Raw genomic sequence first — 60784 nt, forward strand, 5'->3', positions numbered from 1 at the left:
AGCTCCGCCCCAACAAGGCAGATCCTCCCAAAAATGGTACAAACTGATCCACGTTCCCCTCCACAGAAAGCTTTAGCCCAAAATAAGGGACACATTCTGCCCAATATGTCAGCGCCAACCACAGCCTGAGGGACACAGTGACACACGAGCACCGGCTGTAAATATAATGTAAATACTCGTTTGTAATGCATGTCATTGTATTTCAAAAAAGGAATCTGGAAATGATATACCTATTTTCTTTGTTTGTATGTATTAAAGATCACATTTTATTACATTTTCTTTTTCTGTACTTCATTACATCTTATTGTGATTCATAATTCTATTATTTATTTTCCGTGTATATGTATGTATGTATGTATTGTGACAAACCAAGGGGCAGGGTCATACATGGCAGATATGTCAGGCCAGGTCTGCTGCAAGGTGTGTACTCTAGGGTAGAATACCGACCCTAGGCAACTACACTCCCCAGAAACCCTCAGGCAGCCATTCTAGCACCTAATGTGGTCACTTGGTGTTACTTCCTCAATTATTCACCAGGTATATAAGGCGGGCCTGAGAGAGAGAGAAGTGAGAGACAATAGGGTGAGTTATCTGGAAAACAGAGGTAGCTCATAAGGAGAAAGCCAAGACTTATTTATTCCAGACTTTGTTTAAAATAGAATGATTATGTAAGATTAGTTACAACTCCAGTGTGAGTTAGGTTTTGTTTTCAGATTTGTTTTGTTTGAAGTAAACATACAGGCACAGCCCTGTATTTGCAACCTCCTCCCTGGGTCATGACTGGTTTTTACTCCTAAGAAGATCACAGAGAAGACCCGCACATGTGTACAGCCAAGGCGTTTTGTCACATTTGGTGTAGAATGCGGGCAGCACCTCATGAAACCCAGACTGGCTGAGTGAATTTTTTTATCCAAAAAAAAAAAAACTACAGGCTGTAATAGCCCAACAGGAAGCGACCAGGGTGCAGCAGGTGGCTCACCAGGATGCTATGCGGATGCATCAGGAAGCACTGCAGGTCCAGCATGATACAAATAAAATGTTTAGAGAAGAGCAGGAAAAGGTGACTAAAGAGCTGAAAGAGAGTGTTGAAGCACTTGCAACCAGGATTGGGCCACAGGGGGCTGCAACCCATTCCACTCCCCGCACCAATCACTTTCTGCAGAAAATGACAAAACAGGACGATGTTGAGGCCTTCCTTATGACCTTTGAGAGGACAGCGGAGAGAGGGATGGCCAAAAGATTCCTGGGCAGGGCTTGTGGCACCTTATCTGGCAGGGGATGCACAGAAAGCGTACTTTGATCTGGAGCTGAAGGACGCCCAGGACTATGATAAATTGAAAGCGGAGATAATGACCCGATTGGGCGTGACCACCGCAGTGAGGGCACATCGGTTTCAGCAGTGGGCCTACCAACCAGGACAACCAATCCGAACGCAGATGTTTGATCTGATCCATCTGGCCAGGAAATGGCTACAGCCAGAGGTCCATTCATCAGCCGAGGTGGTGGAGGCCATAGTCCTTGACAACTACCAACGCTGTTTGCCCAAGGACGTTCGACGCTGGGTTGGCCAGAATGAGGTGCTGTCCGCTGACACCTTGGTGGCCATTGTAGAGCAGTTCTATACAGCCGGAGCAGCAGAGCATGTACCGGAGGTTAAAAACTCGTTCCCCAGGCCATGACGAACCAGCGGACCGGGTAAGATGGTTCCAAAGTACTCTGGGAAACATGACGCGCTGGGTTGGAAGAAAAGAGCAAGACTGGGGGGGGCAAAGGTGGGGCCTAAAGCCGAGACTAAGGGTTATAGGGGGTCACCATCACAACCAATTGTCTGCTACAATTGTGACAAAGTAGGACATATTGCGGCCCACTGCCCAGGTAGAGAGGAACCAATGCAATGTAATGTGTGTGATATGGGGAAAGAGAAACCGGTATTTTATGCCTGCTCTGTTGGGACGGATGTTTTCATAGGCGGAGTACCTAATCCAAAAAACATGTGTACAGTGATAGTCGATGAGAAAGAAGTGGCTGCTCTACTCGACTCTGGCAGTATGGTTACACTGGTCACAGAAAAATTAGTAGCGACCAACAAGCTGGATAGACATCAGGAGCTCAGTATCACATGCACACATGGTGACACACGCCCCTATCCCACAGCCCTTGTAAACATACAGACAGAGGCCGGGAAACTAGATTACGAAGTCGGTGTGGTACCCAACATGCCATATGATGTGATACTGGGACGATATTTTCCTAATTTTGGAAAACTAGATAGATAACATAGTAAATTGGAAATGCACACTGAAAACTGTAAGCCAGAAGTTGCCTCGATCCCACAACTAGAGCTAAAAGTAGACCTGGTTCCAGTTGAGTCGACAGTGAAGGTTTTGGTTGGGGAAAATTAAACTGAAAACATAGGGGTGGAATGTAGTGACGTAGATGACCCTATGGAGGGTGAGGAACCCAGCACTAGCAGGGTGGGTGAGAATCCATTCATAGAGACCCCTGAAGCTGACAATGTAGAAGTGTCAGTGTTAGAGGGACTCCCCACTGATTTTGGCAGCGCACAGGTGCGAGATCTCACTCTACACTATGCTAAAGAAAATGTGAAGGTAGTAAATGGGACCCCTATGACTACTGCAGACCCGCCAACAGCTTATCCTTATTTTATGGTAAAAAATGACCTATTGTACCGTGTAAATAAGATAGGGGTGGACATTGTGGAGCAATTGCTAGTTCCCACCCCATTCAGACGAACAGTTCTCAATCTGGCACATGGGCATATCCTGGGGGGACATCTGGGGATGGACAAAACCAAGGATAGACTCCTGAGGAGGTTTTACTGGCCAGGCGTACATGCAGACGTGACAGAACATTGTAGCTCATGTCCTGAATGTCAACTACATGCTCCTAAACCAGCCTTCAGAAGCCCACTGGTCCCTTTGCCCATCATAGAGACCCCCTTTGCTAGGATAGCTATGGATGTGGTGGGACCTCTCCCGAAATCAGCCAGAGGGCATCAGTATATACTGGTTATTTTGGATTATGCCACCAGGTACCCAGAAGCCATTCCACTGCGGACCATGGCTTCAAAAGGTATTGCAAAAGAGCTAATGTTGATGTGTAGTAGGGTGGGGATACCGAGGGAGATATTAACAGATCAGGGCACACCCTTTATGTCTAAGGTTATGACCGATCTGTGTAAATTGTTGCAGGTTAAGCAGTTGAGAACATCAGTCTACCACCCACAAACAGATGGGTTGGTTGAGAGATTTAATAGGACCCTGAAGTCCATGCTAAGAAAGGTAATCGATAAGGATGGGAAAAATTGGGAATTCATGCTGCCCTACTTGATGTCTGCCATTAGGGATGTCCCACAGGCTTCCCTGGGCTTTTCGCCTTTTGAACTGTTATATGGGAGGCACCCCAGGGGGATATTAGACATAGCCCGTGAAACGTGGGAACACGAGTCCACTCCTTTCCGGAGTGTAGTCGAGCACATCAATGCTATGCAAGAGAGAATAGCCACAGTCACTCCCATTGTGAGAGAGCACCTAAGGCAGGCACAGGAACACCAACAATTCGCCTATAATCGTCAGGCTACACTGAGGGTGTTCCAGCCTGGTGATAGGGTGTTGGTGTTGGTTCCCACTGTAGAATGTAAATTTCTGGCTACGTGGATGGGACCTTATGAGATTATAGAGCGAATACGGGAAGTGAACTATAAGGTTCAGCAACCCGGCCGCCGACCCCCAGAACAAATATATCATGTCAACTTAATAAAAGCCTGGAAGGACAGGGAAGTGTTGATGTTGACTTACCCCCCTCAGCCACTAGGGACACCGAAGGTGAATATTGCAGCTGCCTTGTCACCTGACCAGTTGAAGGAGGTGAACGACTTGATAATACGTAATAGGGAAGTTTTCTCAGGCATACCGGGGCGTACCCATTTAGTCTCTCACAACATTGTGTCTCTCCCAGGAAAGAAGGTAAATATGAGGCCTTACAGGGTACCAGAAGCTCGCAGGAACACTATTAGAAATGAGGTTAAGGAAATGCTGGAGGCAGGGGTTATTGAAGAATCCCACAGTGAGTGGTCCAGCCCTATAGTCATGGTTTCCAAACCTGATGGCTCCTGGAGATTCTGTAATGATTTTAGAAAGGTTAATGAAATTTCAAAGTTTGATGCATACCCAATGGCCCGAGTAGATGAATTGTTAGAGAATATTGGGAATGCTCGCTATATTTCAACTATTGACTTAGCCAAGGGCTACTGGCAGATTCCCTTGACCCCGGGTGCCAAAGAAAAAACAGCCTTTGCAACCCCAGATGGTCTGTTTCACTACACAGTGATGCCCTTTGGCCTGCATGGTGCTCCTGCCACCTTTCAAAGGTTGATGGACCACATACTTAGACCACACAGGACGTATGCGGCAGCATATTTAGATGATGTGGTCATTCACAGTCCAGATTGGGAATCACATTTGTCTCAGCTCCAAGCGGTATTGGATTCAATACATGCAGCAGGCCTGATGGCTAATCCAACCAAATGCAATTTGGGGTTGGAAGAGGCCAAATACTTGGGCTATACAGTAGGGAGGGGTATGGTGAAACCCCAAATATCCAAGGTTGAAGCCATAAACTCTTGGCCTAGGCCTGTCAATAAAAAGCAGGTTAGGGCATTTTTAGGGTTAACTGGGTATTACCGGAGGTTTATTCCCAACTATGCTACCTTAGCGGCCCCTCTGACTGATATGACTAAGGCTACAGAACCCAATATGGTTAGATGGGGTGATACAGCAAACCGGGCTTTCCGGAGCCTACAGGAGGCGCTCTGCCGCAACCCCGTTTTAATGGTACCTGACTTTCAGAAGGAATTTATAGTCCAGACGGACGCCTCTGAGGTGGGGATCGGAGTGGTTTTGTCCCAAAGAATGGGTGATCACGAACACCCGGTGTTGTTCCTTAGCAGAAAGTTGGAATCCAATGAAATAAATTATTTGGTAGTTGAAAAAGAATGTTTGGCAGTGAAGTGGGCTTTGGACAGTCTTCGATACTATTTGTTGGGCAGGCACTTCACCCTGATCACTGACCATGCCCCCCTCACTTGGATGCATCGTTCGAAAGACAGGAATGCCCGTGTGATGAGGTGGTTTTTGAGTCTCCAACATTTTCATTTCACCCTGCAGCACAGGCCAGGGAAGGCCATGGGGAATGTTGATGGGCTGTCCCGGGTGCATGCTTTTTTGCAGCTGTCGCTCGACCTATGGGGTCGCAGCTGGGGGGGAGGATGTGGGACAAACCAAGGGGCAGGGTCATACATGGCAGATATGTCAGGCCAGGTCTGCTGCAAGGTCTGCACTCTAGGGAAGAAAACCGACCCTAGACAACTACACTCCCCAGAAACCCTCAGGCAGCCTAATGTGGTCACTTGGTGCTACTTCCTCAATTATTCACCAAGTATATAAGGCGGAAAGATAGAGTCAAGCTAGAAGGTCAGGCCAGAAGCTAGTTTGATTTCTGTTTGTTATTTACGATGAGAACCTTGGAAACAATGTCAAACGGTATGACCTACGTGCCTGTTCCCTAAAACCATGTGTAGACCTATGGACTCTGTTCTATAATGATATATGTTCTGCTTAGTTAGCCTTTAAGATAACATAGTAATGACTTTCTAGCATGTATGCATGTATGTATGTATATATATATATACACTCACCTAAAGGATTATTAGGAACACCATACTAATACTGTGTTTGACCCCCTTTCGCCTTCAGAACTGCCTTAATTCTACGTGGCATTGATTCAACAAGGTGCTGAAAGCATTCTTTAGAAATGTTGGCCCATATTGATAGGATAGCATCTTGCAGTTGATGGAGATTTGTGGGATGCACATCCAGGGCACGAAGCTCCCGTTCCACCACATCCCAAAGATGCTCTATTGGGTTGAGATCTGGTGACTGTGGGGGCCAGTTTAGTACAGTGAACTCATTGACATGTTCAAGAAACCAATTTGAAATGATTGGACCTTTGTGACATGGTGCATTATCCTGCTGGAAGTAGCCTTCAGAGGATGGGTACATGGTGGTAATAAAGGGATGGACATGGTCAGAAACAATGCTCAGGTAGGCCGTGGCATTTAAACGATGCCCAATTGGCACTAAGGGGCCTAAAGTGTGCCAAGAAAACATCCCCCACACCATTACACCACCACCACCAGCCTGCACAGTGGTAACAAGGCATGATGGATCCATGTTCTCATTCTGTTTACGCCAAATTCTGACTCTACCATCTGAATGTCTCAACAGAAATCGAGACTCATCAGACCAGGCAACATTTTTCCAGTCTTCAACTGTCCAATGTTGGTGAGCTTGTGCAAATTGTAGCCTCTTTTTCCTATTTGTAGTGGAGATGAGTGGTACCCGGTGGGGTCTTCTGCTGTTGTAGCCCATCCGCCTCAAGGTTGTACGTGTTGTGGCTTCACAAATGCTTTGCTGAATACCTCGGTTGTAACGAGTGGTTATTTCAGTCAAAGTTGCTCTTCTATCAGCTTGAATCAGTCGGCCCATTCTCCTCTGACCTCTAGCATCAACAAGGCATTTTCGCCCACAGGACTGCCGCATACTGGATGTTTTTCCCTTTTCACACCATTCTTTGTAAACCCTAGAAATGGTTGTGCGTGAAAATCCCAGTAACTGAGCAGATTGTGAAATACTCAGACCGGCCCGTCTGGCACCAACAACCATGCCACGCTCAAAATTGCTTAAATCACCTTTCTTTCCCATTCAGACATTCAGGTTGGAGTTCAGGAGATTGTCTTGACCAGGACCACACCCCTAAATGCATTGAAGCAACTGCCATGTGATTGGTTGGTTAGATAATTGCATTAATGAGAAATTGAACAGGTGTTCCTAATAATCCTTTAGGTGAGTGTATATATATATATATATATATGTATGTATGAATGTATGTATGTCCAATTGCTTTGACAATACAAATGAATTGAATTGAGAGGGAGAGAGAGAGAGAGAGAGAGAGAGAGAGAGAGAGAGAGAGACAGACAGACTGAAAAACAGACAAACAGACACACACACACACACACAGACATACACACACACACACAGAGCCAGCCAGCCAGCCAGCTCAGCGATGACATCACGAGCCTCTCTCAGCTGACTGCTATGACATCACAGAGCACGTACATTCCGTTGCTTGCCGTCTGACAACCACTCAGTCACTGCCAGCCAGACTGGCTGGCTGGCTGGATGAGGGTGATGCTTGCTGCTGCTGCGTACCTTAGCAAGCTTAATTGCTTGACCGGCCTTCCAACTCCTCTGCCCACATGCCCACCTATGCCCGATCTGCTGTTCACCTGGTCACAGCTCCGCCCCAACAAGGCAGATTCTCCCAAAAATGGTACAAACTGATCCACGTTCCCCTCCACGGAAAGCTTTAGCCCAAAATAAGGGACAAATTCTGTAACAACATAATGGATGCCCACCTAACCTGTGACAAAACTGAGAAAAAAGAAAAACGCCAGTCCTCCTGGGGGAGGGACACACAGCCACCCTGGCTGCCCAATATGTCAGCGCCTACCACAGCCTGAGGGACACAGTGACACACGAGCACCGGCTGTAAATATAATGTAAATACTTGTTTGTTATGCATGTCATTGTATTTCAAAAAAGGAATCTGGAAATAGTAAACCTATTTTCTTTATTTGTATGTATTAAAGATCACATTTTTTTACATTTTCATTTTCTGTACTTCATTACATCTTATTGTGATTCATAATTTTATTATTTATTTTCCGTGTAGATGTATGTATGTATGTATGTATGTATTTATGTATATGTATGTATGTCCAATTGCTTTGACAATACAAATGAATTGAATTGAGAGGGAGAGAGAGAAAGAGAGAGAGAGAGAGAGAGAGAGAGAGGAATATGAGCTCCTAAAAAACATTTGTTTTTATACATAAGCGGATTTAATTTGTCATTTACAAATGAATATATAGCACTATAAACATACACAGAAGACATGGAATAGAAATTCAGAAGGAAAAGTATTCAAAAAATAATAATTTTAAGAGAAACACAAAAAGAAGAAAGCAGAGAGACAGTTCAGGAAGAAAAGTCAGAAAAGAAAAGCTGAAGACAAGAATTGGAGGTAAGACCTTTCACCTATAGAGACAAATAATTAAACAAAAAAATATGTATTAATAAAATAAATAAGCATTCTCAGTAGTTGACTCAGCCAATGAAAATGCAGAGCTCCAATTTGAATAGAGTGACAGTAGGAGACAGCCCAACTGCCACTGAGACTGATAGAAATCTATCGAACAGCAGTCTGACTGCAGAGCTGCCTTTTGAAATCCGATACCCTGAAGACATTCGCTCTGCACAGGCTAAGAAGGACTACAAACAAGCTGTGATGAGAGCACCTCCTGAGACCCTCATCCTAGACTACACCGGTAAAGGAGAAAACAGGGTCAAGAACAATCTACTGTTCTACACTCAGTACCCCACCGCCTTTCACAAAACCCTGTGCCAGACATACCCCAATAACAACAAGAGGGGCATTAGCAGAGGCAGGCAGATCTCAGTGCTGGTAGAGAAAGACACAGACAGTGTGATGCTCACTTTTAATGTATACCACAACGGGACCATCATGGTGCAGGACAGCGAGAGCAGCCTGGACCAATTATCTCTCGGCTTCCACACCTCAAAGCAGCAGACTGAGGTAGAGAAACACGAGCCAGAGCCGGCCACCCTGCAGTCTGCCCCCAGCCACACGGAGCCAGACAGTGCCCCATCTCCCACAGACTGCCCCCCTGTCTCCCCAAAACTCTCCAGCAACATTAAAACACTAAAGGAATGCCTATCAGTGCTGGAGCTGAAGTTTGCGGAGTTCAGGGACTAAAGATGCACCACAAGGCTGAGATCCATAAGCTGAGAGCAGCAGTGAGAGACCAGGAGGAGCAGAGCCAAACCCTGAGGACGGAGCTGCACAGAGCGAGGGAGGAGCTGACCAGGACACCCCAGCACAGCCAGCTGAGGAGCCTGCAGAGCCAGCTGGAGAAGCTAAGAGAGGAGCACAGAGACTGCACTGCACTGACCCCACAACACCTACAACCCCTGACGCACCCACTGACGCACCCACTGATCCACCCACACTCCCCACCACTCCTGACACCCCCACTATCACCAGACCTGCCACTAATACACAAACCCCTGAAACGCCACTCCCCTAAAACACACCCGCTGCCCCCACCACTCCCGACGCAAAACCCAGAGTGGCAGGTCAACACAGAGGTGGTCATTCTGAGCGACTCCAATGGGAAGTTCCTGGATGAGAGGCGCCTCTTCCCTGGGCGAAAAGTGAAAAAGCTTTGGTGCCCGACAGCACAGAGAGCCCTGGAGCTGCTCTCCAAGAGGAGGCTGTGCCAGGTCAAACACATCCTCATCCACACCGGCACTAACGACCTGAGTGCCCGCAGGGGCGATGTGGCCTCAACCCTGAGACAGGTGGCAAAGAAAGCCACAGAGGAATTCCAAACTGCCAAAATCACCATCTCCACACTGCTGCCCCGCATAGACGTGCCCCTGCACATCATCCAGGCCATCAACGCAGAAGTATCCCGAAGATGTGCCCTCCTCCCCAACGTCCACCTGGCACACCACTGAGACATCCAGCCACATCACCTGTATGACCACGTCCACCTCAACAAGACGGGTGTGAGGAAGGTCCGTTTTTAGTGTTTCTCTGAACACATCCAAGCTTACCTAGGCGCTACATATTATTTTCAATTACCCGTAATTCTGATCTGTATTTTGGCTTGTTAATAGAAGTTATTGAAGTTGGACTCCTAATTCAAAATAACCAATATGTATCTCAACGTAATTTACTGACAGACATCACTCTTTATCACTTTCACTTTTGAAGGAACTGCTTTGTATTCTGTGTATTGTTTTATTGTAGTGCTGCTTCCTTTCTTGGCCAGGTTTTACTTGCAAAAGTGATTTTATTCTCAATGTAAGCTCAAAGTCAAATAGTTTAAATAAGAAAACAATGTATTGAAATGAGAACATCATGAACCTGTGTAATTGTGCTGAAGGACAAGCACTGAAAGCAGAGAGAATTTTGTGTTTGGCATTGAATAGCCTTAAAGAAAACTATGCCGTTTTTGGAAACTTTCATATTTAAGTTGAATGTAGGCAAAAACATTCCAGTCACTCTGAAGAGAGAATACAGTTTACTGTTCGAATAAGTAGCCCCTGAATTGAAGATAAAAATCAAAAGTGCTGTTCGTAATTAGTTTACACTTTTACATCAGATGTCTTGTTTTTGCGTTCCAAATTGAGGAGTTGTGGCATATAATGTAAATGAAGTTACTTCACTAGTAGTGCGATTTCTACGTTGTGTATGTGTGTTTGTATATATGAACTCATACATTTTTTAAAGATTGTATTTGGAAAACAAATTCAGGTATAGCACGTGTCCCCCTTTTGAATGGGTTCTATATATAACATTTTAAAACGAATGGTTCTGTGTAGAACGCTATGTTTGGGGGTTCTTCATGTAACCCCTTTGAAGGGGTTCTACATAGAACCATAAAGGGATCCACCAGAGCGATTACTCGAGGAACCCTTTATGGTTCTGTGCAGAACAATTTCTTCTAAGAGTGTGGAGTGTCGCCACACAATTTCTCTCAGAGGGCTTTTGACCAATGGCAATCCAATCCTGAATGACGTCACCACTATCCTGTTGTACTTTATGGGAGAGATGTATTAAGTAGTTTATAATGAGAAGAATAACTATAATCACCTGTTTTTCATAGGTTTTGTATCCATGGTCTCCTTCATATTAGGAAAGGAAGTTGATCCATAGCCTACTCAGAGACAACTGAGAGTTGGTCTCTGAGCAGCAGCACAAAGGGGTCGAGTCTCTCAATGTCCGTGTGTTGGAGATATTCCACCATATTGGTCCCAGCCTTTAAAACAATGTTAAAGAAGATGTTAAAGATATTGTAGAAATATATTGCAGAAGAGCAGAACTACAATCACACTTTTTCAATGCTATTGCTGTTTTCTACCTCCCTGGTGAGGTACCAATGCGGGAAGTTTGAGAGAGTATTTCTAAAATGTGTATGATCCAATACACACAGTTATTTAAAAAGCTGACGTCTTGTACATGCTCACCAGAACCAAGCCTAATTAAATAACACATTTAATATTAAATAAGTACATGTGCAGTAGCCACTTGGACAATTACAGATCCCCAGGTCAAAACACAACAGAAAGACATGGAAGATCGTATTTTCAAATCACATCTGTGGCCCCCCTAACTGTAATTTGGTATTAGTGGGTCAAAGGATTTATTTGGTTCAAGTGATAATAAGATCATATTTTGAAAACAAACACTACAGGATGTCATATTTAAAATGACTGTGAGTACCTTTCTTTAGTGACGGTTCTGAGGGGGGCAGGGATTAGTTGAGTGTGCTAATTGGAGCTGTGAAGTGTGCAGAGAAAATACAAATGTTTTCTTTTAATATGAAAACAAAGAACTTTTTTTTAACACCGACCTGGGATTGTGTTTCTTTCCAAGTTTCCTTATTGTTTCTGAGAAGAGACTGTTCACTTGCAAAGTGAACTGGACCCGTGTGACTCGCAGGTAAGGAGAGCCCGTGTTGAACTAAGATGGCTACAGTGAGTTTTCCTGGTCAAAGCTCGGGCAAAGGATAGCGCAGAGTGCACCTGCACCTGAGATTGTGTTGAGAAGCTTTGTGATAAGAGCAGGTAAAGAGGGAAAAGAAACACAAGTATTTTCTTTGTTTGAAGAACACATTTTGTTTTAACTGAAACGGGACTACAACTTTTGAAAGGGAAATAGTTGCTAGTGCACTGTATTTTTATTGAGTTTATTAGAAGAAAAAAAGCTTATATTTTGGACAGAACGAACTCGTTTGGCATGCAACTAGCAGCAAACGATGTGAAGCAAACAAAACAGTTAGCAAGTTAGCAAGTTAGCAAGTTACAGTCTGTCCTAGGTCCGGGGGTGCTTATGGTTGTTTATGGGTTCCCTTACCTTAGCCAGTGTCATGTACGGGTGTCTGTACCTTACTGGAGTGTTTGTTTTTATTATAATATATATACATAATATAATATATAATAATGTAATATTTCAGATAAATCGTCACAGTGAGTGACACCAGCATTATTGGTTTTTTGAGAAATAAAAAAACAGAATGTAGAGAAGAAAATGTTGGAAGGAAGTTGGGAGAAAGACTGGTCTCCGAAGGAGCACCGGGACTGGTGGAAGCAACAACAACCAGATAAGACAGAGAAAGGAATTGTGATATTGTGTCAGGTTGGTGAGAATCAAGAAAAGAAAATAACAGAAATGGAAGATCATCATAAACAGTAATGTGAATTGAGAGAAGAAGTTGTGAAAAATACGATAGAATTAATAGAACTACAAGGCAAATTAGAAGGGCAAGAAAAGTGGTCAGAAAAGGTGAAGGTGTAGGTGCGCGATGTGCTGCCGTGTTAGGAGCGCGTCGCGACACAGATCACTCCGAGGACGACAGGCCAGATTGGGATGATTTAGATCGCAAAGCATGGGAATATGAAAAAGGAGGTTTTGCTAGCGCTCCTCCCCCATATAATCCGGAATATAAATCAATCACTGATTTTGGTTATAATAATACATTGTATCCAGATCTGACCGCTCTGAAAACGGTCCCAGCTGCACCCATGCAAGTCAAAACTAGACAGAGTAAAGAGGAAGGTCAATCAATAGTCTATACGACTAAAACCCATGTCCCCTTCTCCCCAGGAGAAAAAGAAATGATATGGGCGTCCCTCCCAAAATTAAAACCAAACCAGGGTAACACAACTTTTTGGGATATTCTAGATGAAAAGATGGTTATTCACCTCCTTCACCCGCACGATGTACACATCATCGTGAAGGCTAAATGTCCGCCCAACATTTGGATACAGTTACTACGAGAATATCAGACCGGGGAGTGGGCTAATGTAGCCTCTACAGATGAGGAGGAAATAACAGAACTTTTTCACAATGGATCAAGAAAACTGAGATAGTGAAATAATGAAATAATCGAGTGGGATTATTTGACATTTTATTCTAAATAATCATAAGCTTAAATAATAAGTTATAAGGGCTGTTTGAGACACTGCAGGGTCAATAAAACATGCCACAGATCGGATATCTGAATTATCTTTAGATATCAATGTGTATGTGCTTTGTGTGTTTATGAATATGTATAGTTTGAAGGTGATATAAGGTAAATGTCTATGTTTTGGCAATCATTTTAGAATTATATTTAAAAATGTAACAACAGATTTATCATATTCATGAGGATCTTTGGCTCTATACAGAGTGCCTCAAGCATCAGAAATCAGAAAGAAAGACTATTATAAGAAAAGTAATCCAAAATATACATTGAATAAACAGATGGATAATAATAGTAATACATAAATAGTCATGGTGTCTCCACAAGAAGAACCAGAATTTGTTTGTTAAACATCATGTTATGGACAAGCTCTGTCAAAAGTCAAATTCAAGGAAACGAAAGGCTAGAAGAGAGCCTGGTGCAGCCCTGACAGCCTGTGAAAGCAGGAGAATGTAAACAGTCTGGTGACATGTTACAGTCTTTCAGAAAATGTTTGGTTATTGGTGCCTAGCATACAATACCTGAAATGAAAGTCAAAGTAGACCATGGTTTTAAGATGAGTGATGTAGGAAAAGGGTAAGATACCGCAGAAGTATAAGATTACAACTATAGAATAAGTAAGCTCAAGTAATATAAAATGCTTTACAGGAGAAAAGTAAGAATGGAAAGGAAGAGTAAAAGAGAAGGTGTCCTAGGATTATGGGAATCATTATTGAGATCAATGGCCTATTTGCTAATATTTTGTTAGGTACATATATGACTTCAATAAACGAAAATTGGGTGACATCTGTATAAATATAAATAAAACATATTGATAAAAAAACCTGAATACATTTCTTGTAAGAAATTAAGAATAGGAGAAAGAATAGCTGTTAGAATGCAGAGCAATGTTAACCAAAGTTGAAGAGGGTTTGAGTAAGTTGACGAGGGTCTGAGTAAGTTGATAAGGCTTGGGAAGCAGGAAAAGGTGAGTTTGATGTGTGTGAGACAAATGTGCAGCCACTTTTAGCACAGAGAGCTTCTGATGGTGATTGAACGAAACGTGGGAAAATAAATAAACTTGATGTAGGATAAATGAATAAATAATTGAATGAGATATGAGCCGCAGAGACCTCCCACATTGGAAAGTGGACTACAGCAGATAATCCTCTCCTCTCCCAGGGCAGGGTGATTAAGTGGGGACGCGTGTGAAGAGTGCAGGTGAACCCAGGTGAGTTGTGAAAGAAAGAAGAAACAAAAATAATAAGGCACGCGTGCAAACAATCAAAATAATACGTGAATAACAAATTAAACAATAAAGTGAAAGATAATCAACACACAAAATAATGGCAATATAGAACCAAACAAAATACACAAGCCATATTGCATAAAGTGAAGTGAAATATAAATATAATAAGTAATGGTGATTAAGGAGCTAATTAACACCGTCCGTGACATTTACATTGGTTGGGTGTGTGGATACCAGTAATAATTTTTGTTTTATTGAAATACAAAATAATTCTATTTTTCCGAAGTGCTGAACTTTAATACAGTCTAGAAAGATTAATATTTTTTGTCTTGGGCTATATTATTATTACCATAGTTTTTCTATTGTATAAGTATCTTGGAGTAGAGGCATAGGTGGGCATGTGGGCGGAGGAGGAAGGCCGGTCAAGCAAATAAGCTTGCTAAGGTACGCAGCAGCAGCAAGCAGCCCCCACATCCAGCCAGCCAGCCAGTCTGGCTGGCAGTGACTGAGTGGTTGACAGACGGCAAGCAACGGAATGTACGTGCTCTGTGATGTCATAGCAGTCAGCTGAGAGAGGCTCGTGATGTCATCGCTGAGCTGGCTGGCTGGCTGGCTGGCTGGCTGGCGGGCTGGCTGGCTCTGTGTGTGTGTGTGTTTGTGTGTGTGTCTGTTTTTCTGTTTGTCAGTCTGTCTGTCTGTCTCTCTCTCTCTCTCTCTCCCTCTCAATTCATTTGTATTGTCAAAAGCAATTGGACATACATACATACATTCATACATATATATATATATATATATACATACATACATACATACATGCTAGAAAGTCATTACTATGTTATCTTAAAGGCTAACTAAGCAGAACATATATCATTATCGAACAGAGTTCATAGGTCTATACATGGTATTAGGGAACAGGCACGTAGGTCATTCTGTTTGACATTGTCTCCAAGGTTCTCATTGTAAATAACAAAGAGAAATCAAACTACCTTATGGCCTCCTGACCTTCTAGCTTGACCTTATCTTTCTTAAGTATACAAGAGAGAAAAACAGTTGTGAGAAAAGAATTTCTAACTTTCCTTCCACACATACATACATACATACATACATACATACAAACCAGAGGCATGCAAAAAAATATAAAGAGGAAGAAAATGTTGTATAGCACATACAAAAGGGATGGTGATGAAACAAAATACATAGAATATGTTGAGCTGCAAAGAGATCTTAAGAAAGGGATCAGGAAAGCAAAGAGGGAAATAGAAAGAAACATAGCTCTTGGAGCTACAACCAATGCAATGAGCTTTTTTCAAAATTACAACAGCAAGCGGTCAATTAAGGAGGAGGTGAAACAGATAAAGGGCAAAAATGGAGGTATCTTGGAAAACGAACAAGATGTGGCAAATATTCTAAATGAGTATTTCACAGAGGTTTTTACAAAAGAAAAAACAGATGACATGCCACAGGTTGACAATCAATCCAGTCAAACCCTAAGAGAGATCAGGATAAATGAGGAGGAGGTACTAAAGGGACTAGCAGAATTAAAATCAAACAAATCACCTGGGCCAGATGGGATATTTCCAACAGTACTTAAAGAAATGAGGGAAATTATGTATAGGCCGTTAACTCGATTATTTCAAATGACACTTAGAACAGGGGATGTTCCCACTGACTGGAAGACAGCAAATTTCATACCAATCCACAAGAAAGGGGACAAAACTGAGCCAGGAAATTACAGACCAATCAGTCTCACCTGCATCACCTGTAAAATGTTGGAAAAAATGATTAGACAGAAAATAGAGGAGCATCTCAATGAAAACCATATTCTTGGAGATAGTCAACATGGGTTTAGACGAGGCAGATCATGTCTTACTAACTTAATACATTTTTTTGAACATGCAACTGCAGCTGTAGATCACGTGAAAGCATATGATATGATATACTTAGATTTCCAAAAAGCTTTTGATAAGGTTCCACACCAAAGACTGATCCTCAAATTGGAAGCTGTAGGCATTCAGGGTCATGTAAGTAGATGGATTATGAACTGGTTGATGTATAGGAAACAGATTAGAGGAGTCACTTCTAACTGGAGTGAGGTTGTTAGTGGAGTTCCACAGGGATCAGTACTAGGGCCTTTGCTTTTTCTAATCTATATTAATGATCTGGACTCTGGGATACTTAGCAACCTTGTCAAATTTGCAGATGATACTAAAATAGGTGGCTTAGCAGATACAATCTTGGCAGCACATGCTATTCAGAGGAACTTAGATAAATTCAGTTGTGGGCTGACACCTGGCAAATGAAATTCAATGTGGACAAGTGCAAGGTAATACATGCAGTAAAACAAAAATGTCCACTATAATTACACTATGGGAGGTACAGATCTAGATGAAGTAATGCATGAGAAAGACCTAGGAATCTATGTGGATTCACTTTCTCCATCCAAACAATGTGGGGAAGCAATACAAAAGGCATACAGAATGCTAGGGTATATCGTCAAAAGTGTAGAATTTAAAACAAGGGAAGTAATGTTAAGACTGTACAATGCGCTAGACCTCATCTGGAATACTGTGTACAGTTCTGGGCACCACACTTCAAGAAGGATATTGCTGCTTTAGAGACAGTTCAGAGGAGAGCAACCAGACTTATTCCAGGTCTGAAGGGAAAGTCCTACTCGGAGAGACTGAGGGAACTGAACCTTTTCACCCTGGAACAGAGGAGATTACGTGGGGACTTGATCCAAGTCTTCAAAATCATGAAAGGTTCCTCAAACCAGAGGAGCTTTTCCAGATAAGCAGGGACACACGCACCAGGGGACAACAAATGGAAATTGGGCTTCAAGGCATTCAAGATGGAAAGTGGTAGAAGCTGAAAGTTTGGGAACATTTAAAAATAGACTGGATAGGATCCATGGATCACTTAGATATTAATGGACACCAAACGAGCATGATGGGTCGAATGGCCTCCTCTCGTTTGTAAACTTTCTTATGTTCTTATGTTCTTATGTTCTTATGAATGTTCCCTAAGCATGTTTCAAATGTTCCCTAATTTATGTTACAAATGTGCCTTAGCACCTCTCTCTCTCTCTCTCTCTCTCTCTCTGTCTCAATTCAGTGCATTTGTATTGTCAAAGCAATTGGACATGCATACATACATACATACATATATATGGAAAATAAACAATATGTGTACATCTCTGCATTAATGGTGCCCTAACAGATGTGCAAGTTACATGACAGACAGACAGACAGACACTCACACACACTTTCACACACACACACACACACACACACTTTCACAGACAGACAGACAGACAGACACACACACACACACACACACACACACACACACTTGTATACCTGACACGTATAGAAGACTGGATAGGGAGATATAAATAGCAATGGGGAGACTCTTGTACTTGGTGTGGCTCTATCCATATAGTGGGGCCAGCAGCCACTTAGCAGGTGTAGCAATAGAAGCTCAGCCTGGGGAGACTGGATTTAGCATTTCCTCTCCATTTTGATAAGTATCCTTAATCATTTCTGCAAAATACTTCTATGATACCTATGTATGTTTTTTACTTGTACTATATTATACTATCAAGTATCAGTGTACACATACAATGTGACCTGTTACATTAATACAGAGGCCACGGAAGGCCAGATCACTAATAGCCACTGTCCCCTGATATTACACTTTTTTACAATCACTTTGGCACTCATTTCAGAACCTTGATGTCATTTTTCAAAACTCTAGACACAAAACTCACACCCGATGATCAAAATGCACATTTTTCAATTGCTTGGATACAATACACATCAACCTCAGATCATTTGTTCATTGAACTAAAATGATACAACTTAACGTCAAAGTATTACCATTTCAAAATGCAATTCACACATTACATCTGAGATCACTGTCTATTCATTTCATTACAAAGATCTAACTATCAATTGATACAGCTGCTCAAAATGATAAGTGACTGTTGCATTACTCTTAATTCATAGTTTTATGGAAACTGACGAACAGTATTCCATGTTTCGATCATGAAAGTTTCAGGATAATGAGATCCATTGACACCAATAACCGAGGAGCATGAACCAGTTGGACTACATTATCTATGGATGTAATATTTCATCATCATTCATCATCATGTAGCACTTTTCCACACCATGTTTTCAGTGTGGAAGGAAAGTTAGAAATTCTTTCTCTAATACCTGTTTTTCTCTCTTGTATACTTAAGAAAGATAAGGTCAAGCTAGAAGGTCAGGCCAGAAGGTAGTTTGATTACTGTTTGTTATTTACGATGAGAATCTTGGAGACAATGTCAAACAGTATGATTGAAGTGCCTGCTCCCTAATCCATGTGTTGATCTATGAACTCTGTCCTATAATGATATAAATTCTGCTTAGCTAACTTTTAAGATAACATAGTAATGACTTTCTGATTATAACCAGCTCTTTGATTTTTGTGTATAAAAGCTCTGACTGTTAAAATGAAGGCAGAGCGACTTTGGGATCTTCTTGAGTCACTGTTCCTCTCCACGCTGCGTGTATTAAAGGCATTGCAACTAACGCTCCAACCTGGTTGAAGATGATTGTTCTTCCACATCAGATTTGACATTACTGTATGTATGCAGGCCCTTGTAATTGCTTTTCCAATACTGCCAACTGGTTATTGATGATTGATTTCACATTGTGGTACGAGTATCGAGTGAAATGAGTGCTATCCACCCGAGCAACACAGTGATAACATGGAGCCGGCAGGTCATCCAGGTCACAATAGAGGTCAAGCAGTGGGAGGAGGAAGACGTGGTGGTCAAAGGAATGGAAGGGGACATGCACCCCTTCTGAGAGGTGGTCGTGGGCCTCGTCATAGAGGAGGGCTTAGGCCTCACCAGAGAGGCAGCCATGGGCCTCATTTGAGAGGTGTTGGGGGAACGTGGTAGAGGACAAGGCCACGGACCAGACAGCGGCAGCAACAGCAAATAGTGTCCAGTGAAATCCGAGAAATAGTTGTAGAACATGTTGTAAATCATGGCATGACCATGACTGAGGCAGCTACAATGATTCAATCAAACCTCAGAATCAACTCAGGATCAACTGTGGCCTCAATCATCAGAAATGTCCGTACTGAGAAGCGGCAAGTCTTCAGCATGCACTAAACATTAGGCTACTCTCAATTGTCAAATGACTGTATACTGCATACCAATGTGTAGCACAGAGTATAGTGTGCCTTTTGAAAGAAATGCAGACAGAGTGAAGCAGCTGATGACTGAGTATGTTCAGGTATGTTCAGTTTCAAGATGCCTCTTGTGAAAAATGGTTGTGAGAACCTGAACCTGAACACAGGGCTGATGGAAATTTAGAAGTACAGTAATCAATCCTTGGTTTTGCTTTTTACACTAAGCCAGGTGAGGAACACTGCAGTTGACATTTTACTGTAGTTTTGTTCGTTTTTGTAGCTAATTATTTTTGCATGGATTCAAAGAAACCTATGGTGTGATTTGATTGTATTGCATCAATACATTTCAGATTTTGTTCAATGATTCCACTGTGTCTGTAGTATTCTCTCTACTAGTCCTTTTACAGTGATGTATTTATGTGTAGTACCATAATGAAACATGTATCACATATTTTGTACTACAATATTTAATGATTGTACGAACAACTACACAGTGAAACTATCGGTATCTTCTGTGTTACTATGTTACTATGGTATTTCATGATAAATGAGTTATTTGAACCAACAAGTCTGCAAGTGCTAGGTTTCTTTAAAGATATGAATGCACAATGCAATGTTTTGAACATTGGACAGCCTGTGTTACAAGTGATGACCGGATTGAGTTTTGTGTCTAGAGTTTTGAAAAATGACATCAAGGTTCTGAAATTAGTGACAAAGTGATTGTAAAAAACTGTATATTCATCCTATTTAATGTGCTCTTTTAAAATGTACTTTTCTTTTTTATGTTGCCATTTCTGTTCTACCAATGTTTCAGTTGTTAGCCAAAGATTGACAGAGTACATCTCATACACACAGGCCAGACAGCAAAGATTTCTTTTTGAAATTCAATTACAAATGCTGCATGAACTCATCAATACGATTAGAGCTCCTGAAAGCAATATAACTAACTCACTCTACAGCATCTCATTAGCAGTGAAAAGAAACCAAGAAAGTTGGGACAGTCGACTGTTTACCACTATGTAACATCACCTTTTCTTTTAATAACACTTATTAAGCACTTGGGCACTGAAGACACCACTTGGTTAAGTTTAGCAAGCGGGATTTCCCCCCATTCATCCATTATGCATTTCCTCAGCTGCGCAACTGCACAGGGCCTTCGTTGTCTTAATTTGCACTTCATAGTGCGCCACACATTCTCAATTCGGAGACAGGTCAGGACTGCAAGCAGGCCATGCTAGCACCCGCACTCTCTGCCTATGCAACCATGCGCTTGAAATCTGGGCAGAATGTGGTTTGGCGTTATCCTGCTGAAAAATGCAGGTACGTCCCTGGAAAAGACGATGTCTGGATGGCAGCATATGTTGCTCCAAAATGTGTACATCTCTTTCTGCAAAAATGGTGCCCTCACAGATGTGCGAGTTACATGACAGACACTCATACACACTGTCACACCCATACACACACAAACACACACTTTCACAGACAGACACACGCACACACACACACACACACACACACACACTTTCACAGACAGACAGACAGACACACACACTTTCACACACAATCACTTTCACAGACAGACACACACACACACTTTCACACAGAGACAGACACACACACACTTACATACATACATACATACATACATACATACAGTGAGGGAAAAAAGTATTTGATCCCCTGCTGATTTTGTACGTTTGCCCACTGACAAAGAAATGATCAGTCTATAATTTTAATGGTAGGTGTATTTTAGCAGTGAGAGACAGAATAACAACAAGAAAATCCAGAAAAACGCATTTCAAAAAAGTTATAAATTGATTTGCATGTTAATGAGGGAAATAAGTATTTGATCCCCTATCAATCAGCAAGATTTCTGGCTCCCAGGTGTCTTTCATACAGGTAACGAGCTGAGATTAGGAGCACTCTCTTAAAGGGAGTGCTCCTAATCTCAGCTCGTTACCTGTATAAAAGACACCTGTCCACAGAAGCAATCAATCAATCAGATTCCAAACTCTCCACCATGGCCAAAGAGCTGTCCAAGGATGTCAGGGACAAGATTGTAGACCTACACAAGACTGGAATGGGCTACAAGACCATCACCAAGCAGCTTGGTGAGAAGGTAACAACAGTTGGTGCGATTATTCGCAAATGGAAGAAACACAAAATAACTGTCAGTCTCCCTCAGTCTGGGGCTCCATGCAAGATCTCACCTCGTGGAGTTTCAATGATCATGAGAACGGTGAGGAATCAGCCCAGAACTACATGGGAGGATCTTGTTAATGATCTCAAGGTAGCTGGGACCATAGTCACCAAGAAAACAATTGGTAACACACTATGCCGTGAAGGACTGAAATCCTGCAGCGCCCGCAAGGTCCCCCTGCTCAAGAAAGCACATGTACAGACCCGTCTGAAGTTTGCCAATGAACATCTGAATGATTCAGAGGAGAAAAGGGTGAAAGTGGTCTCAGATGAGACCAAAATCAAGCTCTTTGCCATCAACTCAACTCGCCGTGTTTGGAGGAGGAGGAATGACCCCAAGAACACCATTCCCACCATCAAACATGGAGGTGGAAACATTATGCTTTGGGGCTGTTTTTCTGCTAAGGGGACAGGACAACTGCACCGCATCAAAGGGACGATGGACGGGGCCATGTACCGTCAAATCATGGGTGAGAACCTCCTTCCCTAAGCCAGGGCATTGAAAATGGGTCAAATACTTATTTCCCTCATTAACATGCAAATCAATTTATAACTTTTTTGAAATGCATTTTTCTGGATTTTCTTGTTGTTATTCTGTCTCTCACTGCTAAAATACACCTACCATTAAAATTATAGACTGATCATTTCTTTGTCAGTGGGCAAACGTACAAAATCAGCAGGGGATCAATTACTTTTTTCCCCCACTGTACATACATATATATGGAAAAGAAACATTACAAGTATAAATCACAATAAGATGTAATAAAGTACAGATAAACAAAGTGTAATAAAATGTGATCTGTTTGAAAATGCAGGGACGTCACTGGAAAAGATGATGTCTGGATGGCAGCATATGTTGCTCCAAAATGTGTACATCTCTTCTGCAAAAATGGTGCCCTCACAGATGTGCGAGTTACATGACAGACAGACAGACAGACACTCACACACACTGTCACACCCACACACACACTTTCACAGAGAGACATATACACACACACACACACACACACACTTTCACACAGAGACAGGCACACACACGTACAGACACACACACTAACTTTCACACAGAGACAGACACACACACACACACACACACACACACATACATACATACATATGGAAAAGAAACAATACTTTTATAAATCACAATAAGATGTAATAAAGTACAGAAAAACTAAATGTAAGAAAATGTGATCTTTAATACACACAAATATGTATGGCTGGTCGGATGCGTCTTGGACTCGGGTTCCTCTTCATTACGTATAACGCTTTTGCCTTTTGCTAAAGCTTTCCATGGAGGGGATCGTGGGTGAGTTTGTACCATTCTTGGGGGGCTCTGCCTTGTTGGGGCGGAGCTGTGATCCAGGTGAACAGCAGATCGGGCATAGGTGGGCATGTGGGCAGAGGAGTAGGAAGGCCGGTCAAGCAAATAAGCTTGCTAAGGTACGCAGCAGCAGCAAGCAGCCCCCCCATCCAGCCAGCCAGCCAGTCTGGCTGGCAGTGACTGAGTGGTTGACAGACGGCAAGCAACGGAATGTAAGTGCTCTGTGATGTCATAGCAGTCAGCTGAGAGAGGCTCGTGATGTCATCGCTGAGCTGGCTGGCTGGCTGGCTCTGTGTGTGTGTGTGTCTGTGTCTGTTTTTCTGTTTGTCAGTCTGTCTGTCTGTCTCTCTCTCTCTCTCTCTCTCTCTCCCTCTCAATTCAATTCATTTGTATTGTCAAAGCAATTGGACATACATACATACATACATACATATATGTAGCGTAAGGTACACTTATACATTTCAATTAAAGAAGTGAATTCATAGTATCACCTTATCACGAATCCTGGAGTCTTGTAGAACTCAATTTCTGTAATAATTGGACGCAGACACCAATTCCAAAGATATAAATTGTCAAATTTATTCAAAAACAAAGACTAAATGTAGCACTACACTAATTATACAAAAGGGAAAAACTAATTAAAATTCAACTCTAGATCAACAAATCAAAGACAAATCACTTCCGTGACCAAATCAAAGACCATGGGATCGCATATGATAACACACAAATCATTAAACAAAAAAGGTTATAAACACATTGACTACAATACCGGTTAGTAAGACGAAGGTGAGTCTCTCATTAGTATTGTTAGTCAGACATTCAATAACTACGCAGGTTAGTATTTATGTCAGGTAACTTCTCGTTATATATATATCAGTCTCATTAACGTTTAGGTGGAGAGAAAGATCCTATCATTACTTGTTACCACAATTTCCCTTAACTGATTATTATTCAATGATTAAGGATAGGCAGGGCCACCTATAATCTGGTGTCTATTAACTTGTGTCAATTTCAGACTAAACAGTTAAACAGGAATGAGAAGATATTTCTCGGCGTTGACAGATTTTATTTCTAAAATTATCAACAAAACAGTTTAATGCAACACACATTTATATTTAAGAAAACTAAATGATATTACACATTCTAGAGTTATGAATCACAGATTAACATTTCTAATTGATTTCTCAAATGTCATGAATCACAAACTCCAAACTGTTAAACTTATGTGAACTTCGTCACAGGCCTCTCTGGCTTCGGGCTCAGATAACAGCACACGGCACGAGGTCCGTGTGGTTTGGAACAAAGGCAGTCCGGTTCGGCTTTGTCCAAGAACTTCCACTCAGTCGATGCACCTGGAAGTTGGGGTTTCGCGAATGTAGAGTCTTTTCCAAACAGATTTTCCATTGGTTTGAAGGCTCCAAGGTTGTGCACAAAATCTTCTTTGTAAGCAGGGTTCCACCGTAGTTACTTGAAGACAAAGTCTTTGAGGAAAGCAGGGCCCTGTTCGTTCCAAGGGTCAAGTTTCTTAAGACTCAAATAGCTATTTAAATTACTTTCGTATTCAGTCGACTTAGTCAATTGTCCAGCTGGATGGCTGGGCACAGGCGGGCAGCGCAGTCTGTAAAGTTCTTTATTTAATAAAGTCCTTTAAAAGAATTCTTCGTACGGCTCAATCTCCTTCTCCCAGTTTAACCCTTCTGTTGCTGGTAAAGACTTTCTGGTTTCTGGTTCCGGTTCTGGCAACAGAGATACAAGTTGAGCTGTGGCAGCGAGTTACTGGTTTAGGTGAGAGAGAAAGAGAGATGCCGTGCGTTACCCTTTATACGCCTGTCAGATCAATAGGTGATTGGTTCTTTAGTTTGTGAGATTGGATTTCGGCTTCAGCCCCCAATGTCCTATTGGAGGGGGGCTTGATGTATGACTGATGTCAATCCATGCCATCTTTTGGAAATGCCGGTTGGCACGGGTTCGTAGCTCTGTGTCGGGATTTCGGCTCTCGTCCATTTCAAAGAGTTTTTATTTCCTACAGGCCCCCTTCCCCAGACATCTCACAGCAGGGATTCCAAGCTATTTGGCCCATTCTTGGTGCCATCCTCCCAAGACTGTCACTTTGATGTAAACCAGTTCACATGCTGATGAGTTAAGGAAATCTGATAAATTTGGGGGGGAGAGGTCTTCTTTAGATCAGTGCTTCAGCTCAGAGCTAAAATGCTCTTATCAGAATACACCCAACATAACGCTACACTGGTTAATTCTGTTCTGGGAAAACCACAATCCTGCAGGTTTAATAAGTCTCTCTACACATCAGTCCCTGAGTACCTTCAACCAATGGTCATTTTGACCAATTAAGCCCCAGAATTGAGTCAATTAAGTTGTCATGGACTACCCAGTGAAGACGTGAACTAACGACTAGGTCACACTGTGAGCTCACCAGAGCAGACATTACACTGAGCTCACTGTGAGCTCACTTAGCGCTTTTCCAGCGACATGGTGCCGGTGCTGGAGCCGGAGCTGCTGCTCGGCCTGGGATCCAGCTGATCTTTTTTGAACCGGCCCGCTTTTCCACCGGTTTTGACGTCACTGGATGTGGGCGTTCCCAAGCATGGAGTAGAAGTGGAGAAACACAGCAATAGTAATCAGCACCGAGGCGACTGCGTCTTTAAACCCCATTTAACATCACAATCAAACTCATTCCGCGTCTATGGCAAATCGTAACCCTAATGTTACAAATGTTCCCTAAACACCTATTTTGCAGGATCAATAAAAAATTATTAGGATTTTTTAAACTTTTACTGACACACATAGTTAATAGCAATGTGTTATAACTTTACCGAAAATAATAATCTGTATATCTTTAATTGTTTAGACGTTATTAAGATATAATGCATCTTTCACATAGGGAACATTTGTAACATGTTAGGAAAAACAAACAAATGATTTGAAAATATTCATAATTACAGCATACAATTTGTCAGGCTTCATAACAATGGTATTTATAACATACTCTGTAAAAATCAAGCAAATAGCATTTGTGGTTCACGAGAAAATATATATATATATAATCAAAGCTATCAGACTATAGCAGCCGGTGTATGAAGACACATACGATTATACAGCATTATTTGGCAGCTTCGCAAGACCTAATTTTAAACGTTGTTGGTAAGTTAGATAATTAGTGGGGACCCGCTATTTGCAGTTCTTCCCCTCCATAATTGCTAAAATAAAGTTTTACTGACATTTTATTGACCCTACCACTGCATAGGGCACATCTGTAACATGAACGCTACTGAATGGCACATACATTGAAAACTACGGAGAACTGAGACAAATCCACTTTACACTTCATAAATAATCTTAAAACGTTTCCAACCAAGGCAACACCCACTTGAAATACGTTCATTCTCATTTTTGGTAAACAAAAAGAGAGATTGTTACATATGTTCCCTATGATGCATCTACAGAGAGAGAGAGAGAGAGAGAGAGACAGACAGACACTAACTCTCTCTCTCTCTCTCTCTCTCTCTCTCTCTCTCAGCTGGGAGTGTGTGGGAGGGGTCTGCAGTGAGCGGGAGTGCTGCTGAGAGCTCTGTCCTTTGGCTGCGTTTTTTTGTTGCTTTACTTTTTTCAGTTTGTTTATTTTGTCTTCTGTTTTCAGTGCTTTTCTTATTGTGGGGGAACAGGGGAGGGGAGGGGGGAGTACCGGTAGTTCTTCCCGGGTCGGGGGGTCGGACCCCCTGAATGCGTCTTTTGAAAAACTGACCCGACGCCATGGAGTCAAGATCGCTCCGGTGCAGTTCTGCCCCCTAGAGCAGTGTGTGTTAGCGGTTGGGGAGGTAGCAGGGTGTGAAAATATCAAGTCTGCTGCCATTGTTATCTTCTTAAAAACCACTGATCTGCTCAATCAGCTAGTGGCTAATGGCACAGTGTTAGACGACACTTTCACCCCGGTGTTGCCGCTCGCTGCTCCTGCCCGGAAGGTAACGCTGTCTAACGTCCCTCCGTTCATCCGCACCGGCTCGGGCAGCTGATGTCCGGCATTAAGAGGGTCCCGCTGGGCTGCAAAGCCCCGCAACTGAAACACGTCGTGTCCTTCCGAAGGCAGCTGTATATGATCCTCAATAACATCAATGAGGATCTTAATGTCTCCGAAGTTGGATCTCTCTTGCTGCCACCACCACGAAGATTGCTCTTTAGTAATGTTGGAAAGTCAAAGACAGCAACCGTCAGGGTTCTTGCATATGACGTATTCGTGCTGCACCTCTCTGCAAGGATCCAGGACAGTTTGTCAATGTAAACTCCAGTGCCTGGGAACTTTTCCACCTAAAAGACAATGGTAAATAAAAAACAAGTTTATCCCCAAACTATTCTTATATTATGTTAAGTGGAATACATTATCAGTAAGGCTGTGATTTTGTTACAGAAATGTGTTATTAAAGACCACAGTATGTCTCAATTCTAAGTTTATTAATTTACAGACATAATAAAGTCAGTGAATCTGTGACACCCATAATTCAATTACATTCTTATTATCAACTATAACTATGAATATAACTGATAATGTAGCATCATTAGATTGTTTACAACCAATATTTGTTTTCAATATATATATTTTTACCTTGTCTTTGTAATATTGTAGACCAAGAGTGTTATACCTGTTTTGGTGATTCTTTGTCAGATTCAGAACAATTTGCTGTGGGGCTGTCAGAACCACTTGATGGTGACACACTTTTGTCTTCATTGCTGATAAATGTGGCTTTTGTTACAATTTTTTTCAGATTGTCCAAAAGGTCTGGAATCTCTGGAGAAAAAAACCTTAGTATTAAATGATAATCATTTCTAGTAATATATTTAATGCAAAGTGAAAACAAAACCATCAATGCCTGCAATTATACTTGAGAGACTTGCTCTATGTTATTGGCAAACTGACCTTTTTGTGGGTCATTAACATTAGCTACGAAAAAAATAAAAGAGATAAAATACAAGAATTACCAGGTCTAATGTAATGCATATAGTCATTAATGTAGGATTATGAAGTTATGTTGAAAAACTTTATTTAATAATCAGTATTATTAAACTATTAGACAGTGCACATTAAGAGTCTGTATTGTGGTTCTAGATTACTTCAGTATGATCAACTATAATACATTACTCTGGAATCTAAATTACTGAAGAATAACATTTATCAAGGTAAGGAATTATTTGCTATAAATAAAAAAACTTACCATCAACCATACGGTTTCGAAGACATTGGTTTTCATTTTTAAGTCTTTTTAAGTGTTTTCCTTTTCGAGCTGCTTAACTTTTTGCTGTAGCTCAACTTCACTGGACTCTTTAAATGTCTGTAGAATATGACGGGATCTAATTCTTGAAGCTCCATCGGTTTTCTTTCTTATTTTGTGCTGTATTCAGAGAGGAAAAGAGTTTAAAATGAATATATATATATATATGAATATGATTAAAAAAAAACAATCCTGCAATACATTTATTTAATATTTGCAGTAATTATCTCACCGGTAACTGTGGTTCATCAAGGTCACTATCATCTGAAATTTGAAGTTTTTTGTTTGGTTTAGGTACTCTCTTCATTTTAGGACAGGGCATTTTTGTTAGGTCATTAAGTTTTCTTCTTAGTTCGCCTTCTTTTCCTAAAATAAAAATAAAATAAATAAAACCCTGCATTATGTCCACAGATATTTGGGGATTATATTTATTTGTCATAAAAATACTGTGCTTTGACCATACATATTAAGATGAACAGCCAACACTGAATCAAAACTGAAGTTAAATTATATCTGGTTTAATTTATTTTGTGATTTGGGGGATTTTATTGTAAAGCACAACACACAATAAATCGTTCTTACAAATGCCAGTCAAGTATGACGAGTTTTAGCGCCCTCACCACCACCTACCATGTTATAAGAGTATGTTAGAAGTACAACACATTAATAACTTAAACATTCATTTCAAATATACTGTGATTGTATATATCAAATAGCATGTAAAGACTTTAATGTTTTTTTTTTTTTAAATAAACATTGTTACCAGTCATAATGATCTGCGCTTCATGGACAGGCCATCCACCTTTTGGAGGTTTGTTCGTGTCTCTCCACTCTGCTCTGAAGTTTCGAGTCGTCTCTTCGTCATCATCAGCAATGCTGAATAAATCAAAATTGCGAAAGCAAGCAGTGGGAATCACGCTGTAAGAGTCTTTGTCGACCCCGCTTTCCCACTTCACCAACGCGTGCATCACCGCCATACTACCTTCACCTTCTCGTCCGTTTTTTCTGCGCCTTTTTCCCCCGACAAGTCACGGCACAAAAAACAGTCCCGCTCTGCATTCTGGTACTTGGCGTTCTTAATAACACCAACAGGGTGTAATCGCATAGACCACTCGAGTATAAAGTACTACATATCCCATCTGTTACAGTTTTTTTTCTTCTTCTGAAACTGCAAGCGCACTACATAAAGTTTGGCAAATGAAGAAATTTGGATGATGAGTTTACAATCTTATAAACAGTATTTAAGTAAACCTAGATATGCAATTCCAAAAAGAACAGCATCGAGATGGAGAAACAGGATAAAAAAAATAATAATACAATGTTTATACTTTTTGTATTTTAATTACAGTATGTAATTATTGCCTTTTGATTTACATTTACAGAAAAAGAACGGCGACAAACGTGGACTACCCAACAAGAAGCAACAAAGTTACTAAAATATCAGATTCTCAGGTAAGCTTCATGCAGCCATACATGTATAATTATAAAATCAATCCAAAAAATAGACCTTGTTTACCCTACAACTGATTTGAGTGTTAATTCTATTTAAGATATAAAAAAATATTTAGTTTTCTGAACTAATAATCTGTGAACATTCTATTATCTCTATAATTTTAATTAATACATTTATTTTATTATTGGTGGAACATTATATTTTTCAGCTCAGATGATTTCACATACCATCAATTTTTCTGTTAATAAATGTGCAAAAACAAATCAGATGGATAGGCCCCTACATATGAACATTAAGTTAAAGGCCTAGAGTGAGTGTTCTTCACTTCCAGTCATGGCGGGCCACAATCCAGCTCTTTGTAACTCATCAACAACCAAAGACCTGGGAAAAGGGTTAAATGGCTTCAGTTAAGCCAATTAGGTAATTAAGAGCTCAACTGGAAAAAAAACAGCAGGCATAGGGGTACTTTAGGACCACAGTCACTGATATAACCTACAATGTTGTTGTAATGAAAATCAGCAGACAGTGGGCCTCCTCCAGGACTAAGGTTGAGAAGCACTGGTCTTGAAGACCACAATAACAATCGACCTCAAGGGCTAGGGATATTCGAGGTGATGCTAAACCAGTCCTGAATGTTTAAATATAATGTTATTTTCTTGTAGTGTGCCGTTGCTGTTAATGCAACCAGTTATATTGAGCCATCAAATACAGAAGCTGACGAAAGACATCAACATGTAAATTTAGTTGTAAATTTAAAGTGTGTGTGAAAAGTATTTTGTATATGGAGATTAACCCATAGTTTCACAGATAAATTGTGGACCAGTGATATTCAGGATCTTCAAAACAAGTCCTGAATGCTCAAACTTAACACTTCTTTTTTTAGAGTGTCGTTGCTGTCAATCCAGCCAGTGATGTGGAGCCATCAGATACAGAAGCTGATGAAAGACAACATGTAAATTTCCTAAATTAATATGGTGCATCAAAATACTTATTTAGCACTTTCAACTGTTTCTTTGTGATTCCTAAAATTACTTTACAGGCTGGGGCTGGGGGAAGACACTGCGCCCGCCTGGAGAAGCCTGTACAAGCCCCCCTCAATAAGAGAGCTGGCAATCTGCAGTGGAGGGTGTTACACACCATTATTGCTGTCAATTCTTTTATTACTGTTCTTAACCCTGCTGTGTCCGACGCCTGCCCATTCTGTGCTCAGAGAGAGACCGTGTTTCACTGTTTCAGCACTTGCTCTCAGTTGTCACCCATTTTTAGTCTTTTAACTCGTCTTTTTACTGATCTTAACCTGATTTTTAACACAAAGGTTTTTATTTTAGGGGCGCGATACACCAGAAAGACCAAACATGTGGACCAGCTGGTAAACTTCTTGCTGGGCCAGGCTAAAATGGCCGTCTATAAGACTAGGAAGAACAGAGTGTGTGGGGAGGGCAGTGAGGATGCAGTGAGAGTGTTTGCCATGCTGGTCAAGTGCAGAGTCAGACTAGAGTTTAACTATTACAGGCTGATGAATGATTTGGAGAGTTTTGAACAGGTCTGGTGTATTAATGATGCCCTTTGTGAATTGTATGACGGGGAGTTGGTTTTTATTATGTAATTCATTTATAGGGTTTAGTATTTGATGGTTGTTTTGTTGTGTGTATTGGGTTGCTTTCTTTAAAAGTGTACAGATCAGTGGCGGAGTTAATGCTTGTTGGGGGGAGACAAACAAAGGGGAACACTATTTTTTATTTATTTATTTATTTTCTTTTGTATGAATTATTGCGTGTTGCAAACAGGCAATGAAGTCTGATAAAAGTCAAAAAGTCTCTCTCTCTCTCACACACACACACACAGCCAGCAAGACACACAGAGCCAGCCAGCTCAGCGATGACATCACAAACATCTCTCTCAGGTGACTCCTATGACATCACAGAGCACGTACATTCCGTTGCTTGCCGTCTGTCAACCACTCAGTCACTGCCAGCCAGACTGGCTGGCTGACTGGATGGTGGGGCTGCTTGCTGCTGCTGCGTACCTTAGCAAGCTTATTTGCTTGACCGGCCTTCCTCCTCCGCCCACATGCCCACCTATGTCCGATCTGCTGTTCACCTGGATCACAGCTCCGCCCCAACAAGGCAGAGCCTCCCAAGAATGGTACAAACTCACCCACGATCCCCTCCACGGAAAGCTATAGCAAAAGGCAAAAGCATTATACGTAATGAAGAGGAACCCGAGTCCAAGACGCATCCGACCAGCCATACATATTTGTGTGTATTAAAGATCACATTTTATTACATTTAGATTTTCTGTACTTTATTACATCTTTTTGTGATTTTTAAATGTATTGTTTCTTTTCCTTATATATGTATGTATGTATGTGTGTGTGTGTCTGTGTGAAAGTGTATGTGTTTGTGTGTCTCTGTGTGAAAGTGAGTGTGTGTGTGTCTGTCTCTGTGTTTGTGTGTCTGTCTCTGTGTGAAAGTGAGTGTGTGTGCGTGTGTCTGTCTGTGAAAGTGTGTGTGTGTGTGTGGGTGTGACAGTGTGTATGAGTGTCTGTCTGTCATGTAACTCGCACATCTGTGAGGGCACCATTTTTGCAGAAAGAGATGTACACATTTTGGAGCAACATATGCTGCCATCCAGACATCGTCTTTTCCAGGGACATCCCTGCATTTTTCAGCAGGATAACGCCAAACCACATTCTGCCCAGATTACAAGCGCATGGTTGCGTAGGCAGAGAGTGCGGGTGCTAGCATGGCCTGCCTGCAGTCCTGACCTGTCTCCGAATTGAGAATGTGTGGCGCACTATGAAGTGCAAATTAAGACAACGAAGGCCCTGTGCAGTTGCGCAGCTGAGGAAATGCATAATGGATGAATGGGGGGAAATCCCACTTGCTAAACTTAACCAAGTGGTGTCTTCAGTGCCCAAGTGCTTAATAAGTGTTATTAAAAGAAAAGGTGATGTTACATAGTGGTAAACAGTCGACTGTCCCAACTTTCTTGGTTTCTTTTCACTGCTAATGAGATGCTGTAGAGTGAGTTAGTTATATTGCTTTCAGGAGCTCTAATCGTATTGATGAGTTCATGCAGCATTTGTAATTGAATTTCAAAAAGAAATCCTTGCTGTCTGGCCTGTGTGTATGAGATGTACTCTGTCAATCTTTGGCTAACAACTGAAACATTGGTAGAACAGAAATGGCAACATAAAAAAGAAAAGTACATTTTAAAAGAGCACATTAAATAGGATGAATATACAGTTTTTTACAATCACTTTGTCACTAATTTCAGAACCTTGATGTCATTTTTCAAAACTCTAGACACAAAACTCAAAACGGTCATCACTTGTAACACAGGCTGTCCAATGTTCAAAACATTGCATTGTGCATTCATATCTTTAAAGAAACCTTGCACTTGCAGACTTGTTGGTTCAAATAACTCATTTATCATGAAATACCATAGTAACATAGTAACACAGAAGATACCGATAGTTTCACTGTGTAGTTGTTCGTACAATCATTAAATATTGTAGTACAAAATATGTGATACATGTTTCATTATGGTACTACACATAAATACATCACTGTAAAAGGACTAGTAGAGAGAATACTACAGACACAGTGGAATCATTGAACAAAATCTGAAATGTATTGATGCAATACAATCAAATCACACCATAGGTTTCTTTGAAGCCATGCAACAATAATTAGCTACAAAAAAGAACAAAACTACAGTAAAATGTCAACTGCAGTGTTCCTCACCTGGCTTAGTGTAAAACAAAGGATTGATTACTGTACTTCTGAATTTCCATCAGCCCTGTGTTCAGGTTCAGGTTCTCACAACCATTTTTCACAAGAGGCATCTTGAAACTGAACATACCTGAACATACTCAGTCATCAGCTGCTTCACTCTGTCTGCATTTCTTTCAAAAGGCACACTATACTCTGTGCTACACATTGGTATGCAGTATACAGTCATTTGACAATTGAGAGTAGCCTAATGTTTAGTGCATGCTGAAGACTTGCCGCTTCTCAGTACGGAAATTTCTGATGATTGAGGCCACAGTTGATCCCGAGTTGATTCTGAGGTTTGATTGAATCATTGTAGCTGCCTCAGTCATGGTCATGCCATGATTTACAACATGCTCTACAACTATTTCTCGGATTTCACTGGACACTATTTGCTGTTGCTGCCGCTGTCTGGTCCGTGGCCTTGTCCTCTACCACGTTCCCCCAACACCTCTCAAATGAGGCCCATGGCTGCCTCTCTGGTGAGGCCTAAGCCCTCCTCTATGACGAGGCCCAAGACCACCTCTCAGAAGGGGTGCATGTCCCCTTCCATTCCTTTGACCACCACGTCTTCCTCCTCCCACTGCTTGACCTCTATTGTGACCTGGATGACCTGCCGGCTCCATGTTATCACTGTGTTGCTGGGGTGGATAGCACTCATTTCACTCGATACTCGTACCACAATGTGAAATCAATCATCAATAACCAGTTGGCAGTATTGGAAAAGCAATTACAAGGGCCTGCATACATACAGTAATGTCAAATCTGATGTGGAAGAACAATCATCTTCAACCAGGTTGGAGCGTTAGTTGCAATGCCTTTAATACACGCAGCGTGGAGAGGAACAGTGACTCAAGTAGATCCCAAAGTCGCTCTGCCTTCATTTTAACAGTCAGAGCTTTTATACACAAAAATCAAAGAGCTGGTTATAATCAGAAAGTCATTACTATGTTATCTTAAAAGTTAGCTAAGCAGAATTTATATCATTATAGGACAGAGTTCATAGATCAACACATGGATTAGGGAGCAGGCACTTCAATCATACTGTTTGACATTGTCTCCAAGATTCTCATCGTAAATAACAAACAGAAATCAAACTACCTTCTGGCCTGACCTTCTAGCTTGACCTTATCTTTCTTAAGTATACAAGAGAGAAAAACAGGTATTAGAGAAAAAATTTCTAACTTTCCTTCCACACTGCAAACATGGTGTGGAAAAGTGCTACATGATGATGAAATATTACATCCATAGATAATGTAGTCCAACTGGTTCATGCTCCTCGTTTATTGATGTCAATGGATCTCATTATCCTGAAACTTTCATGATCGAAACATGGAATATTGTTTGTCAGTTTCCATAAAATTATGCATTAAGAGTAATGCAACAGTCACTTATCATTTTGAGCAGCTGTATCAATTGATAGTTAGATCTTTGTAATGAAATGAATAGACAGTGATCTCAGATGTAATGTGTGAATTGCATTTTGAAATGGTAATACTTTGATGTTAAGTTGTGTCATTTTAGTTCAATGAACAAATGATCTGAGGTTGATGTGTATTGTATCCAAGCAATTGTAAAAAAGTGTTAGAGTTTTGAAAAATGTGCATTTTGATCATCGGGTGTGAGTTTAGTGTCTAGAGTTTTGAAAAATGACATCAAGGTTCTGAAATGAGTGCCAAAGTGATTGTAAAAAAGTGTAATATCAGGGGACAGTGGCTATTAGTGATCTGGCCTTCCGTGGCCTCTGTATTAATGTAACAGGTCACATTGTATGTGTACACTGATACTTGATAGTATAATATAGTACAAGTAAAAAACATACATAGGTATCATAGAAGTATTTTGCAGAAATGATTATGGATAGTTATCAAAATGGAGAGGAAATGCTAAATCCAGTCTCCCCAGGCTGAGCTTCTATTGCTGCACCTGCTAAGTGGCTGCTGGCCCCACTATATGGATAGAGCCACACCAAGTACAAGAGTCTCCCCATTGCTATTTATATCTCCCTATCCAGTCTTCTATAGGTGTCAGGGTGGGGTGCCTATTCCCCTGCATGCTTTGAAACCTATAGCACCTGGGACGCACACTTTGGATCCGGTTCCTCTGCCCCTCACATACACATGAGGAATCCCAGGTGCTCAACACGTCATACTGTCTCTTTCATCTCATGTGTAAACTATGGACAAATACATGACTAAACGTGTTTAGTTGCTTTTCCCAGAATGCTTTGCGCCACGATGCTACCCATTTCACTACCCAACAAAGACCCATAATATGCGTGTGTCTGTCTGTCTGTCTGTCAAAGTATGTGTGTGTGTGTCTGTGTGTGTCTGTGTCTGTCTGTCTGTGTGTGAAAGTGTGTGTGTTTCTGTCTGTCTGTCTGTCATGTAACTTGCACATCTGTGAGGGCACCACTAATGCAGAAAGAGATGTACACATATTGTTTATTTTCCATATATATGTATGTATGTATGTATGCATGTCCAATTGCTTTGACAATACAAATGAATTGAAATGAGAGGGAGAGAGAGAGAGTAAGAGAGAGAGAGAGAGACAGACAGACAGACAGACAGAGAGACACACACACACACACACACACACACACACACACACACAGAGAGCCAGCCAGCCAGCTCAGCGATGACATGACGAGCCTCTCTCAGCTTACTGCTATGACATCACAGAGCACGTACATTCCGTTTAACAAATCGTTAAACAAAAAAGGTTATAAACACATTGACTACAATACCGGTTAGTAAGACGAAGGTGAGTCTCTCGTTAGTATTATTAGTCAGACATTAAATAACTACGCAGGTTAGTATTTATGTCAGGTAACTTCTCGTTATATATATATCAGTCTCATTTACGTTTAGGTGCCGAGAAAGATCCTATTTGTTACAACAATTTCCCTTAACTGATTATTATTAAATGATTAAGGATAGGCAGGGCCACCAATAATCTAATGTCTATTAACTTGTGTCAATTTCAGACTAAACAGTTAAACAGGAATGAGAAGATATTTCTCGGCGTTGACAGATTTTATTTCTAAAATTATCAACAAAACAGTTTAATGCAACACACATTTATATTTAAGAAAACTAAATGATATTACACATTCTAGAGTTATGAATCACAGATTAACATTTCTAATTGATTTCTCAAATGTCATGAATCACAAACTCCAAACTGTTAAACTTATGTGAACTTCATCGCAGAGAGGCCTCTCTGGCTTCGGGCTCAGATAACAGCACACGGCACGAGGTCCGTGTGGTTTGGAACAAAGGCAGTCCGGTTCGGCTTTGTCCAAGAACTTCCACTCAGTCGATGCACCTGGAAGTTGGGGTTTCGCGAATGTAGAGTCTTTTCCAAACAGATTTTCCATTGGTTTGAAGGCTCCAAGGTTGTGCACAAAATCTTCTTTGTAAGCATGGTTCCACCGTAGTTACTTGAAGACGAAGTCTTTGAGGAAAGCAGGGCCCTGTTTGTTCCAAGGGTCAAGTTTCTTAAGACTCAAATAGCTATTTAAGTGATTGACACTTTCGTATTCAGTCGACTTAGTCAATTGTCCAGCTGTAAAACTCCACTGATCAGGTGGGTCTGTGAAGTTATTTATTTAATAAAGTCCTTTAAAAGAATTCTTCCTACGGCTCAATCTCCTTCTCCCAGTTTAACTCTTCTGTTGCCGGCAAAGACTTGGTTGGTTTCTGATTCCGGTTCTGGCAACAGAGCTACAGGTTGAGCTGTGGCAGCGAGTTTCTGGTTCAGGTGAGAGAGAGAGAGAGAGAAAGACTGTCCGCTGTTCCTTATAGTCTGTCAGATCAGTAGGTGATTGGTCCCTGAGTTCTTGAGATTGGATTTCGGTTTCAGCCCCCAGTGTCCTATTGGAGGGAGGCTTTATTTTTGACTGATGTCAATCCATGCCATCTTTTGGAAATGCCGGTTGGCCTGGGTTCGTAGCTCTATGTCGGGATTTCGGCTCTCATCCACTTCAAAGAGTTTTTATCACCTACAGGCCCCTTTCTCCAGACATCTCATAGCAGAATTCCAAACTATTTGGCCTCTTCTCGGTGCCATCCTCCCCAAAACTGTCACTTTGATGCAAACCAGTTCCAAGCTGATGAGCTAAGGAAATCTGATAACTTTGGGGGGGAGAGGTCTTCTTTAGATCAGTGCTTCAGCTCAGAGCCCAAATGCTCTTATCCAAATACACCCAACATAACGCTACATATGTATGTATGTATATATGTGTAGAAGGAAAATTAGAAATTATTTTCTTACACCTGTTTTTCTCTCTTGTATACTTAAGAAAGATACGGTCAAGCTAGAAGGTCAGCCCAGAAGATAGTTTGATTTCTGTTTGTTATTTACGATGAGAACCTTGGAGACAATGTCAAACGGTATGACCTACGTGCCTGTTCCCTAAAACCATGTGTTGACCTATGAACTCTGTTCTATAATGATATATGTTCTGCTTAGTTAGCCTTTAAGATAACATAGTAATGACTTTCTAGCATGTATGGATGTATGTATGTATGTATATATATATATATATATATATATGTATGTATGTATGTCCAATTGCATTGACAATACAAATGAATTGAATTGAGAGGAAGAGAGAGAGAGAGAGAGACAGACAGACAGACAGACAGCTCAGCGATGACATCACGAGCCTCTCTCAGCTGACTGCTATGACATCACAGAGCACGTACATTCCGTTGCTTGTCGTCTGTCAACCACTCAGTCACTGCTAGCCAGACTGTCCCTAAGACAAAGTGTACAATACTTCAATTATATCTCCTCCAGACAGATAAAGAGTATTAAGAGCTACGATGAAGTTACCCAGGAGACGTAAAAAGCTTGCATCACCTGGTATTTCCAGGAGGTCACCCATCCAAGTTCTGACCAGGCCCTGCCCCGTTTAGCTTCCGAGATCTGACGAGATTGGGAGCGTTCAGGATGGTGAGGCCGCAAGCCGAGACTCCTGGCTGCATGATGTCTCTTAAAGGTTGGCGGGTATTGACGGAACTTCCAGCAAAAAAAAAAAAAAAAATGAAAAATGGAGGGAAAAATATCAGTGCAGCAAAGGGAGTTGAGAGTAGCCGGGTACGTGTACAATTCTTCAATTATATCTCTTCCAGACAGAAAGAGAGTATTAAGAGCTAGGATGAAGTTACCCAGGAGACGTAAAAAGCTGGCAGCACCTGGTATTTCCAGGAGGTCACCCATCCAAGTACTGACCAGGCCCTGCCCCATTTAGCTTCCGAGATCTGATGAGATCGGGCGCGTTCAGGATGGTGTGGCCGCAAACTAAGAGGCCTGGCTGCATGATGTCTCTTAAAGGTTGGCGGGTATTGACGGAACTTCCAGCAAAAAAAAAAAAAAAAATGAAAAATGGAGGGAAAAATATCAGTGCAGCAAAGGGAGTTGAGAGTAGCCGGGTACGTGTACAATTCTTCAATTATATCTCCTGCAGACTGAAAGAGAGTATTAAGAGCTACGATAAAGTTACCCAGGAGACGTAAAAGCTTGCAGCACCAGGTATTTCCAGGAGGTCTCACATTCAAGTACTGACCAGGTCCTGCCCCGTTTAGCTTCCGAGATCTGACGAGATCGGGCGCGTTCAGGACGGTGTGGCCGCAAGCCAAGACGCCAGGCTACATGATGTCTCTTAATGGTTAGCGGGTATTGACGGAACTTCCAGCAAAAAAAAAAAAAAAGAAAAATGGATGGAAAAATATCAGTGCAGCAAAGGGTGTTGACAGTAGCTGGGTACATGTGCAATACTTCAATTATATCTCCTCCAGACAGATAGAGAGTATTAAGAGCTACGATGAAGTTACCCAGGAGACGTAAAAAGCTTGCAGCACCTGGTATTTCCTGGATGTCACCCATCCAAGTACTGACCAGGCCCTGCCCCGTTTAGCTTCCGAGATCTGACGAGATCGGGCACGTTCAGGATGGTGTGGCCGCAAGCCAAAAGGTCTGGCTGCATGATGTCTCTTAAAGGCTGGAGGGTGTTGATGGAACTTCCAGCAAAAAAAAAAGAAAAAAGAAAAATGGAGGGAAAAATATCAGTGCAGCAAAGGGTGTTGAAAGTAGCCGGGTACGTGTACAATACTTCAATTATATCTCCTCCAGACAGAAAGAGAGTACTAAGAGCTACGATGAAGTTACCCAGGTGACGAAAAAGCTTGCAGCACCTGGTATTTCCAGAAGGTCACCCATCCAAGTACTGACCAGGCCCTGCCCTGTTTAGCTTCCGAGATCTGACGAGATCGGGCGCGTTCAGGACGGTGTGGCCGCAAGCCAAGAAGCCCGGCTGCATGATGTCTCTTAAAGGCTGGAGGGTATTGTCGGAACTTCCAACAAAAAAAAAAAAAAAAAAGAAAAATGGAGGGAAAAATATCAGTGCAGCAAAGGGTGTTGACAGTAGCTGGGTACGTGTACAATACTTCAATTATATCTCCTCCAGACAGATAGAGAGTATTAAGAGCTACGATAAAGTTACCCAGGAGACGTAAAAGCTTGCAGCACCAGGTATTTCCAGGAGGTCTCACATTCAAGTACTGACCAGGTCCTGCCCCGTTTAGCTTCCGAGATCTGACGAGATCGGGCGCGTTCAGGACGGTGTGGCCGCAGGCCAAGAGGCCCGGCTGCATGATGTCTCTTAAAGGCTGGAGGGTATTGACGGAACTTCCAGCAAAAAAAAAAAGAAAAAAGAAAAATGGAGGGAAAATATCAGTGCAGCAAAGGGTGTTGAAAGTAGCCGGGTACGTGTACAATTCTTCAATTATATCTCCTCCAGACAGAAAGAGAGTATTTAGAGCTACGATGAAGTTACCCAGGAGACGTAAAAAGCTTGCAGCACCTGGTATTTCCTGGATGTCACCCATCCAAGTACTGACCAGGCCCTGCGCCGTTTAGCCTCAGAGATCTGACGAGATCGGGCACGTTCAGGACGGTGTGGCCACAAGCCAAGAGTCCTGGCTGCATGATGTCTCTTAAAGGCTGGAGGGTATTGACGGAACTTCCAGCAAAAAAAAAAAAAAAAGAAAAATGTGTGGAAAAATATCAGTGCAGCAAAGGGTGTTGACAGTAGCTGGGTACGTGTACAATACTTCAGTTATATCTCCTCCAGACAGATAGAGAGTATTAAGAGCTACGATAAAGTTACCCAGGAGACGTAAAAGCTTGCAGCACCAGGTATTTCCAGGTCTCACATTCAAGTACTGACCAGGTCCTGCCCAGTTTAGCTTCCAAGATCTGACAAGATCGGGCGCGTTCAGGATGGTGTGGCCGCAAGCCGAGATGCCTGGCTGCATGATGTCTCTTAAAGGCTGGCGGGTATTGACGGAACTGCCAGCAAAAAAAAAAAAGAAAAATAGAGGGAAATATACCAGTGCAGCATAGGGTGTTGAAAGTAGCCGGGTACGTGTACAATTCTTCAATTATATCTTCTCCAGACAGGAAGAGAGTATTAAGAGCTATGATGAAGTTCCCCACGAGACGTAAAAAGCTGGCAGCACCTGGTATTTCCAGGAGATCTCCCATCCAAGTACTGACCAGGTCCTTCCCCGTTTAGTTTCTGAGATCTGACGAGATCGGGCGCGTTCAGGACTGTGTGTCCGCAAGCCGAGAGGCCTGGTTGCATGATGTCTCTTAAAAGCTGGCGGGTATTGACGGAACATCCAAAAAAAAAAAAGAAAAATGGAGGGAAAAATATCAGTGCAGAAAAGGGTGTTGAAAGTAGCCGGGTACGTGTACAATACTTCAATTATATCTCCTCCAGACAGAAAGAGCGTATTAAGAGCTACAATGAAGTTACCCAGGAGACGTAAAAAGCTTGCAGCACCTGGTATTTCCAGGAGGTCTCCCATCCAAGTACTGACCAGGTCCTTCCCCGTTTAGTTTCCGAGATCTGACGAGATCGGGCGCATTCAGGTCTGTGTGTCCGCAAGCCGAGAGGCCTGGTTGCATGATGTCTCTTAAAGGCTGGCGGATATAGACGGAACTTCCAGAAAAAAGAAAAAAGAAAAAGAAAAATGGAGGGAAAAATATCAGTGCAGCAAAGGGTGTTGAAAGTAGCCGGGTACGTGTACAATTCTTCAATTATATCTCCTCCAGACAGAAAGAGAGTATTAAGAGCTACGATGAACTCACCTAAAGGATTATTAGGAACACCATACTAATACTGTGTTTGACCCCCTTTCGCCTTCAGAACTGCTTTAATTCTACGTGGCATTGCTTCAACAAGGTGCTGAAAGCATTCTTTAGAAATGTTGGCCCATATTGATAGGATAGCATCTTGCAGTTGATGGAGATTTGTGGGATGCACATCCAGGGCACGAAGCTCCCGTTCCACCACATCCCAAAGATGCTCTATTGGGTTGAGATCTGGTGACTGTGGGGGCCAGTTTAGTACAGTGAACTCATTGTCATGTTCAAGAAACCAATTTGAAATGATTCGACCTTTGTGACATGGTGCATTATCCTGCTGGAAGTAGCCATCAGAGGATGGGTACATGGTGGTCAAAAAGGGATGGACATGGTCAGAAACAATGCTCAGGTAGGCCGTAGCATTTAAACGATGCCCAATTGGCACTAAGGGGCCTAAAGTGTGCCAAGAAGACATCCCCCACACCATTACACCACCACCACCAGCCTGCACAGTGGTAACAAGACATGATGGATCCATGTTCTCATTCTGTTTACACCAAATTCTGACTCTACCATCTGAATGTCTCACCTCTTTTTCCTATTTGTAGTGGAGATGAGTGGTACCCGGTGGGGTCTTCTGCTGTTGTAGCCCATCCGCCTCAAGGTTGTACGTGTTGTGGCTTCACAAATGCTTTGCTGCATACCTCGTTTGTAACGAGTGGTTATTTCAGTCAAAGTTGCTCTTCTATCAGCTTGAATCAGTCGGCCCATTCTCCTCTGACCTCTAGCATCAACAAGGCATTTTCGCCCACAGGACTGCCGCATACTGGATGTTTTTCCCTTTTCACACCATTCTTTGTAAACCCTAGAAATGGTTGTGCGTGAAAATCCCAGTAACTGAGCAGATTGTGAAATACTCAGACCGGCCCGTCTGGCACCAACAACCATGCCACGCTCAAAATTGCTTAAATCACCTTTCATTCCCATTCAGACATTCAGTTTGGAGTTCAGGAGATTGTCTTGACCAGGACCACACCCCTAAATGCATTGAAGCAACTGCCATGTGATTGGTTGATTAGATAATTGCATTAATGAGAAATTGAGCAGGTGTTCCTAATAATCCTTTAGGTGAGTGTATATGTATGTATGTGTATGTATGTCCAATTGCTTTGACAATACAAATGAAATGAATTGAGAGGGAGAGAGAGAAAGAGAGAGAGAGAGAGAGAGAGAGAGAGAGAGAGAGAGAGAGAGGAATATGAGCTCCTAAAAAACATTTGTTTTTATACATAAGCGGATTTAATTTGTGATTTACAAATGAATATATAGCACTATAAACATACACAGAAGACATGGAATAGAAATTCAGAAGAAAAAGTATTCAAAAAATAATAATTTTAAGAGAAACACAAAAAGAAGAAAGCAGAGAGACAGTTCAGGAAGAAAAGTCAGAAAAGAAAAGCTGAAGACAAGAATTGGAGGTAAGAGACAAATAATTAAACAAAAAAATATGTATTAATAAAATAAATAAGCATTCTCAGTAGTTGACTCAGCCAATGAAAATGCAGAGCTCCGATTTGAATAGAGTGACAGTAGGAGAGAGCCCAACTGCCACTGAGACTGATAGAAATCTATCGAACAGCAGTCTGACTGCAGAGCTGCCTTTTGAAATCCGATACCCTGAAGAAATTCGCTCTGCACAGGCTAAGAAGGACTACAAACAAGCTGTGATGAGAGCATCTCCTGAGACCCTCATCCTAGACTACACCGGTAAAGGAGAAAACAGGGTCAAGAACAATCTACTGTTCTACACCGCCTTTCACAAAACCCTGTGCCAGACATACCCCAATAACAACAAGAGGGGCATTAGCAGAGGCAGGCAGATCTCAGTGCTGGTAGAGAAAGACACAGACAGTGTGATGCTCACTTTTAATGTATACCACAACGGGACCATCATGGTGCAGGGCAGCAGAGCAGCCTGGACCAATTAGCTCTCGGCTTCCACACCTCAAAGCAGCAGACTGAGGTAGAGAAACAAGAGCCAGAGCCGGCCACCCTGCAGTCTGCCCCCAGCCACACGGAGCCAGACAGTGCCCCATCTCCCACAGACTGCCCCCCTGTCTCCCCAAAACTCTCCAGCAACATTAAAACACTAAAGGAATGCCTATCAGTGCTGGAGCTGGAGTTTGCGGAGTTCAGGGAGCAGACCTTGAGCACCCTGGCCCAGACCTCCTTGTGCGATCAGCTCCGGGATGAGATGCACAGACTAAAGATGCAGCACAAGGCTGAGATCCATGAGCTGAGAGCAGCAGTGAGAGACCTGGAGGAGCAGAGCCAAACCCTGAGGACGGAGCTGCGCAGAGCGAGGGAGGAGCTGACCAGGACACCCCAGCACAGCTAGCTGAGGAGCCTGCAGAGCCAGCTGGAGGAGCTAAGAGAGGAGCTACACATCACTGGAGCACAGAGACTGCACTGCACTGACCCCACAACACCTCCAACCCCTGACGCACCCACTGATCCACCCACACTCCCCACCACTCCTGACACACCCACTATCACCAGACCTGCCACTAATACACAACCCCCTGAAACGCCACTCCCCCAAAACACACCCGCTGCCCCCACCACTCCCGACGCAAACCCGGAGTGGCAGGTCAACGCAGAGGTGGTCATTCTGAGCGAATCCAATGGGAAGTTCCTGGTTGAGAGGCGCCTCTTCCCTGGGCGAAAAGTGAAAAAGCTTTGGTGCTCCACAGCACAGAGAGCCCTGGAGCTGCTCTCCAAGAGGAGGCTTTGCCAAGTCAAACACATCCTCATCCACACCGGCACTAACGACCTGAGTGCCCGCAGGGGCGATGTGGCCTCAGCCCTGAGACAGGTAGCAACGAAAGCCACAGAGGAATTCCCAACTGCCAAAATTTCCATCTCCACACTGCTGCCCCGCACAGACGTGCCCCTGCACATCATCCAGGCCATCAACGCAGAAGTGTCCCGAAGATGTGCCCTCCTCCCCAACGTCCACCTGGCACACCACTGAGACATCCAGCCACATCACCTGTATGACCACGTCCACCTCAACAAGACGGGTGTGAGGATCATCTCAAAGGTCCTCAAGGACACAACCCTGGGCCGAAACCCCACACACCCCCACCTCGAGACCAGGAGCAAACCCCCCAGCCCCCGGCCACATCCCCAGCCACCGGCTCCACCCCAGCCCCAGCCCCTGAGACCCCGCGGCCCCATTCCCCACCCCCCCATCCCCAGAGGGCCCGTCCAGCACAGCAGAGCGGACAGCCGGGGACCAGCACAGCCACACAGCCACGCAGCAGCGGCTTCCAGAGCCTGGAGGCCCGATGCTGCCCAGCTGGCCCAGATAAGGCAACTCCTCAGTGTCATCTGTACCACACTGCTGAGTTAACTGAGCCTCAACACACATATATATGGTTGTGGAGATGGAGAGTAAGAAAAAATGTGATTTAATTATTCTGATATTTTGATGCAAACATAAAATCTTTGAGTGATTATTATGTATATCCATATATAATTATTAATAGTAATATAATATCAGTTGTAGACCACAAATTAAACTTTCTTATGTAGAAGAGACAAGTATAATAAAATATATTAACATGTCCTTTAAAATAAGCAGTTGGAATATGCAGGGTTTACGCTCCTCAACTTTTGGAATGAAGAGCACAGGCCCTGAACTGATCAACACTGTAAATAGTTCAGATGTTTTCATTCTTGTAGAGACTTGGTGCTGTGCAGATATGTCTATACACTGGATGGATACAATGGATACAGGGAGCTGATTGTGCCCTCCTATAAAAAACCCAAAGTCAGGTGTGGCAGGGCCTCGTGGGGGATTATCGTGTGGTACAGGGAGGAGCTCCGAGCAGCCCTATGCCCAGTACAGAGAGGAGACACACACCTGTGGATGAAAATCAGAAAAGACACCCTACAAAATAACACAGATATATACCTATGTGCAATTTATATGCCACCCGCAGACTCCCCCTACTATAATGAGGAAGGCTTTCATGAGCTTCAAAACGAAATCTGCCACTTCCAGACCCTGGGCTCTGTACTGCTGTGTGGCGATCTCAATGCCAGGACTGGCAGAGAGATGGACTACATCAATACAGAGGGGAACACACACCTGTTCGGAGACTCCCCGCTGTGCCACACACACACCTCCACACTGACACAGCCACGACAGCGTGGTAAACAAGAGCAGGAAGCAGGTAGTGCGCCTATGTAAAAGCCTGGGTCTATATATCATCAATGGCAGGACCAGGGGGTACTCTCTGGGGAGATTCACATACTGCTCGGCTCTGGGCAGCAGTGTGGTGGACTACGCCATAACTGACCTGGACCCACAAGCCAACAATGCGTTTATAGTCAGACAACAATCTCCACTATCAGACCACAGCCAAATAACACTTTACCTAAAAAGATCAGCGCAGCCACAAGTCAGAGCCAAACTTCCCACAAAACTGGTCTCCCTGCCACCCAGTTAGAGATGGTCAGAGCCCAGCACAGAGAACTACACAAGAGCCCTGAATAGTGATGAGATTGAAAACATGTTAGACAGATATCAATCCTCACACTATCAAATAAACCAAAACGGAATAAACTCAGCCACCAAAACACTGAATGAAATATTTGAGAGACTGGCTTTAAAATCAAACATTAAAACAATTAAAAACCAAAATATGAAATCGTCTAAAAGAAAAAAAGAACAGTGGTGTGACCAGGAGTGTGAAACTTCTAGGAAACACCTGAGACATCTCTCCAACACTAAACACAGAGAGCCCGACAACCAGGAGGCTCGCCTCAGCTACTGCCAGGCCCTGCGGCACTACAAGCAACTCCTCAGTAAGAAAAAAGACCACTATATGGGCAGAATAAATACCCCAAAAACAAAAAATGAAATACCAATTCAAAATGGAGAAATCTGGAAAACACACTTTGAAAAACTTTACCAAAATGTTGAAAACAATCCAAAGCCAGAACAGGTTAAAATATTAAAAAACCTAAATAAATTGGAAGAAATCATTAAGAATAACCAAAATCCCTTAGATAACCCATTTACAATACAGGAACTAAAACATCAACTCAAAATCCTCAAACCCAGGAAAGCCAGCGGCCCCGACAGCATCAGCCCTGAGATGCTGAAGCACAGCAGCCCGCAGCTGCAGGAGGCTCTGCTCAAACTCTTTAACCTGGTGCTGAGAGCCGGGTGTTTCCCTGAGGTCGGGAATCAAGGATTGATCACCCCGATTTTTAAAAGTGGAGACAAATTAGACCCCAATAACTACTGGGGCAGCTGTGTGAGCAGTAACCTGGGGAAGGTGTTCTGCAGTATCATCAACGCCCAGATACTGGCCTTCCTTACCAAGCACAGTGTCCTGAATAAGAGTCAGATTGGCTTCCTACCAAAACACCGCACAACCGATCATATTTACACTCTACACACCCTCATAAATAAATATACCCAAAACAATAAAGGAAAAATATTTGCCTGTTTTGTAGACTTTAGAAAGGCATTTGACTCAATCTGGCACAAGGGATTATTTTATAAACTTCTACAGAGTGGTGTAGGGGGTAAAGTTTATGACATCATTAAATCAATGTATTCTGAAAACAAATGCGGAGTTCAAATTGGCAACTCAAGAACAGAGTTCTTCACTCAGGGGCGGGGAGTGAGACAGGGCTGCAGTCTGAGTCCAACACTGTTCAACATCTACATCATCGAGTTGGCCACAGTGTTGGAGCAGTCTGACGCCCGCAGCCTAACTCTCCATGACACAGAGATCAAGTTCCTGCTCTACGCAGACGACCTGGTGCTGCTGTCGCCCACAGAGCAGGGGCTTCAGCAGAACCTGGCGCTGCTAGAGCAGTACTGTCAGAAATGGGCCCTGGCAGTCAATCTGGACAAGACCAGAGTTATGGTTTTCCAGAAAAAAGCCCCATCTCAGGGAAACAGGTACCGCTTCACTCTGGGCAGCACTGGATTAGAGCACTGCACCAGATACAACTACCTTGGCCTGACCATCAGTGCGTCAGGGAGCTTCAGCCTGGCTATAAACGCATTAAAAGACAAGGCACGCCGGGCATTTTATGCCATAAAGACACAATTTGGGAAAACAACAATACCAATAACTATTTGGATTAAAATATTAAACTCCATCATCCAACCAATCCTGCTATATGGGAGCGAAGTGTGGGGTCCCCTCATGAACCTCAATAACAACAATTGGGACAAAAGCCCCATGGAAATATTCCATCTAGAATTTCATAAAAACATCTTACACGTACACAGAAACGCCCCCACGGCTCTGAGGCTCACAGAGCCCGAACACACAATGACCAAAACAACAACAATTGGGAAAATTGACATGTACCTGAAAAGCAAATACACAAAAGATTAGAGACACGAATTAGAATTACAAAACAAATTGGAATGCTACCGGGCCCTGAATAGAAACATTACATTGGCTGAATACTTAAAAATCCAAAATATAAAAGAGAGACAAAATCTAACTAAATACAGGCTCACTGACCACAGCCTCGCCATTGAAAAAGGCCGCTACAGAAAATTCTGGGTTGCCAGAGAAGAGCGGCTGTGCAGCCAGTGTGACCTAGGGGAGGTCGAAACACAGGCGCATTTCCTGCTGTCCTGCCCTAAATACACAAAAATCAGGGAGACATACTTTAAAATATTAAAAATGCATATCCCTGAGTTCAGCATGATCCCCGATTGCTGCAAACTCCCCGTCCTGCTGGGAGAGGAGGAGCGCACTGCCTTCTTAGCAGCGCAATATGTATCCACCTGCCACAGCCTGCGAGACAGTGTGTAGACACCAGCCTGTGGCACTCCATTTGCAAAACAAAATAAAAACAGTGATTTTTCTGATGTCATGACACAAATTTTGATACAAACAACAAATATGGTTTATATCCTACTTAATTTTATTTCAATGTGTACTATATTTGTTCCACTGAATCTTGTATTGCAATGTTTTGTCTTGATTGATAGAACATTTGTATCTGCTTTGGCAATATTGTGATAGATCATGCCAATAAAGCACCTTTGAATTGAATTTAAATGAATTGACAGACAGACAGACACACGCACACACACACACACACACACACACACACACAGAGCCAGCCAGCCAGACAGCCAGCCAGCTCAGCCATGACATCACGAGCCTCTCTCAGCTGACTGCTATGACATCACAGAGCACGTACATTCCGTTGCTTGCCGTCTGTCAACCACTCAGTCACTGCCAGCCAGACTGGCTGGTTGGCTGGATGGGGGGGCTGCTTGCTGCTGCTGCGTATCTTAGCAAGCTAATTTGCCTGACCGGCCTTCCTACTCCTATGCCCAAATGCCCACCTAAGCCCGATCTGCTGTTCACCTGGATCACAGCTCCGCCCCAACAAGGCAGATCCTCCCAAAAATGGTACAAACTGATCCACGTTCCCCTCCACGGAAAGCTTTAGCCCAAAATAAGGGACACATTCTGTAACAACATAACGAATGCCCACCCAACCTGTGACAAAACTGAGAAAAAAGAAAAACGCTCAGTCCTCCTGGTGGAGGGACACACAGCCACCCTGGCTGCCCAATATGTCAGCGCCTACCACAGCCTGAGGGACACAGTGACACACGAGCACCGGCTGTAAATATAATGTAAATACTCGTTTGTAATGCATGTCATTGTATTTCAAAAAGGAATCTGGAAATAGTAAATCTATTTTCTTTATTTGAATGTATTAAAGATCACATTTTATTACATTTTCTTTTTCTGTACTTCATTACATTATATTGAGATTCATAATTCTATTATTTATTTTCCGTATGTATGTATGTATGTATTATTGTATGGAAGGAAAGTTAGAAATTATTTTCTCAAACCTGTTTTTCTCTCTTGTATACTTAAGAAAGATAAGGTCAAGCTAGAAGGTCAGGAGGCCATAAGGTAGTTTGATTTCTGTTTGTTATTTACGATGAGAACCTTGGAGACAATGTCAAACGGTATGACCTACGTGCCTGTTCCTTAAAACCATGTGTAGATCTATGAACGCTGTTCTATAATGAAATATGTTCTGCTTAGTTAGCCTTTAAGATAACATAGTAATGATTTTCTAGCATGTATGTATGTATGTATGTATGTCCAATTGCTTTGACAATACAAATGAATTGAATTGAGAGGGAGAGAGAGAGAGAGAGAGAGAGAGACAGACAGACAGACAGACTGACAAACACAAACAGACACACACACACACACACACACACACACAGACACACACACAGCCAGTCAGCCAGCCAGCCAGCCAGCTCAGCGATGACATCACAAGCCTCTCTCAGCTGACTGCTATGACATCACAGAGCATGAACATTCCGTTGCTTGCCGTCTGTCAACCACTCAGTCACTGCCAGCCAGACTGGCTGGCTGGCTGGATGGGGGGGCTGCTTGCTGCTGCTGTGTACCTTAGCAAGCTTATTTGCTTGACCGGCCTTCCTACTCCTCTGCCCACATGCCCACCTATGCCCGATCTGCTGTTCACCTGGATCACAGCTCCGCCCCAACAAGGCAGATCCTCCCAAAAATGGTACAAACTGATCCACGTTCCCCTCCACAGAAAGCTTTAGCCCAAAATAAGGGACACATTCTGCCCAATATGTCAGCGCCAACCACAGCCTGAGGAACACAGTGACACACGAGCACCGGCTGTAAATATAATGTAAATACTCGTTTGTAATGCATGTCATTGTATTTCAAAAAAGGAATCTGGAAATGGTATACCTATTTTCTTTATTTGTATGTATTAAAGATCACATTTTATTACATTTTCTTTTTCTGTACTTCATTACATCTTATTGTGATTCATAATTCTATTATTTATTTTCCGTGTATATGTATGTATGTATGTATTGTGACAAACCAAGGGGCAGGGTCATACATGGCAGATATGTCAGGCCAGGTCTGCTGCAAGGTGTGTACTCTAGGGTAGAATACCGACCCTAGGCAACTACACTCCCCAGAAACCCTCAGGCAGCCATTCTAGCACCTAATGTGGTCACTTGGTGTTACTTCCTCAATTATTCACCAGGTATATAAGGCGGGCCTGAGAGAGAAGTGAGAGACAATAGGGTGAGTTATCTGGAAAACAGAGGTAGCTCATAAGGAGAAAGCCAAGACTTATTTATTCCAGACTTTGTTTAAAATAGAATGATTATGTAAGATTAGTTACAACTCCAGTGTGAGTTAGGTTTTGTTTTCAGATTTGTTTTGTTTGAAGTAAACATACAGGCACAGCCCTGTATTTGCAACCTCCTCCCTGGGTCATGACTGGTTTTTACTCCTAAGAAGATCACAGAGAAGACCCGCACATGTGTACAGCCAAGGCGTTTTGTCACATTTGGTGTAGAATGCGGGCAGCACCTCATGAAACCCAGACTGGCTGAGTGAATTTTTTTATCCAAAAAAAAAAAAACTACAGGCTGTAATAGCCCAACAGGAAGCGACCAGGGTGCAGCAGGTGGCTCACCAGGATGCTATGCGGATGCATCAGGAAGCACTGCAGGTCCAGCATGATACAAATAAAATGTTTAGAGAAGAGCAGGAAAAGGTGACTAAAGAGCTGAAAGAGAGTGTTGAAGCACTTGCAACCAGGATTGGGCCACAGGGGGCTGCAACCCATTCCACTCCCCGCACCAATCACTTTCTGCAGAAAATGACAAAACAGGACGATGTTGAGGCCTTCCTTATGACCTTTGAGAGGACAGCAGAGAGAGGGATGGCCAAAAGATTCCTGGGCAGGGCTTGTGGCACCTTATCTGGCAGGGGATGCACAGAAAGCGTACTTTGATCTGGAGCTGAAGGACGCCCAGGACTATGATAAATTGAAAGCGGAGATAATGACCCGATTGGGCGTGACCACCGCAGTGAGGGCACATCGGTTTCAGCAGTGGGCCTACCAACCAGGACAACCAATCCGAACGCAGATGTTTGATCTGATCCATCTGGCCAGGAAATGGCTACAGCCAGAGGTCCATTCATCAGCCGAGGTGGTGGAGGCCATAGTCCTTGACAACTACCAACGCTGTTTGCCCAAGGACGTTCGACGCTGGGTTGGCCAGAATGAGGTGCTGTCCGCTGACACCTTGGTGGCCATTGTAGAGCAGTTCTATACAGCCGGAGCAGCAGAGCATGTACCGGAGGTTAAAAACTCGTTCCCCAGGCCATGACGAACCAGCGGACCGGGTAAGATGGTTCCAAAGTACTCTGGGAAACATGACGCGCTGGGTTGGAAGAAAAGAGCAAGACTGGGGGGGGCAAAGGTGGGGCCTAAAGCCGAGACTAAGGGTTATAGGGGGTCACCATCACAACCAATTGTCTGCTACAATTGTGACAAAGTAGGACATATTGCGGCCCACTGCCCAGGTAGAGAGGAACCAATGCAATGTAATGTGTGTGATATGGGGAAAGAGAAACCGGTATTTTATGCCTGCCCTGTTGGGACGGATGTTTTCATAGGCGGAGTACCTAATCCAAAACACATGTGTACAGTGATAGTCGATGAGAAAGAAGTGGCTGCTCTACTTGACTCTGGCAGTATGGTTACACTGGTCACAGAAAAATTAGTAGCGACCAACAAGCTGGATAGACATCAGGAGCTCAGTATCACATGCACACATGGTGACACACGCCCCTATCCCACAGCCCTTGTAAACATACAGACAGAGGCCGGGAAACTAGATTACGAAGTCGGTGTGGTACCCAACATGCCATATGATGTGATACTGGGACGATATTTTCCTAATTTTGGAAAACTAGATAGAAAACATAGTAAATTGGAAATGCACACTGAAAACTGTAAGCCAGAAGTTGCCTCGATCCCACAACTAGAGCTAAAAGTAGACCTGGTTCCAGTTGAGTCGACAGTGAAGGTTTTGGTTGGGGAAAATTAAACTGAAAACATAGGGGTGGAATGTAGTGACGTAGATGACCCTATGGAGGGTGAGGAACCCAGCACTAGCAGGGTGGGTGAGAATCCATTCATAGAGACCCCTGAAGCTGACAATGTAGAAGTGTCAGTGTTAGAGGGACTCCCCACTGATTTTGGCAGCGCACAGGTGCGAGATCTCACTCTACACTATGCTAAAGAAAATGTGAAGGTAGTAAATGGGACCCCTATGACTACTGCAGACCCGCCAACAGCTTATCCTTATTTTATGGTAAAAAATGACCTATTGTACCGTGTAAATAAGATAGGGGTGGACATTGTGGAGCAATTGCTAGTTCCCACCCCATTCAGACGAACAGTTCTCAATCTGGCACATGGGCATATCCTGGGGGGACATCTGGGGATGGACAAAACCAAGGATAGACTCCTGAGGAGGTTTTACTGGCCAGGCGTACATGCAGACGTGACAGAACATTGTAGCTCATGTCCTGAATGTCAACTACATGCTCCTAAACCAGCCTTCAGAAGCCCACTGGTCCCTTTGCCCATCATAGAGACCCCCTTTGCTAGGATAGCTATGGATGTGGTGGGACCTCTCCCGAAATCAGCCAGAGGGCATCAGTATATACTGGTTATTTTGGATTATGCCACCAGGTACCCAGAAGCCATTCCACTGCGGACCATGGCTTCAAAAGGTATTGCAAAAGAGCTAATGTTGATGTGTAGTAGGGTGGGGATACCGAGGGAGATATTAACAGATCAGGGCACACCCTTTATGTCTAAGGTTATGACCGATCTGTGTAAATTGTTGCAGGTTAAGCAGTTGAGAACATCAGTCTACCACCCACAAACAGATGGGTTGGTTGAGAGATTTAATAGGACCCTGAAGTCCATGCTAAGAAAGGTAATCGATAAGGATGGGAAAAATTGGGAATTCATGCTGCCCTACTTGATGTCTGCCATTAGGGAAGTCCCACAGGCTTCCCTGGGCTTTTCGCCTTTTGAACTGTTATATGGGAGGCACCCCAGGGGGATATTAGACATAGCCCGTGAAACGTGGGAACACGAGTCCACTCCTTTCCGGAGTGTAGTCGAGCACATCAATGCTATGCAAGAGAGAATAGCCACAGTCACTCCCATTGTGAGAGAGCACCTAAGGCAGGCACAGGAACACCAACAATTCGCCTATAATCGTCAGGCTACACTGAGGGTGTTCCAGCCTGGTGATAGGGTGTTGGTGTTGGTTCCCACTGTAGAATGTAAATTTCTGGCTACGTGGATGGGACCTTATGAGATTATAGAGCGAATACGGGAAGTGAACTATAAGGTTCAGCAACCCGGCCGCCGACCCCCAGAACAAATATATCATGTCAACTTAATAAAAGCCTGGAAGGACAGGGAAGTGTTGATGTTGACTTACCCCCCTCAGCCACTAGGGACACCGAAGGTGAATATTGCAGCTGCCTTGTCACCTGACCAGTTGAAGGAGGTGAACGACTTGATAATACGTAATAGGGAAGTTTTCTCAGGCATACCGGGGCGTACCCATTTAGTCTCTCACAACATTGTGTCTCTCCCAGGAAAGAAGGTAAATATGAGGCCTTACAGGGTACCAGAAGCTCGCAGGAACACTATTAGAAATGAGGTTAAGGAAATGCTGGAGGCAGGGGTTATTGAAGAATCCCACAGTGAGTGGTCCAGCCCTATAGTCATGGTTTCCAAACCTGATGGCTCCTGGAGATTCTGTAATGATTTTAGAAAGGTTAATGAAATTTCAAAGTTTGATGCATACCCAATGCCCCGAGTAGATGAATTGTTAGAGAATATTGGGAATGCTCGCTATATTTCAACTATTGACTTAGCCAAGGGCTACTGGCAGATTCCCTTGACCCCGGGTGCCAAAGAAAAAACAGCCTTTGCAACCCCAGATGGTCTGTTTCACTACACAGTGATGCCCTTTGGCCTGCATGGTGCTCCTGCCACCTTTCAAAGGTTGATGGACCACATACTTAGACCACACAGGACGTATGCGGCAGCATATTTAGATGATGTGGTCATTCACAGTCCAGATTGGGAATCACATTTGTCTCAGCTCCAAGCGGTATTGGATTCAATACATGCAGCAGGCCTGATGGCTAATCCAACCAAATGCAATTTGGGGTTGGAAGAGGCCAAATACTTGGGCTATACAGTAGGGAGGGGTATGGTGAAACCCCAAATATCCAAGGTTGAAGCCATAAACTCTTGGCCTAGGCCTGTCAATAAAAAGCAGGTTAGGGCATTTTTAGGGTTAACTGGGTATTACCGGAGGTTTATTCCCAACTATGCTACCTTAGCGGCCCCTCTGACTGATATGACTAAGGCTACAGAACCCAATATGGTTAGATGGGGTGATACAGCAAACCGGGCTTTCCGGAGCCTACAGGAGGCGCTCTGCCGCAACCCCGTTTTAATGGTACCTGACTTTCAGAAAGAATTTATAGTCCAGACGGACGCCTCTGAGGTGGGGATCGGAGTGGTTTTGTCCCAAAGAATGGGTGATCACGAACACCCGGTGTTGTTCCTTAGCAGAAAGTTGGAATCCAATGAAATAAATTATTTGGTAGTTGAAAAAGAATGTTTGGCAGTGAAGTGGGCTTTGGACAGTCTTCGATACTATTTGTTGGGCAGGCACTTCACCCTGATCACTGACCATGCCCCCCTCACTTGGATGCATCGTTCGAAAGACAGGAATGCCCTGTGATGAGGTGGTTTTTGAGTCTCCAACATTTTCATTTCACCCTGCAGCACAGGCCAGGGAAGGCCATGGGGAATGTTGATGGGCTGTCCCGGATGCATGCTTTTTTGCGGCTGTCGCTTGACCTATGGGGTCGCAGCTGGGGGGGAGGATGTGGGACAAACCAAGGGGCAGGGTCATACATGGCAGATATGTCAGGCCAGGTCTGCTGCAAGGTCTGCACTCTAGGGAAGAAAACCTACCCTAGACCACTCAGTCACTGCCAGCCAGACTGGCTGGCTGGCTGGATGGGGGGGCTGCTTGCTGCTGCTGCGTATCTTAGCAAGCTAATTTGCCTGACCGGCCTTCCTACTCCTCTGCCCACATGCCCACCTATGCCCGATCTGCTGTTCACCTGGTCACAGCTCCGCCCCAACAAGGCAGATTCTCCCAAAAATGGTACAAACTGATCCACGTTCCCCTCCACGGAAAGCTTTAGCCCAAAATAAGGGACAAATTCTGTAACAACATAATGGATGCCCACCCAACCTGTGACAAAACTGAGAAAAAAGAAAAACGCCAGTCCTCCTGGGGGAGGGACACACAGCCACCCTGGCTGCCCAATATGTCAGCGCCTACCACAGCCTGAGGGACACAGTGACACACGAGCACCGGCTGTAAATATAATGTAAATACTTGTTTGTTATGCATGTCATTGTATTTCAAAAAAGGAATCTGGAAATAGTAAACCTATTTTCCTTATTTGTATGTATTAAAGATCACATTTTTTTACATTTTCATTTTCTGTACTTCATTACATCTTATTGTGATTCATAATTCTATTATTTATTTTCCGTGTAGATGTATGTATGTATGTATGTATGTATATGTATGTATGTCCAATTGCTTTGACAATACAAATGAATTGAATTGAGAGGGAGAGAGAGAAAGAGAGAGAGAGAGAGAGAGAGAGAGAGAGAGAGAGAGAGAGAGAGAGAGAGAGAGAGAGAGAGAGGAATATGAGCTCCTAAAAAACATTTGTTTTTATACATAAGCGGATTTAATTTGTCATTTACAAATGAATATATAGCACTATAAACATACACAGAAGACATGGAATAGAAATTCAGAAGAAAAAGTATTCAAAAAATAATAATTTTAAGAGAAACACAAAAAGAAGAAAGCAGAGAGACAGTTCAGGAAGAAAAGTCAGAAAAGAAAAGCTGAAGACAAGAATTGGAGGTAAGACCTTTCACCTATAGAGACAAATAATTAAACAAAAAAATATGTATTAATAAAATAAATAAGCATTCTCAGTAGTTGACTCAGCCAATGAAAATGCAGAGCTCCGATTTGAATAGAGTGACAGTAGGAGAGAGCCCAACTGCCACTGAGACTGATACAAATCTATCGAACAGCAGTCTGACTGCAGAGCTGCCTTTTGAAATCCGATACCCTGAAGACATTCGCTCTGCACAGGCTAAGAAGGACTACAAACAAGCTGTGATGAGAGCATCTCCTGAGACCCTCATCCTAGACTACACCGGTAAAGGAGAAAACAGGGTCAAGAACAATCTACTGTTCTACACCGCCTTTCACAAAACCCTGTGCCAGACATACCTCAATAACAACAAGAGGGGCATTAGCAGAGGCAGGCAGATCTCAGTGCTGGTAGAGAAAGACACAGACAGTGTGATGCTCACTTTTAATGTATACCACAACGGGACCATCATGGTGCAGGACAGCGAGAGCAGCCTGGACCAATTAGCTCTCGGCTTCCACACCTCAAAGCAGGAGACTGAGGTAGAGAAACACGAGCCAGAGCCGGCCACCCTGCAGTCTGCCCCCAGCCACACGGAGCCAGACAGTGCCCCATCTCCCACAGACTGCCCCCCTGTCTCCCCAAAACTCTCCAGCAACATTAAAACACTAAAGGAATGCCTATCAGTGCTGGAGCTGAAGTTTGCGGAGTTCAGGGACTAAAGATGCACCACAAGGCTGAGATCCATGAGCTGAGAGCAGCAGTGAGAGACCAGGAGGAGCAGAGCCAAACCCTGAGGACGGAGTTGCACAGAGCGAGGGAGGAGCTGACCAGGACACCCCAGCACAGCCAGCTGAGGAGCCTGCAGAGCCAGCTGGAGAAGCTAAGAGAGGAGCACAGAGACTGCACTGCACTGACCCCACAACACCTACAACCCCTGACGCACCCACTGACGCACCCACTGATCCACCCACACTCCCCACCACTCCTGACACCCCCACTATCACCAGACCTGCCACTAATACACAAACCCCTGAAACGCCACTCCCCTAAAACACACCCGCTGCCCCCACCACTCCCGACGCAAACCCGGAGTGGCAGGTCAACACAGAGGTGGTCATTCTGAGCGACTCCAATGGGAAGTTCCTGGATGAGAGGCGCCTCTTCCCTGGGCGAAAAGTGAAAAAGCTTTGGTGCTCCACAGCACAGAGAGCCCTGGAGCTGCTCTCCAAGAGGAGGCTGTGCCAGGTCAAACACATCCTCATCCACACCGGCACTAACGACCTGAGTGCCCGCAGGGGCGATGTGGCCTCAGCCCTGAGACAGGTGGCAAAGAAAGCCACAGAGGAATTCCAAACTGCCAAAATCACCATCTCCACACTGCTGCCCCGCACAGACGTGCCCCTGCACATCATCCAGGCCATCAACGCAGAAGTATCCCGAAGATGTGCCCTCCTCCCCAACGTCCACCTGGCACACCACTGAGGCATCCAGCCACATCACCTGTATGACCACGTCCACCTCAACAAGACGGGTGTGAGGAAGGTCCGTTTTTAGTGTCTCTCTGAACACATCCAAGCTTACCTAGGCGCTACATATTATTTTCAATTACCCGTAATTCTGATCTGTATTTTGGCTTGTTAATAGAAGTTATTGAAGTTGGACTCCTAATTCAAAATAACCAATATGTATCTCAACGTAATTTACTGACAGACATCACTCTTTATCACTTTCACTTTTGAAGGAACTGCTTTGTATTCTGTGTATTGTTTTATTGTAGTGCTGCTTCCTTTCTTGGCCAGGTTTTACTTGCAAAAGTGATTTTATTCTCAATGTAAGCTCAAAGTCAAATAGTTTAAATAAGAAAACAATGTATTGAAATGAGAACATCATGAACCTGTGTAATTGTGCTGAAGGACAAGCACTGAAAGCAGAGAGAATTTTGTGTTTGGCATTGAATAGCCTTAAAGAAAACTATGCCGTTTTTGGAAACTTTCATATTTAAGTTGAATGTAGGCAAAAACATTCCAGTCACTCTGAAGAGAGAATACAGTTTACTGTTCGAATAAGTAGCCCCTGAATTGAAGATAAAAATCAAAAGTGCTGTTCGTAATTAGTTTACACTTTTACATCAGATGTCTTGTTTTTGCGTTCCAAATTGAGGAGTTGTGGCATATAATGTAAATGAAGTTACTTCACTAGTAGTGCGATTTCTACGTTGTGTATGTGTGTTTGTATATATGAACTCATACATTTTTTAAAGATTGTATTTGGAAAACAAATTCAGGTATAGCACGTGTCCCCCTTTTGAATGGGTTCTATATATAACATTTTAAAACGAATGGTTCTGTGTAGAACGCTATGTTTGGGGGTTCTTCATGTAACCCCTTTGAAGGGGTTCTACATAGAACCATAAAGGGATCCACCAGAGCGATTACTCGAGGAACCCTTTATGGTTCTGTGCAGAACAATTTCTTCTAAGAGTGTGGAGTGTCGCCACACAATTTCTCTCAGAGGGCTTTTGACCAATGGCAATCCAATCCTGAATGACGTCACCACTATCCTGTTGTACTTTATGGGAGAGATGTATTAAGTAGTTTATAATGAGAAGAATAACAATAATCACCTGTTTTTCATAGGTTTTGTATCCATGGTCTCCTTCATATTAGGAAAGGAAGTTGATCCATAGCCTACTCAGAGACAACTGAGAGTTGGTCTCTGAGCAGCAGCACAAAGGGGTCGAGTCTCTCAATGTCCGTGTGTTGGAGATATTCCACCATATTGGTCCCAGCCTTTAAAACAATGTTAAAGAAGATGTTAAAGATATTGTAGAAATATATTGCAGAAGAGCAGAACTACAATCACACTTTTTCAATGCTATTGCTGTTTTCTACCTCCCTGGTGAGGTACCAATGCGGGAAGTTTGAGAGAGTATTTCTAAAATGTGTATGATCCAATACACACAGTTATTTAAAAAGCTGACGTCTTGTACATGCTCACCAGAACCAAGCCTAATTAAATAACACATTTAATATTAAATAAGTACATGTGCAGTAGCCACTTGGACAATTACAGATCCCCAGGTCAAAACACAACAGAAAGACATGGAAGATCGTATTTTCAAATCACATCTGTGGCCCCCCTAACTGTAATTTGGTATTAGTGGGTCAAAGGATTTATTTGGTTCAAGTGATAATAAGATCATATTTTGAAAACAAACACTACAGGATGTCATATTTAAAATGACTGTGAGTACCTTTCTTTAGTGACAGTTCTGAGGGGGGCAGGGATTAGTTGAGTGTGCTAATTGGAGCTGTGAAGTGTGCAGAGAAAATACAAATGTTTTCTTTTAATATGAAAACAAAGAACTTTTTTTTAACACCGACCTGGGATTGTGTTTCTTTCCAAGTTTCCTTATTGTTTCTGAGAAGAGACTGTTCACTTGCAAAGTGAACTGGACCCGTGTGACTCGCAGGTAAGGAGAGCCCGTGTTGAACTAAGATGGCTACAGTGAGTTTTCCTGGACAAAGCTCGGGCAAAGGATAGCGCAGAGTGCACCTGCACCTGAGATTGTGTTGAGAAGCTTTGTGATAAGAGCAGGTAAAGAGGGAAAAGAAACACAAGTCAGCAGCAATAGTATTTTCTTTCTTTGAAGCACACATTTTGTTTTAACTGAAACGGGACTACAACTTTTGAAAGGGAAATAGTTGCTAGTGCACTGTATTTGTATTGAGTTTATTAGAAGAAAAAAAGCTTATATTTTGGACAGAACGAACTCGTTTGGCATGCAACTAGCAGCAAACGATGAGAAGCAAACAAAACAGCAAGTTAGCAAGTTACAGGCTGTCCTAGGTCCGGGGGTGCTTATGGTTGTTTATGGGTTCCCTTACCTTAGCCAGTGTCATGTACGGGTGTCCGTACCTTACTAGAGTGTTTGTTTTTATTATAATATATATATATATATAATATATAATAATGTAATATTTCAGATAAATCGTCACAATGAGTGACACCAGCATTATTGGTTTT

General features: G+C 43.0%; 4 non-coding genes and 8 pseudogenes across 4 annotated transcripts; 1 reads left to right on the forward strand and 11 right to left on the reverse strand.

Moving 5' to 3' along the window:
* Window positions 1-23040: 23040 nt before the first annotated feature.
* Window positions 23041-23155, forward strand: LOC136762327 (U5 spliceosomal RNA). The gene has a single exon (XR_010820530.1). It is a non-coding gene; the product is annotated as a U5 spliceosomal RNA (small nuclear RNA).
* Window positions 23156-31973: 8818 nt separating this feature from the next.
* On the reverse strand, window positions 31974-32088 carry LOC136762307 (U5 spliceosomal RNA). Its single transcript, XR_010820511.1, has one exon. It is a non-coding gene; the product is annotated as a U5 spliceosomal RNA (small nuclear RNA).
* A 6404-nt stretch (window positions 32089-38492) lies between these two features.
* Window positions 38493-38611, reverse strand: LOC136761624 (uncharacterized; annotated as a pseudogene).
* A 216-nt stretch (window positions 38612-38827) lies between these two features.
* Window positions 38828-38946, reverse strand: LOC136762464 (5S ribosomal RNA). The gene has a single exon (XR_010820663.1). It is a non-coding gene; the product is annotated as a 5S ribosomal RNA (ribosomal RNA).
* A 215-nt stretch (window positions 38947-39161) lies between these two features.
* Window positions 39162-39280, reverse strand: LOC136760844 (uncharacterized; annotated as a pseudogene).
* Window positions 39281-39493: 213 nt separating this feature from the next.
* Window positions 39494-39612, reverse strand: LOC136760822 (uncharacterized; annotated as a pseudogene).
* Window positions 39613-39826: 214 nt separating this feature from the next.
* Window positions 39827-39945, reverse strand: LOC136760604 (5S ribosomal RNA). Its single transcript, XR_010820225.1, has one exon. It is a non-coding gene; the product is annotated as a 5S ribosomal RNA (ribosomal RNA).
* A 215-nt stretch (window positions 39946-40160) lies between these two features.
* LOC136761173 (uncharacterized) lies at window positions 40161-40279 on the reverse strand (annotated as a pseudogene).
* A 215-nt stretch (window positions 40280-40494) lies between these two features.
* LOC136762028 (uncharacterized) lies at window positions 40495-40613 on the reverse strand (annotated as a pseudogene).
* A 213-nt stretch (window positions 40614-40826) lies between these two features.
* On the reverse strand, window positions 40827-40942 carry LOC136762089 (uncharacterized; annotated as a pseudogene).
* Window positions 40943-41152: 210 nt separating this feature from the next.
* On the reverse strand, window positions 41153-41271 carry LOC136762142 (uncharacterized; annotated as a pseudogene).
* A 207-nt stretch (window positions 41272-41478) lies between these two features.
* LOC136761717 (uncharacterized) lies at window positions 41479-41597 on the reverse strand (annotated as a pseudogene).
* Window positions 41598-60784: the final 19187 nt, after the last annotated feature.

Source organism: Amia ocellicauda, chromosome 10 (assembly GCF_036373705.1).
Source record: "Amia ocellicauda isolate fAmiCal2 chromosome 10, fAmiCal2.hap1, whole genome shotgun sequence".
NCBI lineage: Eukaryota > Metazoa > Chordata > Actinopteri > Amiiformes > Amiidae > Amia > Amia ocellicauda.